At 44.8% G+C, this 70,363-nt stretch overlaps 2 protein-coding genes, 1 long non-coding RNA gene and 1 other non-coding gene across 7 annotated transcripts; 2 read left to right on the forward strand and 2 right to left on the reverse strand.

The window, feature by feature from the left end:
• Positions 4,331-33,526, forward strand: VDAC1 (voltage dependent anion channel 1). Of its 2 annotated transcripts, none has more exons than XM_018050391.1 (9): positions 4,331-4,431; positions 15,763-15,835; positions 16,364-16,413; positions 17,320-17,472; positions 17,568-17,620; positions 26,727-26,954; positions 29,789-29,939; positions 31,610-31,667; positions 32,584-33,526. In XM_018050391.1, the coding sequence occupies exons 2-9, from the start codon at positions 15,769-15,771 to the stop codon at positions 32,673-32,675; spliced, it is 852 nt and encodes a 283-aa protein (XP_017905880.1). In that variant the 5' UTR covers positions 4,331-4,431; positions 15,763-15,768; the 3' UTR covers positions 32,676-33,526. The 2 variants fall into 2 exon arrangements, with proteins under 2 accessions (XP_017905880.1, XP_017905881.1); XM_018050392.1 differs by having other exon boundaries at positions 4,337-4,431; positions 15,766-15,835.
• On the reverse strand, positions 29,941-36,331 carry LOC102173557. 3 transcript variants are annotated; one of them, XR_001295909.2, is made up of 3 exons: positions 36,241-36,323; positions 33,688-33,973; positions 29,941-30,028 (listed from the first exon to the last, which is right to left on the reverse strand). It is a non-coding gene; the product is annotated as an uncharacterized LOC102173557 (long non-coding RNA). The 3 variants fall into 3 exon arrangements; XR_310153.3 differs by having other exon boundaries at positions 29,946-30,680; XR_001918306.1 differs by lacking the exon at positions 29,941-30,028 and having other exon boundaries at positions 33,198-33,973; positions 36,241-36,331.
• C7H5orf15 (chromosome 7 C5orf15 homolog) lies at positions 36,326-48,997 on the forward strand. Its single transcript, XM_005682932.3, has 3 exons — positions 36,326-36,528; positions 44,759-45,282; positions 47,521-48,997. The coding sequence occupies exons 1-3, from the start codon at positions 36,390-36,392 to the stop codon at positions 47,650-47,652; spliced, it is 795 nt and encodes a 264-aa protein (XP_005682989.1). The 5' UTR covers positions 36,326-36,389; the 3' UTR covers positions 47,653-48,997.
• Positions 47,146-47,217, reverse strand: TRNAC-ACA. Its single transcript has one exon. It is a non-coding gene; the product is annotated as a tRNA-Cys (tRNA).

Genomic DNA, 70,363 nt, shown 5'->3' on the forward strand with positions numbered 1-70,363 from the left:
CTTCATCTCTCTAAGGAGCCAGCACACGCCGAGCAGAGGAGAAACTCTTGCTTCTCTTAGCTCAGAGGTCTCTGGTAGGATTCCAGGACACGCCCATCCTACTCACAACTCTCACTCCCACCCCCACAGCCCACACCCATGTGCAAAGGTGCACACATTGGTGTCCCTCGTAGGGGACCTGACAAGTACCAGTGCAGGGCCTGGATAGAGGTCTGGGTTGGCCACACAAGGGTAGGAAGGTCTGTGCTCCAAACTGCAATTAGCTTTATATAGCAGGAGTCCCTTCCTCTTTTTATTGTTGTTTGATTTTTATATGTTTACCACGTTATTTAAAAGTTGGAAAGTAGAGAATGTAAAAGAGAAAAGTCACTTGGAATCTTGCCATTTATTATGGACGGCATGTTTGTGCTCCACGCTCCCACCCCACCACCCCTCCCACCAATTTGGTTGTTGAAATCCTAATCACCAATTTGAAAGGTCTTGGGAGGAGCAACCTTAGAGAGGTGATTAGGTCAATAGGGTGGGCCCCCACAATGGGATTCATGCCCTGATGTAAAGGAGAGGAGACACAGGATCTTTCTGTCTCCGCACACCAAGGAAGACCCTGCAGGGATGTAACTAGGCAGAAGGCTCTTAGCAAGAACCTGGGCATGCTAACACCTCGACGTCAGACTTCCAGTCTCTAGAACTGTGAGGAGTAAATGGCTCTTGTTTAAGCCACGTGGTCTTCTGTTACATATAGCAGCCGGAGCTAAGACAGCATTCCAATAAATCATTTTTAATATGGTCTTCCAGGGCTTCGTGCATTAGTTTCCTATTGCCATCATAACAAACTGTCATAGGTTTAGAGGCTTAAAATAATTGAGATTTATTATTTTACATTTCTAGAGGTCAGAAGTCCAAAGTCAGTCTCACTGGCCTAAAGTTAAGGTGTCAGCAGGGCTGGTTCCTTCTAGAGGTCCTGAGGGAAGAATCCATTTCCTTGCTTTTTCCAGCTTCTCCAGGCTGCCTGCATCACATGGCTCATGGCCTCTTCTTACATCTTCATAGCCAGCCCTGTAGCATCTTCTGGCTTCTCTTTCTCACCGATCTCTGTTTCTGTTGTTACATCACCTTCTCTCACCCTGTTGTTGTTGCTGTTGTTCAGTGGCTATTAAAAAGCAGAGATATCACTTGGCTGACAAAGGCTGTACAATCAAAGCTATGCTTTTTCCAGTAGTCATGTATGGATGTTAGAGTTGGATTATAAAGAAGGCAGGCACCAACGAATTGATGCTTTTGAACTGTAGTGCTGGGGAAGACCCTTGAGAGTCCTTTGGACTGCAAGGAGATCAAACCAGTCAATCCTGAAGGAAATCAAGACTGAATAGTCTTTGGAAGGACTGATGCTGAAGCTGAAACTTCAGTACTTTGGCCACCTGATATGAAGAACCAACTCATTGGAAAAGACCCTGATGCTCAGTTCAGGGCATTGAAGATAGAAGGCAGGAGAAGGGGGCAACAGAGGAAGAGATGGTTAGATAGCATCATGGATTCAGTGGACATGAATTTGAGCAAACTCCAGGAGACAGTGGAGGACACAGAAGCTTGGCATGCTACAACTTTTGGGGTCCAAAAGAGTTGGACATGACTTAGCGACTGAACAACAACTCAAAGGAGGAAGAGAAGGGTCATTCCTCCAAAGGATAATGTTTAGACTTGATCTAGTTGGCAAGAGAGGACCTGATTGGCTGCTCTTGGTGCCCATCCCCATCCCAATCAGCTGTGGCAGAAGGAGTGGAGGTGGGCTGGCGGAGGGGCTCTTGGCGGTGTGGAAGCCTGGTAGGACAGGCTATCTTTACTCAGCTCTTAATCAGGACTGTGGTGGGGAGGGGTCAACACTTGGACCTCAGGGCTTCTGTGACCAGCCTGATCCTTTCACAGTTTTCTGAGTGTTTACTTCTATGTCTCCCATTTTAAACTCACAGTCAGTTAGTCAGTTCAGTCACTCAGTCATGTCCGACTCTTTGAGATCCCATGGACTGCAGCATACCAGGCTTCCCTGTCCATCACCAACTCCCGGAGCTTGCTCACACGCATGTCCATCGAGTTGGTGATGCCATCCAACCGTCTCGTCCTCTGTCATCCCCAGCTCTCACATTCATACATGAGTAACGACCCTCTTAAGTTGAAACTGAGAGACTAGACCTCTTGCTCAGGGTCACACAGCCAGTATGTGACTCAAAGGGCACTCAGGTGGATTAAACTGTAAGTAGAACCTAGAGGAGCCCCAGAAGCATGGGGCATTCTCCCCAGGACGAAGGTCATGGAAGGGGGATTGACAGGGAGGTGCTGGAGGGGAGGAGCTCCTTGGACATTTGGTTCAAATGTCACACCTGGGCTTTACTGACCCTGGGAAGGCAGCTGCTCCTAGCTCAGGTAAGGTTTCTGAAGCCCTGTCTTTTCAGAGTCTGGTCCTGCCTGCCTCCCTGAGTTCTTCTTGTCCCCAACTCTGCCTCACTGCACTGGTGGGTAACTTGGAGGCTTTTTCTGTCAGACCCTCTTCCAGGAGTGGGCTGTGGAGGTGGGGACGGCCAGGTTGGGGAGCCCGGAGTCCCCAGTCAATCATGGAACAGATCATGGACCTGGGGGGAGTTGTGGCGTGGGTCTTCTATTCTCCAGCACCTCAAGGGGTCCAGGAACTCCTCCTCATATTTTCAGTAAGACTTTAGCCCCTCCAGGGGCCAGGGCGCTGTTCTTCTCCCTACCCCCACCCCTGCCCCCAGCCCCCTGCCTAAGCTGCCTTCTTTCTCCACACCCCAGGACTATGTAACACCACTTGCCACTTCCCGCACTGAAGCTGCCTCCTTTTTCCAGTAGCCTGACCTGATTGCCTCTCTCCACGCCCTACTCTAATCTGTGCCACAGTTGCTTGTGAGCGAGTGTCCTGATTCTATAGACTGGCGCCGCCTCCAGGGGGGCCCTGGACGCCTCAAGCCTCGGAGAACGTCTGCTGGCTGAAGGCGAACGATGTGCAGAATTTCCACCTGGCTAGGAATTCATTAGAAGGCAATGGCACCCCACTCCAGTACTGTTGCCTGGAAAATCCCACGGACGGAGGAGCCTGGTAGGCTGCAGTCCATGGGGTCGTTGAGAGTTGGACACGACTCAGTGACTTCACTTTCACTTTTCACTTTCACGCATTGGAGAAGGAAATGGCAACCCATTCCAGTGCTCTTGCCTGGAGAATCCCAGGGACGGTGGAGCCTGGTGGGCTGCCGTCTATGCGGTCGCACAGAGTTGGACACGACTGAAGCGACTTAGCAGCAGCAGCAGGAATTCATTAATTCTCGAAGTCCGCTAGGGGTGGGTCTCGAAGGCCTGGTAGGGAGACTGCGCACTCTAACCACGCCGGGAGGGGAGGCAGGCCCTGCCTGGAGAAGGGCTGTCTGAGGAGCCCTCAGCTAGTCCGCGCGCCATTGGACTCAGCAGGAGGGCATTCTTGCAAAACGAGATTTTCATTTCTCAATGCGAGCGGTTTAAACTGTCTGCCCATCTTGAGTGCATGCTCGGCGCACGGGGGTTTTCTCGGCGCGCTGAGTTCCAAGCCCCTGTCGGGATCCGGATCTGCGAGCCTAGAGAGGCAAGAAGCGGGGTCAGAGGAGCCTGAAACATTGTGTCGGGGGCTGGGAGCCAAGAGCCGAGGAACGGCCTTCGTGGGCGCTACTCTGTATCCGCGCCGCCTCGGGCGCCCATTACTCTGGCCAGAGCTGTAACTGCCCTCAGGGGCTCGGAACCCGCTTTAACAACCCGCGCGGGCTCTGCTGGCGAGGGGTGGGGGACCTGGGGGTCACTTCGTCCGCCCAGGCCAGGCCGTGGTCCAGCGCCCCCCGCCACATCAAGTCCCGGGGGAGGGGGTGTTGTCTCCCAGCCCTGAGGCCGAGCAGGAGATCCAGAGCCCGGCGTGTCTTCTGTTGGTGCAGAGGACCTCGGCCACTGCTTAGCTAACCGGAAGACCCCTGCCTCCCTCCCCGAATCCTTCAACCAGGCGAGATTTCCAGCAGGGACGGCCGGAGCGGGCGGCGACAAGCGTGTCCCCGCGCACGCACACAGCCCTGAGCACGTCGGTCCCACGCCGTCCCGCCGCCCTGTGCCCGGGCGCGCGCAGGCAATCACGCGCTCCCGCTCACGCCGTGGGCACAGCATCCGCTGCGGGCCCCGGCTGGGGTGGGGCGGTGCCTGAAAGGTCGGCCCGAGGCTCGGGGGCTGGAAGCGGACGCGGGCCGGACCGGGGCGGGGTCCCGGGAGGGCGGAGCTCGCGGGCCGGGCGCGCCGGGTCGGGGCGGGTCTGCGCCGCCGCCGTCCGCGCCGCCCCGCCCCGCCGCTCGCTCCGTTCCTCGCGCTGCAGCCCCCGCCGTAGCCGCCGCGGAGCCCACTGCCGACGCTTCCGAGGTAGGCGCAGCGCAGAGGGGCCCGGGCTTTGCCTGCGCCCTGGGTCGCGGGCCGACCCCCGGGGAGCTGGGGAAGGAGACGGTGCGCGGAGCGGGCGAGGGCGAGGGGCCCAGGGCCCGGCCAGGGCGGGGAGCGGGAGTGGCCCGCGCGGGCCTGGCGGGTCAGCGGCGGGCAGTGCAGGCCGCGCGGGGCGGGCGGGCGGCGAGCCGGCCCGGGAGCGGGAGCAGGAGCCCAGACATCCCGAGGCGCCTGCGGCTGGGGACCAGAGCCGGCGGGGACCTGCGGGCGGAAGGGCACGGGCCGCCGCGTGGAGGCCCGGCCGGCCGCCGGTCTAGGTGACCTTCCTCGGAGGCGCCCTCTGGCCCTCGATCCCGCCAGCGCGGGTCGGGCAGGGGCCAGCCCGCCACCTACGCTCGCCGGGCCGGGCTCACGGACCTGTGCGAGCCATGCTGTCGCCTCGATTGTGGTCCCGCGGTCCGGCCCTGCACGCCCTGTCGGGTCCACGCCCGGAGAAGCTGGCCTCCAGCACTGTCCGCGCGTGCCAGCGCCTTTCGGGAGGAACGGGAGGCCGATGGTCCAGTTAGGCCGCGGCGACCAGGGCCAGAGCTGGGACCTGGGTAGGTTAGGCGTTGGAAAAGGAGGTTCCGCGGGGAGCCCTGTGATCTCCTTGGCCTTAGGAGAAATTCCTGTTTAATCGACGGCTCATTCATTCACCGAATGCAGTGGTGGATTCAGGAAACTGGTTGCTAGTCCTTTGGATTTGAGGCCGACAGCATTAGTGACTTGTCCAAGGTCACACAGTGGGGAAGAAACCAAACCTCAGTTTTTTCATCTGTAGAATGGAGCAATCATCCCTCTTCTTCATTGGGTTTTTGGGAAGAATGAGTTGATTAACTTCCAGTGTGCAGAACAGTGCCTGATATGGAGGAGGCCTTGGAGGAAACCTTGACACTTACCCTTGAGACTTTTTGGCGGAATCTAGCCCAACCCCTGCAGACTATTTTGTGCCACGTGGTGCTCTGGAAAGGGTTCAATAAAGGTAGCCCCTGTTATTTTAAGCATTATTATTACACATTTGTGTGCCAGGCATTGAGTAACTTTCAGGATAATTCATGAAAAGCCTTTAAGTTTACCGACAGCCAAGGTCAGGCTGGAGCAGGAAGTTGAATGTGGCTGCAGACTTGGGCTGAGCCTAAGCGTGTTCCACCTGAGGCCTGGAGCTGCCGAATCACCTCCCCTCTCCAGGGAAAATAGGGAAATGAGCTCCTCCTTTGCCTAAATATGCTGTTGGTAAGGCCAGGGCACATTGCCCAGGGTCTGCCTTCTTTCTATCCCAGCTCTGAACTGAGTTCCTACAGGGTCAGACTTAAGCCTGATACAGCTTTGTTTTCAGTGCTTGGAGTGGTGCCACTTGGGAGTAGTAGGTACTTGAGAAGGGTCTGTGGGGGTAAATGTACTCTTACTTTTTATCCAAAGTAGACTCACCCTTTTGACAGAAGGATAGTTTTTTTTTTTTTTTTGGCCATTCCAGCGTGTGACTTAGTAGGTGCTCACTCAGTATCAATATTTGTGGGATTATTGAAGGTTGTATGTAGTGGCTGCAGGCCCAGCCCACAGTCCCTTGATCATGGACATCCTCTTTGAGGGACACACATCTCATTCACTTCCAGAAGATAGTCTTTGTCTTGCAGAGTCACAAATAATTAAGGAGGTACAGCAGTGTGTAGAGCCCTAGAGCTGTGAGAGGCAAAACTGTTTCCTAATTTGAAATAATTGCTTTGAACATGTTATCCTCATTCTGCGACTTTCCGAGTCCTTTAGGAAGCTTGTTGAACTGGTGTTTCTGGCTTGTGGGGGAGGGTGACTTTGGTGAAGGGGGTTCTCCTAAAGCCTGTGGGCCTGGTGCCTCTGCTCTCTCTGATGGTGAGTGGGTCAGAGGCTTCTGCTGGAGTTGTCCTGAATAAAGTGCTTGACCCTGGGGTTGGAGGCTGTTCTCAGTTGATTACTTTATTTCTGCTATTCTGTAGGCATGGGCTGTTTGTAGATAAATGGAGGGGCTCAGGGGAGGACCAGGAATGGGGAGTTGTCTGTGGGTCTCTGACCCCATTGGATGCTAGGCAGAGGTGGACAAACACCTCCAAGCTGGTGGTCATGGGGGATATTCACCCCTACCTTTACTGGTAATATGCTTCCCAAGTCCACTTTGCTGTCAGTGGGGATTTCTCAAGGAGTGACATCTTTGGTAAGAGAGGCACATGTGCCTGAGGGTCAGCCCAAGCCTGCAGGCAGCCCCTCAGGGTGCTCAGGGCAGCCTTGGGCTCCACTATGGTCGCCCCTCAGTTGCACTTGGGCACAAGCTTCCATTTCACTGCCTGCTCTCCCAGGGCTGAGGGTGAGTGGAAATCTTAGCTCTCTGCCTGGAACTATGCTGGAAAGAGTCCTGGGGAGCAGACTGAGCTTGTGCAACATAGCTCTGACACGAGCCACAGGGTCTAGTACACAGGCTGAGTTACTTGCTCGTTCCTGTTTCTCTACTGTAAGAGTGTGATGATCATCGTTTCAGCCATTCTTTATTGAGGGCCTGCTCAGCACCCTCCTGGCCGGTTGACATATGAACTATGATGTTGAATCCGCTGCCCTCCAAGCCCTGGGGGAGGAGTACCGTTGTTTCCATTTCGTGGGTCAGGAGGCTTGAGCACAGAGTGGTGAGATAACCGTCCCAAGGTTACACAGCTCAGTGGGAATGGTGTTGGAATTCAGGGCCTGGTCTGGCCAGCCCCTGGTCCTGGTGCTTTCACTCTGCAGCTGCCACTCCAAGGTGCCACTCTGAGGAGCTAATAGATTTGCGTGCCTTTTGAAAGGTAGACCTTGCTGTTCAGAGGGAAAGTGTTACTCTTTTACACATTGATCAGAGTGAGTGTGTACCTGGGTGGGTGAGCAGCAGTCAGTGGAGTCACTCTGTTTATTGCAAGGGCAGTGGCTCAGGGTGTTTGTCAGGAGAAGGGTCAGTTTTTTCTTGGGATGAGGAGGGAGGCATTCTTCCAGGACCTGGCTGGACAGTATTCAGCTAAACAATGCCTCATTATGGTTGGGGAGGAGTCTGGACCCTGTGATTCAGGATGACCTTTTGGCAGCCTGCCCAGCAGCTGTAATTATGATAGGAAACATAAAGTGACAATCTTAAATAAATACTACCTGTGCCTGTTACATGTTTTCTGGGTCCCAGCTACTGTGTTGTTGCTTAGCTGTTTATGTACTAAGTTGCTGCTGTACTAAGTGCTGTATACCAGCAGTCTCATTTAGTCCTTGAGAGGGATGCTGAGTCAAGTACTCTTACTCTGCCCTGGAACTGAAGAGAAATGAGATGCAGATAGGTTACGACCTGCCTAAGATCTCAGAACGAGAGAGTGGTGGTGGAGTAGAATGGGAACTCAGGTGTGCTGGACTCTCGAGTCTACCTGCCCAAGCACTGTCTGTTTTACCCCCACTGGGGCAAGCCAGGCAGCAAACCTCCTGCTCGGGCAGGAGCCCCTGGGGCTCCTGGGACCCAGACCTTGGCGTGCTGCCTGCCAGCCCAGGTCTTCTCCTCTTGATGGGTGGGTGGGCAGGCAGGGTGTCCCCAAGTCAGCTACATTCTCTTGAGGCTTGTGGAAGGCTGTGCTGGTGGTGGCTCCGCTTCCAGGGTGTTTTAAAATAGAAGCAACACCTGGAAAGCCTGGCTGCCCTCTGTGAGACACTCATGGAAGGGTGTGGGGAGGAGGACAGCCGTATTGAGAGCACAGACCTCCCCGAGCCCGGGCATTGCTTTGCCAGCATCCCGGAGATCCAGTCAAAGCCATTCTCCTGGGCTGCCTCTTCTGGTGAGAAAGTGTGGGTGTAGCGAGGCTCCTGATGGTGTTGGCCTCACGTGTTGGCTTTCAGAGCAGCTCTGGCCTCCTCCTGGAGAAGTTTCTTTTCCTGGGTCCCAGAGTTTGGAGGAGTTGCTTTTGCTCTAATCCCTGGCTGGTCAGATGCTCCTCTTATAGGCTGGCCCCGTTCTGCCCTCCATAGATTGTCCAGAATGGTGTTAGAGATAGCAGAGCTGATACTTCCCTGGTGGTCTACTGGCTAAGACTCTGTGCTCCCAATGCAGGGGTTCGATCACTGGCCAGGAAACTAAATCCCACATGCTGCAACTAAAGATCCCCCATGCCGCAAGGAAGATCAAAGATCATGAGTGTCACAACTAAGACCCAGGGCAGCCAAATAAATAAATATTAAAAAAAGGAAAAGAAAGAGCAGAGCCAAAGGCTTTTGCACAAGTCTTCTTTCCTAAGGGGAACCAAAGATGGTGATGCTGATGGTGATTGATTGTGTGTGGATTAGGGACCTGCGGGAATCAGAGGTACACTCCCACGGGGTAATTAAAGAAAGCATGATGAAGGGATCATTTGCAAAGGTGTGGGCAGAGTGTGGGGGACCTGAGAGGGAGTGTGGGCCTCTGGGTCCTTTAGAACCAGGAGAGGGCCCTTTGGCAGGAGCTGTGGCCTTGAGTAGAGGGAAGTCACTGCCCACCTGAGGCCCAACAGGGAGGGATGAAGTTGGGGGGATGAATACCCCAGCTTCACTCTCCCATCTTCTGCTGGTACTCCCTGTTGGCTGAGCCTACCCCACAGCCCACAGGATCAGCTCTTGAGGCACAGATTAGGATGGAGGAGGAAAGTGCATCTGGAGGGGCAAACAAGAGTGTCTAGAGTAGGGGGTTGTGGCAGCACTACCGTTTATCGAGTACTCACTGTGTGTCAGACAGTTCTACGTGTTCTGTTTACCTTACTTAATCCTTGCAACAACGGCAGTAGAAAGACTCTGTTGTTAGCCCCATTTTATAGATGAGCAAAATGAGACCCTAGGCGTACCAGTGGCTTGTCCAAAGTCACACAGCTAGAGCCTCTGCCAGTCTCGTGGCCCCTTCCATTAGTCACTGCGCCCTGCTATCTGGGCACTCAGATGAGTGGAGAAATTCCATGGCAGGTGGCTCTTGATGTTTAGGTCCTGGTCCTCTTATACCCTTGTCATTGAAAATACTGTCTCTTGATTCACTGGGGGTTACCTGTGTTCAGAAGACTTGCTCTCAGCTGAGCTGTTCTTGCCTGAGCCCTTTGGACCCGTGGCCACTCCGCTCTCTGTATCAGCTGTTGCAGTGGTCGTTGGCTCTCTGAGGGCATCAAGGCCCTGCTGCCTGCATCCTTCCAAGGGAGCTTCTGCGGAGAAAAGAGCATACTTCAAAGTGGGGGATTCTGGTGGGTGCTTGATTCAGGGAGCCAGCCCACTCTTCTCTGTGGCATCTGAGGGACGCCCTGCCTGTGTGATAAGCAGAGAAGGAGGCTTCTGAGTCAGTGCCTCAGGCGAGTCGCGCACACTGAAGTTAGGGAGCTCGGCCCTCCTCCTGCCTTCTGGGCAGGGTGGCCAAAGCTACAGCTGGTCACCTGAGGGTCGAATGTGCCCCCCGCAGGCCTTACCTATTAACCCTGCCACCTCTGTGATTTAACTCTCTTCCTGGAACCAGTATCGACACTGAGAGAGCTTTTCCTTCTGGTACTTCTGCTGCAGCAGCCTTTTGCAGTGTGACTTAATTTCAGACACATTTGTTAGGTTTTTAAATTTTCTGTTCTTAGCTTAGAAAAAAATTATCAAGTGCCCAGACAACTTAAGTGATTAAATAGAATCAAAAATGAAAATGCTATTTTAATCTCGCTCCTTTCCTAAACCCCTTTTCTGTTCTAGAAGCAGCTCCGAGGTAGCCACAGTAAGTTTTCCTTCAGCCACATGGAGTTATACGTATTCTGTGACTTGCTTTTTTCATTGACCTGTTAGTGGCTGTCTATGCCACCGTGTGGAAATCTCCCTCATCCTTTTTGATTACCACACGGTGTGCCTTAGTTTGCAAGCACCGTAATTTTTATTCATTTGTTTCTCTGGTGGTGGACATTTAGGTTGCTTCTAGGTACCGTGTTAAAAACAACCCTGCAGTGAGCACCCTCGTGAGCACTGGGTGCCCCTGCAAGTGTGTTCCTAGCAGTGGCGTGGCCACTAGGATTACTGCATGTCCCCTTGGGCACTGCCAGCAGTGGGCTCCTCGGGCGCTGTACTGTACTACAGTCTCCTGCTTGGCGAGAACGGGAGTGATCGTTTTCACCAGCAGTAGGTACTGTCATTTGTACTTGTGCGAGTCTGTTGGTTGAGTGACCTTCCCAAAAACAGATGTGTCGGTCTCTGTAATGTGGCTCCTTGAAGCCCTTTGAACAAAGTCCGTGCTTGGTTCTGAGGTTAGAGGTGGCAGTGCTGTCTTCTGAAGGCGCTTGGTTGGTCTCCTCAGCTTGAGTTCAGCATTACTTAGGCCATTGTGAGGATGGGGCACGTTAGTTGTGGGTCTCCCCAACATCCGTGGTGGGCTTGCTGGGTGGCTCAGCAGTGAAGAATCCGCCTGTGAGGTAGGAAACACTGGTTCGATCGCTGGGTCGGGACGATGCCCTGAAGCAGGGCATGGCAACCCACTCCAGAATTTAAAAAAAAAAATAATTCTGTTCATTTATTTTCTGGCTGCGCTGGCTCTTTGTCGCTGCATGGGCTTTTCTCTGGTTGCAGTGAGCGGGGGCTGCCCTGTAGTTGGGGTGCACAGGCTTTTCCGTGCAGCGGCTTCTTGTAGAGCACACACTCCAGGCCACGCGCTTCAGTAGTCATGGCACGTGGATTCAGTAGCTGTGGCTCCGAGCTCAAGAGCACACGTTCAGTAGTTGTGGCACACAGCGTAGTTGCTCTGCAGCCTGTGGCATTTTCCCAGATCAGGGATTGAACCCATGTCTCCTGTGTCTCCTACATTGGCAGGTGTATTTTTTACCACTGAGCTACCTGGGAAGCCCCCACTCCAGTATTTTTACCTGGAGAATCCCACGGATAGAGGAGCCTGGCGGGCTACAGTCCATGGGGTTGCGAAGAGTTAGACATGACTGGGGTCCACCCCTGGCAGCCACCCCCACCCACCAGAAAAGCCCAGCAGAGGGGTGGAGCCCTTGTCGCCCCCTGCAGAGTCCCTCTGAGCACGCCTGCCCTCCTGTGCTGGGGCTGCAGCTTCCCAGTGGGCGGATCTCCTGCCTCCTGGTTACATGTTTACTTGTCCCTATTATCAGATACTGTTTCCTTTTTTTCTGCTGTAAAAATACTTTGATGCTTGCTGCACATTTACTCATTAAACAGACGTTTATACTGAATACCTGCTATTTACTGGGCCTTGGCATGTTTGCACACATAGCCTTGTCCATATTTTGGATAAATGTGCGCATGCCAGGCTCTGGGATGCTCTGAGTCCAGTGGTGTGATCTGGGGGCAGGTGTGCATTTTTTAGGGGTAGTGGGGAGCTGGGAGCAGAGAAGCTGACACTGTCATGTAGCTCATGAGTCCAGGAGGATGTGTCCTCCCGTGATGGAGGTTACATAACTGTTACGCAGATCCTGCTGGGCGATATACTATCTCTCCCTTCTGAGCTTCCAGTATGGGCTGGCTTTTCATTCCTCAGCTGGAGTGGAGCTTGCATAATCTGTTCAAGGTCAGCCAAGGAGTGTTGGGTAGGTAGGCTGGCAGGCAGTGGAGGGGAACCAGTGATTCCTGTCTTCTGGTGTGACTTATTTGTCTTTCCCAAAGTCATCAGTGACTACAGGCAGGTCTGCTCAGCCTGACGTGGCCATTTCTTGCTTCCCACTTATCTTTGGGAACCATGCTTCCAGGCTTTGCCTTGAAGCCATCACCCAGGTAGAGACCCGGGGCCTTGCCTTGCCCTCTGGTTTCCGTCTGTCCAGGGCTGGCTGCCTGCCCATGTCAGAGTATCCTGTTTTATGCTCAGTCTCGGGAAGCTGAGCTTCTGATAGTCTGTGCTTCATGTGTGCAACCTTATGTTTCTGCTTCTGTATCCACTGCAGTGAGCTCACCACCAAAAATTGGGTTTCTGTCTGTCACCATATAGTTGATCCTTCACCCTCAGCCCCCGCCCCCGCCCACCACCCTTTTCCCTTCTGGTAACCACTACTCTGTTCTCTGTGTTTGTTTGGGTTCATTTATTTTTGTCTCCTCTTTTTGCATTCCACATATGAGTGAAATCACAGGGGACTCAAAGAGGATATGTCCCTCCAAGATGGAGGTTACATAAAAGTCTTCTCCGTCTGACTCATTTAATTTAGCATGATACCCTCAAGGTCCATCCATGTTGTCATAAATGGCCAGATTTCATCTTTTTTTTTTTCAGTGGCTGAGTAGTAGTATGTCACGTGTGTGGATGCACACACAGACACATACATACACACGCGTGCCACATCTTCAGTGTCCATTCAGTTGTTGATGGGCTTGTAGGCTGTTCCATTTCTCGGCTGTTGTAAGTAGTGCAGCGACGAGGATAGGCGTGCACGTGTCTTAACGGATTCGTGTTTTTGTATCCTTTGGATGAACACTGGAAGTAGAATTGCTGGATCATGTGACATTTCTAAGGATCTCCATACTGTTTTCCGCAGTGGCTGCGCCAGTTTACACCCTCACCAGCAGCACTCGATGGCTCCCTTTTCTGAAGACGCTTGGACGGATGCTGCAGAGATGATGGGGAGTGGTCTGGAGCCGATCCAGGTGGCGGGAGGGGCCAGGACCAGGGTTCAGCCTGCGAGTCAGTGCAGGCAGGCTGTTAAGTGAGAAAGCAGGGTGCTGAGTTCTCTCCCCCTCCAGTCCTGGCCTGAGAGAGCATGGGTGGCAATCATTATTTCTACAGTGAGATTGTTTTTGAAGCAGGTGCTGAGAACTGTGTTGGGTGCTGTTTGCCGTTGTAAGAAGGCTGAGCTCAAACAGGCGGAACTGCTTCGGTCCTGTCAGATAAGTGCAGCCAGAGACAAGAGGCAGGCAAAGCGGAAGACCACAGGAAGAGCAGAAGGGGGAGCTACAGCCACGCAGTTGTAGGGAGCCTTTGGCGAAGAGGGCGGCAGGGTCATGCTCTCCTGGGCGGGTGTTGCCTCAGGCTGAGGAGCGGGTTTGGCTCCACTCAGCCCCTGGCTCCTGTGCACCCTCCCTGCCAGCTGCTGTGCTGGGGATGCAAGGAGGGCCTGGTCTTATGTGCGCTCGCTCTGCCATCCCACCTCTCTTGTCCTGGATGGTAATCTCCTTAGTGGCCACTTTGGGGTGATTTTTGCTGTGGGTGGAGTGTGTTTTGACAGGTGGCTTTGCTTTTCAGTTTTGGGGATTAGGGATAAGCAAGGGCATTTGGGGAGCATTAAATGATGAGTGTTCTGCCTCTTTCCTGAGGGATGGACTGGTCCAGATGTGAAAGCCACGTGTGCCTGGTGAGGTGGGTCCTGGAGCCAGGGGAGGGTACTTGGGAAGGCCTTGACCCCTGAGGTACAGGGGGTCTTAGCTGACCTGGAGATGTTGGGACTGGACTGCTCTCCCTGTCACCCGGCTGGGGCTGAGTTTGTGCCCAGGTGGGAAGGGGACGGCACTGAAGAGGGGTCCTCTGTCCACTGATAACTGTTAGTGCTGGTGTGTGTGCAGAATGTTCGGGGCCCTTTGCTGAGACATTCTGCATGTTTCCTTGGGGCTCTGTTACCTCAGCCGTCAATCCCTGGTTGTTTCCTTGCTTCTCCTGGGAGGGGCCGAGGCCCATCTGTGGGCTAAAGCAGGGAGGGCCTGGTGGTTGGTTTCCTGGTCTGTCCCTGGGGTGGGTGTGCCTACGGGGTTCGTTTGGGGTGAAGGGGGAACAGGTTGGGAGAGGGAAGTCCACAGACTTGGGAAAAACCCAGTCGAAGCAGCCTAAAATGGGTCTTCCCCCGTGTTCTTTGTGCCCTGATCCTAATGTGGGCTGAGTTGCCTTTGGTTCCAGCCTAATCATGTGCGAGAAATAACAACAGCAACAAAAATAGGATCACGTAAACAGCTTACTGGGCTGCTCCTCTCTGCTCTGATACAAAAGGGAGCTGGGACAGAGCTAGCAAAACCTCTGAAAAAAAGTAAACTAGGACTTGGACCGCAGTTTTATAATTTAAACTGTGGAGGCTTGCAGGTTGGTTTGTTTTTAAACATTATGCTCGTGGGTTCTGTGTGCTCCCTGCAGTGTCTTTGAAGTTAAGGCTTTGGTCAGGCTGAACTTACGCTTGTGACGCTGCTTCCCCGGGATCACTTGGACCACTTTTCACTGGTTTCCCACTTAACCAGGAACATGCCCTGTGGATGTTTATTTATGTGGGTACATGTGTATGTGACTTTACACGGGGTGTATGCAGTTCCCGTTTGGTAATTTAGGTGTCCTGTATTTAAAATAGATACATCTCTGGGTTACTTGGAGTTTTGGCCAATTGAGGCTAACAGTTTTGGAGATGGAGAAGATGCAGAAGATAATGCTTTCTCACGTTCCCCTCTCATCCTGGGTGGAGCACGGGGTGTGTGCCGTCCAGACTAGAGTCTTAATTCTGGGTACATAATGTGTCAATGCGGAGGCTCCCAGCAACACAGCGTGGTCCTTAGGGTGAGGACTATTGGGAGTTCTTGCCTTCTTTGAACACTGAGGTGTTTAATAAATGCTTGTTGACTGACATAGTGATATGCGTCAATCACAAGTAGTACTTTGAGAGTCGGTTTTAAAAATAAAGTCACATTGGTACTCAGTAGATGTTTGTTTGAATTAAATTTGGGAGGGATGTGTTTGCATTTCCTTCCATGGGAAAAAGTTGCCTAGTTAGGTAGGTAGGTTTTACTCTTTCCTCTGTGAGGAATATGATACTCTAAAAGTGGGTTCCCATAAAATACAAATGTTTTGTGAAATGTTGAGTCCATTCTGACAACATAGTAGGTACTCCATAAATGTTTGTTGAATGAATGAAATTAGAATTGTTTGGAAAATATGATACTCTGAAAAGCCCTGATTTCTATTCAGTGTATTTAATGTCCTAGCAGTCAATATTTTGTAAGAAGATAATGTTTTATTGGCAAGAGTCCTGCAGTTCAGTAAAGTAGCTGGCTCATGGGAGTGTGCCTTTGACAATCAATTCATTTAGCAAATACTGACTGACTCCTGCCATATTCTGGGCCTGTGCTTAATCCTGGGGATACCTAAGAGAAGAGGTCTCCAAAGTCAGACTGGTCTGCTGTCAATAAAAACCTACTGGGTGTTTCCACCTCTGGCCGCAGAAGCAGCAGGAAACTGCACAGGTATCTTTGTCCACACATGGGGAAAAAGGTACCTGGAAGTCAGTGCTGATGATTTTTACTGGTGGAAAAAGAATATCTGTGATTTCCAGAGTGTTTATTATGGTGATCCTTTTATTATAGCAGAAGATGGCTGTGCCTCCCACGTATGCAGATCTTGGCAAATCTGCCAGGGATGTCTTCACCAAGGGCTATGGTGAGTGTTGCATGGAGTGGCCTTTCAGCTCAGAGACTGGGTCCGCTTATTTGGTATTCTGCCCATCACAGTTTGAGAGAGCTGGGTCAGTCAGCTCTTAGAACCTTCATGTCAGGGAAAAGAGATAAGCCTTCTATGGCTAGTCAAGCAGTTTTGGTTGCGTGCCCAGTTCAGGTCGGCGAGCGAATTGCTCAGACTAGTGGACCTTCTCGTTTCCTCTCCCAGGTGGGAGCAGGTCTGCGGTGGACTGCGGCTTCTAAATTTAGCTTTTCCTTAGGCTGGTGCTCATGCTGTCACACACCTTCTTCTCAGACTCCGCTGGGGCTGCAGGTGGGGCTGTGCCTGTTCCCTCTGCCACTGTTCCGTGGCAACCAGTCTCCATGGCAACCAAGCTCCACCCACAGAGGCAGGCAGCAGTGGAGACTGGTGCCCTCTGCACTCATGGCATTTTTGAGATTTCCTAAGGGAGGCAGAGATGCTGCTCTTGAGTTATTTAACCTATTAACGGTGACCATGTTCTTTCTTTAGGATTTGGCTTAATAAAACTTGATCTGAAAACAAAATCCGAGAATGGATTGGTAAGTTGTCTGGCCCACACAGAGTATGGATATTTATTGTAGATCAGTAAATAATAAATAACTTCCATCTGAGTGGCAAGCAAAGGGACTTTTCTGATTGTGGCAACTTGTGGTTGTCACATTTATTGCCTCTTCTGTGGAATGGGTGGTCCAGGGGAACCAAGCCACTAGGTCCCCAATTCAGCATCTATTAATACTCATAGGAATATGAGGCAGGCCTCCGATTTATTTTTCCTTATGTATCTTATTTCAAAATTGACCTGTGTTCCATACCACATGATTATTTAATAAAAAAATTAGTAGTGTCTTTTAGATTGTGCATGTGGTAATTGTCGGAAGGAAGAAGTTTTGGGTAGAATTACTGCAATGTCTGCTTTAGCTCAAAGCCTTTTCTCTGTGTGAGCCTGGAGACAGGATGGAAAGAGGACATGATGCCTTCCTATCCAGACTGAAGAGTTGCAGGGGAGGAAGGAAGGAAGCTGTCTCTTGATATAGAATTCTCCGTAAGATTCCTTTAGTTAGCGGATTCCATCTTTAAATAGTTGTTTAGTTGCAAAGTCGTGTCCAACTCTTTGCGACCCCATGGACTGTAGCCCACCAAGCTCTTCTGTCCTTGGAATTTCCTAGGCAAGAATACCAGAATAGGTTGCCATTTCCTTCTCCAGGGAATCTTTCCAACCCAGGGACAGAATTCGCATCTCCTATATTGGCAGGCGGATTCTTTACCACTGAGCCACCGGGGAAGCCTTTTTGACACTTTAAATATCTAATTGAATTATAGATGGAGCTTTTGCACCCACACGTTCAGGGTCTCACCTTTTGCATAAAGGAAAGTGCAGTCCATTTAGGGGTGGAGTGATGCAGAATGAAGTGCTGGCATGCAGGCTGTGACTGTCTTCTTTAAAGGAATTTACGAGCTCAGGTTCAGCCAACACCGAGACCACCAAAGTGACGGGCAGCCTGGAAACCAAGTACAGATGGACTGAATATGGCCTGACGTTTACAGAGAAATGGAACACTGACAACACACTAGGCACGGAGATTACTGTGGAAGATCAGGTAATGGTCACCTGCGGAAAGACGCAGTTTTACCAAGTGATGTCTGCTGGCCTGTCTTATGACTAACCCTGTTGGTGAATTTCTTTTCTGTTCAGCTTGCACGTGGCCTGAAGCTGACCTTCGATTCATCCTTCTCACCAAACACTGGGTAAGAATTTCATCTGTTTTCTCCTTAAGGACACTTAGCAGTGTTTTACAGTGAGGTTCATTCTGTGCTGTTTGTTACTGTTTTACTGGCCTCAGCTGAGGAGGCTGCAGGATTTCTGGTCCAGTGATGCTCCATTCCTTGTGAGTGAGGCTGCTGGTAATGTTAAGTGGCCAAGGCTGAAGGGCAGTGTTTGGAAGCAGGGGCTAATGGGTTGCTGTTGCTAGCCTTATTTTTTTCAGGCTGGAGAGCCCTTTCCCCAGTTTCCTACTAAGGGACACTGAGAGTGTGTGGGCTTTAATTGCAAGGTGGCTCCTGAGGCTGCACATTTCTGCTTCAGGCCCTCCAGCCACAGGCAGATTAGGCTTGCTGGTTATTGAGGACCTCGGTCTTCCATCAGGGAAGGGAATGAGCCATCAGTGCTGCAGTGCACGAGACACAGAAGATGCAGGTTCGATCCCTGGGTCAGGAAGATCCTCTGCAGGAGGAAAATGGCAGCCTATTCCAGTATTCTTGTCTGGAGAATCTCATGGACAGAGAAGCCTGGTGGGCTGCAGTCCATGAGATTGCAAAGAGTTGGACATGATTTACTGACTAAGCACAGCACAGCACAGGAGGCAAGAGGATGTGTTGGTCTGCCTCAGCTCCTGGAGCTTTTCACAGTGACTGAGGGAGTTGTCTCCTCCAGAACACACTCTTGTTTTTTCCCACTCAGCAGTTGGGTCTTTTAGGTCTGAGAAGGTTGTTTTGCAGACTGATGATAAGCCTCAAGGGCATGTATTGAATTTCATTTCTTAGTTTATTTAGTTTTAAAATTATGGTAAAATGCACATAAAATTTACTTCCTCAACTATCTTTTAGGTGCGTGGTTCAGTGGCATTCTGAATTCCATTTTTTGCCATTTGATGTTATTTTCTTCTCTCTCTCCTTCCTTTTTCTTCTTCCAATGAATATTTATTAGAGGGAGACGGTCCCGAGTTCAGACCCTGTGCAGCGTGACCACAAGGACTGGGCACATTGGGATCCTGCCTCTAGATTATAGTCTTTTTATAACTTGATTATGGATGGTCTCAAGATTATTGGCCAGGAACTGAATTTACCTGTTCTCATCTCTGCTGTAGTTTCTCCTGCAGGAGCATGGCCTTCCTGCTTGTCTGCTTCCCCCCAGGCACCGTGATGGGAGAAGTTATCCAGAGAGACACTGATAGCACAAGGGCTGGAGGATGTGCCCACGTGCTTGAATTTGCTGTTTAGGACTTTGCTTGCTGCCCTGAGGTGGCACACTTTGGAATTTGTAAAGGGTTTGCTCACTGCCTTTGGGGAGTTTGCAGAGATGACTCTAGGACTTGCACTAATATATACATAACCAAAAAGTTTTTTTATTTGGAAATTTAACTATTTTTATACTTAACATATATAAAAATGCTGCACAAATAGTGTACAGAATCCTCTTATATTCTTTACTTGCCTTCTCCTAATGTTAATATCTCATATAATTATCAGACCAGGAGATTTGTTAGCTAATCTTTTGTCCTTCTGATGTCTTATTTCTCATTCATGATCTAGTTCAGGATACTACATTGCTTTTAATTGCAAAGTCTCCTTTGTCTCTTCTAACCTGGGGCATCAGTTTAGTCGCTCAGTCATGTCCGACTCTTTGCGACCCCATGAATTGCACGCCAGGCCTCCCTGTCCATCACCATCTCCCAGAGTTCACTCAAACTCACGTCCATCGAGTTGGTGATGCCATCCAGCCATCTCATCCTCTGTCGTCCCCTTCTCCTCATGCCCCCAGTCCCTCCCAGCATCAGAGTCTTTTCCAATGAGTCAACTCTTCGTATGAGGTGGCCAAAGTACTGGAGTTTCAGCTTTAGCATCATTCCTTCCAAAGAACACCCAGGACTGATCTCCTTTAGAATGGACTGATTGGATCTCCATGCAGACCAAGGGACTCTCAAGAGTCTTCTCCAAAACCACAGTTCAAAAGCATCAATTCTTCTGTGCTTAGCTTTCTTCACAGTCCAACTCTCACGTCCATACATGACTACTGGAAAAACCATAGCCTTGACTAGACGGACCTTTGTTGGCAAAGTAATGTCAGTTCAGTTCAGTTCAGTTCAGTCACTCAGTTGTGTCCGACTCTTTGCGACCCCATGAATCGCAGCATGCCAGGCCTCCCTGTCCATCACCAACTCCCAGAGTTCACTCAGAGTCGCCTCCATCGAGTCAGTGACGCCATCCAGCCATCTCATCCTCGGTCGTCCCCTTCTCCTCCTGCCCCCAGTCCCTCCCAGCATCAGAGTTTTTTCCAGTGAGTCAGCTCTTCGCATGAGGTGGCCAAAGTACTGGAGTTTCAGCTTTAGCATCATTCCTTCCAAAGAAATCCCCAGGTTGATCGCCTTTAGAATGGACTGGTTGGATCTCCTTGCAGTCCAAGGGAATCTCAAGAGTCTTCTCCAACACCACAGTTCAGAAGCATCGATTCTTTGGCGCTCATCCTTCTTTACAGTCCAACTCTCACATCCATACCTGACCACAGGAAAAACCATAGCCTTGACTAGACGGACCTTAGTTGGCAAAGTTATGTCTCTGCTTTTGAATATGCTGTCTAGGTTGGTCATAACTTTCCTTTGAAGGAGTAAGCGTCTTTTAATTTCATGGCTGCAGTCACCATCTGCAGTGATTTTGGAGCCCAAGAAAATAAAGTCTGACACTGTTTCCCCATCTATTTCCCATGAAGTGATGGGACCAGATGCCATGATCTTTGTTTTCTGAATGTTGAGCTTTAAGCCAACTTTTTCACTCTCCTCTTTCACTTTCATCAAAAGGCTTTTTAGTTCCTCTTCACTTTCTGCCATAAGGGTGGTATCATCTGCATATCTGAGGTTATTGATATTTCTCCCGGCAATCTTGATTTCAGCTTGTGCTTCTTCCAGCCCAGCGTTTCTCATGATGTACTCTGCATATAAGTTAAATAAGTAGGGTGACAATATACAGCCTTGACGTACTCCTTTTCCTATATGGAACCAGTCTGTTGTTCCATGTCCAGTTCTAACTGGTGCTTCCTGACCTGCATACAGATTTCTCAAGAGGAAGGTCAGGTGGTCTGGTATGCCCATCTCTTTCAGAATTTTCCACAGTTTATTGTGATCCACACAGTTAAAGGCTTTGGCGTAGTCAATAAAGCAGAAATAGAGGTTTTTCTGGAACTCTCTTGCTTTTTCCATGATCCAGCGGATGTTGACAATATGATCTCTGGTTCCCTTGCCTTTTCTTATTTTTTTCCTTGCCTTTTCTAAAACCAGCTTGAACATCTGGAAGTTCACGCTTCACATATTGCTGAAGCCTGGCTTGGAGAATTTTGAGCATTACTTTACTAGCGTGTGAGATGAGTGCAATTGTTCGGTAGTTTGAGCATTCTTTGGCATTGCCTTTCTTTGGGATTGGAATGAAAACTGACCTTTTCCAGTCCTGTGTACTGCTGAGTTTTCCAAATTTTGTGGCATATTGAGTGCAGCACTTTCACAGCATCATCTTTCAGGATTTGAAATAGCTCAACTGGAATTCCATCATCTCCACTAACTTTGTTCATAGTGATGCTTTCTAAGGTCCACTTGACTTCACATTCCAGGATGTCTGGCTCTAGGTGAGTGATCATACCATTGTGATTATCTTGGTCATGTAGACCTTTTTTGTACAGTTCTTCTGTGTATTCTTGCCACCTCTTCTTAATATCTTCTGGTTCTGTTAGGTCCATACCACTTCTGTCCTTTATCGAGCCCATCTTTGCATGAAATGTTCCCTTGGTATCTCTAATTTTCTTGAAGAGATCTCTAGTCTTTCCCATTCTGTTGTTTTCCTCTATTTCTTTGCATTGATCACTGAGGAAGGCTTTCTCATCTCTCCTTGCTATTCTTTGGAGCTCTGCATTCAGATGCTTATATCTTTCCTTTTCTCCTTTGCTTTTGGCTTCTCTTCTTTTCACAGCTATTGGTAAGGCCTCCTCAAACAGCCGTTTTGCTTTTTTGCGTTTCTTTTCCATGGGGATGGTCTTGATCCCTGTCTCCTGTACAATGTCACGAACCTCATTCCATAGTTCATCAGGCACTCTGTCTATCTGGTCTAGTCCCTTAAATCTATTTCTCACTTGCACTGTATAATCATAAGGGATTTTATTTAGGTCATACCTGAATGGTCTAGTGGTTTTCCCTACTTTCTTCAATTTAAGTCTGAATTTGGCAATAAGAAGCTCATGATCTTAGCCACAGTCAGCTCCAGGTCTTGTTTCTGCTGACTGTATAGAGCTTCTCCATCTTTGGCTGCATAGAATATAATCAATCTGATTTCGGTGTTGACCATCTGGTGATGTCCATGTGTAGAGTCCTCTTTTGTGTTGTTGGAAGAGGGTGTTTGCTATGACCAGTGCGTTCCCTTGGCAAAACTCTATCAGCCTTTGCCTTGCTTCATTCCATATTCCAAGGCCAAATTTGCCTGTTTCTCCAGGTGTTTCTTGACTTCCTACTTTTGCATTCCAGTCCCCTATAATGAAAAGGACATCTTTTTTGGGTGTTAGTTCTAAAAGGTTTTGTAGGTCTTTATAGAACCATTCACCTTCAGCTACTTCAGCATTACTGGTTGGGGCATAGACTTGGATTACTGTGATATTGAATGGTTTGTCTTGGAAACGAACAGAGATCATTCTGTCGTTTTTGAGATTGCATCCAAGTACTGCATTTCAGACTCTTTTGTTGACCATGATGGCTACTCCATTTCTTCTAAGGGATTCCTGCCCACAGTAGTTGATATAATGGCCATCTGAGTTAAATTCACCCATTCCAGTCCATTTTAGTTAGCTGATTCCTAGAATGTTGACATTCACTCTTGCCATCTCCTGTTTGACCACTTCCAGCTTGCCTTGATTCATGGACCTGACATTCCAGGTTCCTATGCAATATTGCTCTTTACAGCATCAGACCTTGCTTCTATCATCAGTCACATCCACAAATGGGTACTGTTTTTGCTTTGGCTCCATCCCTTCATTCTTTCTAGAGTTATTTCTCCACTGATCTCCAGTAGCGTGTTGGGCACCTATGACCTGGGGAGTTCCTCTTTCAGTATCCTATCATTTTTCCTGGGGCATAGTCTTTATCTTTTATGACTTTGTCACTTTGAAAGATAATTGGCCAATTACTTTGTAGAATCCTTCGATTTGGATTTGTCTGATGTTTTCTCATGGTTAAACGCAGGTTATGCATTTGTGACAACCTCAGACTTCATGTTGTGTTCTCTCCATCTTGGTGTATGACATCAGGAGATATATTGTTAATGTGCCTCATTACTGGTGATGGTACTTGGGTCACTTGATTAAAGTGGTGTTTGCAGATTTATCTGTAAAACATTTTTTTCTCTTTATAATTAACCAGTATCTTGTGTGGGAGATGCTTTGAGACCATGCAGATATTTTATTTTTTATACTTTGACTCAACAAATATTTAGATCCATCAGTGATTCTGGCCTGTAACAATTATGTTCGGCAAATGGTGATTTTCTGTTCCCATCATCCCTTCTACATTTATTGAGATTTTACTGTGAAGAAGAGTTCTTCCTTCACCACCTTTTATTTGATCAGTTATTTGTATCAGTATAGATTCTTAGACATTTATTTTACTGTACAGGTTATAATCCCTTACTATATTTTGTTACTCATGCTGTCCCAGGTATGGCCATTGGGAATGCCTTCAAGTTGACGTCCTGTGTGCTTTTGACAAGCCCCTGTCGTGAACACTTCTTCAGAAAGTGTCCTTGTCCTTTTCTAGTCCTGCTATCAGCCATTTCTCCAAGAAGCTTTGGTTCCTTTTATTGAGGAATGGTGTTTAGTAACCAAGACTGTGGGCACAAGATGTACTCATTGCTGTTGGGTATTTGAGGAAGGTTTTGAGCACTTGATGAAGATTGGAAATGAAAGCTGTCTTTCCACGTGTCTGAGGGTACACCCTTGGAAAGCATCTTGGCTTCCTTTGAGGAGCTAAACATCACCACAGCCAGATGAGGCTGCAGACGACCTCATCAGGACACGGGTACCTGCCACATATAGAGCCAGCTCATTAACCACAGCTTAGAGTGTACCTCTCAGGTGCCTGTCAAATTAGCACCATTGTTTAAATAGCTTCAAAAGAATCCCAATAACATCTGAAAGGGGAAAAGCTCCAAAGGTGTGGAATGCTGCCCTAGAGCCAAGCCTGGAGAGAAACCTGAGTCAACGCCCCAGCAGTGTGCATTCCCTGGGGGACCTCGTGCCTCTGGCCAGAATCCATGGAGGTGACATGTGGAGGCACCTTGTAACTGTCCACTGTGGCTGGTCCACACCACTGGTCAGAGGCCCTGGCACAGGTGTTGTATTTTGTGTCAGCAGCAGCATTTTCCATCCTTAGAAGATGCCTGCTATTTCCATGTCTTGGTTTCTCCCTCTTTCTAAATGTCAGCCTCTGAGCAGCTGTTTTTTCCATTAGTTATCCTACCCTGCTTGGTGCCAGTTAGGTACATCATCATAACCCAGGTTTCTTCCCCTAAAGAGCAGGCAGACCTAAATAGGTTTGTTTTCTTTTTTTCCTTTTGGCCACCCCATGCAGCTTGTAAGATCTTAGTTCCTTGACCAAGGATCGAACATGTTCCCCCTGCATTGGGAGCATGGAGTCTTAACCACTGGACCATCAGGGAAGTCCCTTAAGTTTTTCTTATTGAGAGAGAGAGAGAGTTTGGTTGTCACTCCTTTTCTTCAAAGCTTGCAAAAATGCACAGAAGCAACTTGAACAAAAGTTGCAAGTTTCACTGTCACTAGGGAAGGCTGTTCGTTTTATTTTCACCTGTGATCTCTGAAATTTTGACTCATTGAAACTTGGAGTGTTTAATCTTTACATTTTTTATTATTGAAAATTTCAAACATGCAAATGAATGCCAAAAAGTATATTATACCTTCATCATGTTCTCATCACTGAGCTTTTGATAATTATCATCCCATGGCCAGTCATGTTTAATTTATACATCCATAATCAATCCCTCTTACCCTCAGATTATTTTGAATAACAGATATCACATAATTTTATCTGTATATTTTAATATGTATCATTAAATAAGATTCCTTTTGAAGAAAGCATAACCACAATATTACGTTGTGAAAATTAATCATAATTTCTTCATATTGTTAAGTCTAGTCTCTTCAGATTTAGCTGATTTCATGAAACTATTTTATAGAATCAAAAATTGTCCATACATAAAGATTGGTTCATATGGCCCCTAAATCTTAGTTTTTAAGAATCTTTTTTTTTTTCCCCGAGATTTATTTTTTTAAATGAGATCATTTGTTTTCTAGAATTACACATGAATTTTGCTGTTTATATTCTGTGGTGTTGTTTAACTTGTCCCCCTGTCCCCCACATTTCCTGTGGATTGCTAAGTCTAGAGGCTTCATCACATTTAGAGTCCATTGGGCACGTGTGGTGCTGAAATATGCTTCCATAAGGATGCACACAGGAGTCTGGTTTTCTCTTTGTATGTTAGTGCCTTTCATGGTCTACTCAAGGGGTTACACACTGGTGATATATCTACCTTTATCTTTCCTTCATTTTTTTTAGCTGGAATATTTCAATAAAGAGAAACTTCTCATCAACTCTGGTTATCTTGCGGCATAGTTAGTATAGGAAAGGTGGTATACGTGTTTGGTGCCTTTTTAATTGACTGTTTTCAAAACAAATTGATTCACTAGTCTCTAAAGATGACCAATGTGTATGTGTCTTGAGTTCGTAGGTTGAAACGTTTGATATACTTCAATCCATTGCTCATACTGTCCCATGTTTGAAGCCCTTGGGAGCCTCTTCATGTTAGTTCTCCTTTTGCTCCAACATTGATTCTTTGATGGCTTTGATAGATGCTTCAAGCTCATCCTGCACCTTTCCTGCCTCAACCTGTAATCTGCAGTTTTCTGAGGAGTGTTGGTTCCTTTTAGGAGGGAATGGTATTTAGGGCCCACAGTCTGGGTGCTGGAGGTGAAGCTTTAATCTCAGTATGAATGAAGTTGGGGTGGACAGGGCTATGTGGTTCTTGATCCTTGAAGCATACCTGCTTTCTCCTGAGGTCTCCACTGGAAGTGTTCTTGCCGTGGAAGATGTTCATTTTGCAGTTGAATGACAGAAACTATCAGTTGGAAATAGTCAATTTTATTGGATAGTTATGATCTTGTCTCTAATGCTGATTTTTGGTAAAAGGCATGAAGATAATGTATTTGAAGGTGACACAACTCACCTGCACTTCCTGAGAAATGCTGGGTCTTGTGAAATAGGGAAGGGAGGCACTGGTCTGGTCATACATGCAAATCTGGGGTCTTGTTCAGACTACAAAGACTTCCTGGCCCCTTATGACTGCAGGAACTCAGGTTCTACCTCACTACCTGGTTCTCTGAAATCTATGCTCATTGGAATAGCATGGATACTGAATTAAAAGCCGCCTGTTGAATTTACTTAGAAAGGATCTAGTGTTTGTTTCTTTATTTACTAAGTGAGCCACATAGTAAAAGCTGCTGTTTAGGGACTTCCCTGGTGGTCCAATCAATGGTTAGGACTTGGTGCACTCACTGCTGGGGTCCCAGGTTCAATCCCTGGCTGGGGAACTAAGATCCCACATCCTGTGGGATGTGACCAAAGAAGAAATTGTTGAAAAGGAGCTGCTGTGTAGATAGCTACCTTCATGACAGACTTTTTTCCCCCCAACAGATAGGGAAAATAACAAAGATGCATCTGTTTCATAATTACATGGTGGCACTCTACCTAATGAATGCCTGTGTAGGTCACTACATTAAGCATAGGGAGATGCTAGTAAAAATCACTTAGTGTTTCTTTTACAAGCCTGTGTTCTCACTTCATTAAGGGGGCATTTCTGCATTATTTTGGATTTTGGTTGAAGAGAGGTTGCAACAGCTGCTTAAGATCTGGGGCCCTGACTTTGCCTTCCTACTCCCCTATTCAAATAGGGATTAGTGTTTTAAAATGTGTATTTCTGGAGTGGTTGTCATGAAATGAGTTAACTTCTGATTTTAATATGATTTCTTTTCCTCCAGGAAAAAAAATGCTAAAATCAAGACAGGGTACAAGCGGGAACATATCAACCTGGGCTGCGATGTGGATTTTGACATAGCCGGTCCTTCCATCCGGGGTGCTCTGGTGCTGGGTTATGAAGGCTGGCTGGCTGGCTACCAGATGAATTTTGAGACTGCAAAATCTCGAGTGACTCAGAGCAACTTTGCAGTTGGCTACAAGACCGATGAGTTCCAGCTTCACACTAACGTGTAAGTGTTCATGATTTTTTTCTAAGCTCAATTTTTAATCACTGTGAAATGAGTTTGTTGGAATCAGAAGAGCCAAATGGCCTGCTAGTGTTTTTCTTTTTTCTCACTTACCCATTTCCTGAGGTGATGTAGGTTCTTCCTGTTCTGTGGACAGTAACATGTTGTCCCTGGTGCACACAGAAAGACTGAGCAGTTATGGCAAGAGCATGATGTCAGTCCGCAGAAGCATCCCTTCCCTGCAGCCTTATGGACATTGGCGGTCCTTTCATTTTAGTTAATAGGGTGGGGGTGGGGAGTTGTAGCCCTCTCTCTTTCTCTGTATACTGCCTGAGAACCAGCTTGCTGTACTGAATGGAATGTTGGCATGGCAGACAAATTAGGAGATGATTGTCTCAGTTAAATACTGTCTTCTCTGCATGGCAGTCCATTTAAAAGTTTATTAACTGGACAGTATTGTGAAGGGAAGAGAAAACTACAGGGTAGGTTAGAGAGGACCCTTTGTAATCAAACTTGAGGGTTGAAGTAGAGTACTGATTTAGATTGAAGGGAAACAAAAATTTCATCCGTGATGTCTCTGCAGATACAAGAAACTAATGAGTGGTATAAATTGGGAACAACTTTACCAGATTTCTTTCTTTCCACTAGAGGTCACTAAAGAGGTGACTTAAAATTTACAGACAAGTAAATGGTGTGTGTCTAAACTAGTAACATTTCTATTAATAGAAAATGAGTATTTTTTATAATAAATTAACAAAGATGTATATTAGCTTAAAAAATTAATAAAATGTGAGTCTTTTCAAACTAAAACATCAAAGGAAAACTATAGAGATGGACAGCCCAGTGGTTGAGAGAGGGGAAGAGCAAGGGTGTTATACAAAGGGGTGCACAGGGGAGTTGGACTGTGGGACTGTTCTATATTCTGGCCATACAAGTTTGTCTATAAAAACTCACTGAAGTGTATACTCAAAATAGGTTAAAAGAAAAAGTAAATTTTAAAAAGATAACATGCAGGAAAGTCATAGGAATAATATCACAAGCATAGAAGTATTTTTTAATTGAGAATTTTGTCTGATTCAGAAAGTGCTTCCTTGGTTTGGAATTGGGAAATTGTACAGTTCTAGGAAGAACAAGAAGGCAATGGCACCCCACTCCAGTACTCTTGCCTGGAAAATCCCATGGACGGAGGAGCCTGGTAGGCTGCAGTCCATGGGGCCGCTAAGAGTCGGACACGACTGAGCGACTTCACGTTCACTTTTCACTTTTATGCATTGGAGAAGGAGATGACAACCCCGTCCAGTATTCTTGCCTGGAGAATCCCAGGGACGGGGGAGCCTGGTGGGCTGCCGTCTCTGGGGTCGCACAGAGTCGGACATGACTGAAGTGACTTAGCAGCAGCAGCAGCAGAAAGAGCAATGACTGTTAGCTATTTTTCTTATCTGAGCCTCAAGGCTTTCAGTAAGTGGACATGGTTCATTTTTGGAACTGGCAGGGAAACATCCGACACAGCTAGTTTGGGTTGCCGTGGTCTTGCAGAGGCCCAGATGTGTAACAGATATTCTGTGTGCTTCATACAGATGAATTCTGTACAGCGAGTTCCCTCTGTCTATGGTTTTAAGAGTGCAGTACAGGAAGGAAGTGTCGCTGGTTTTAGAACACATTGAGAAATCTAACATTTAAACATATTTAAGCCCAAGAAAATTTGCCTCTGAGTTATACCAGTCAATCCAGAATCTATTGTGTTTGACAAGCTGCTGTTTTATAGCATACTGACTTTCTGAAGAAGTTAGATTCCCTATGAATCAGGTGGTGTCTGGGCTCTTCCTATACTTTTTGGAATCACAGTGTCTGACTGGCTAAATTTCAGGGGAGAACTTAAGAACTTAGAATGTGTTCTGTGAGCATCTACTTTAGGAGAGTGTATTAGTGAAGAGCAGAGTTTGTAATGAAACAGCACCAATTTTTTTCTTGGGTTAGTGAGTTCTAGGCTCTTTGCTGGATTCCAAAGTATATAGGCTCTGCCTTAACAGTTTCCAGTGTCGTTTCCACTGGAGACACCCAAAATGATGGAGCAGAACTTTGACATTGTTTTTTTATATTAAAAATGTCAGGGAGGGGAAGAGGGTATTCCCAGAGGCTGCGAAGAGAGGAAACAGTTTGGTCTGCTGGGTTTCATTCCATTTTTGAAAGACAGAAACATTTTATAATATGGCAAGTTGCTCCTTTTCAGGGCTCACCGAGACTAGGTGTTGCAGCATGGGTCAACAGTATGCATGGGCCAGCGAGCCTCAATTATAGGTTAAGTTCTTTTGTAATTGCTGCTCCTCCTACTGGCCGTGCACGCTCAGCAGTGGGTGCAGCAGCTGGTGCTAAGCACTGGCTATAGGCTGCCTTCTGAGGAGTATGAATGGCCTGGACTTTCTTACCATTTCTGGCTTTGTTCTTGATTTCTGTTTATAATACAGCATTTCATAAATGTAATAACTTTAGCAGCTGAAGGAAGAAAGCACTCTGAATTCACAATCCCATTGCCCTAGTCTCCATTTTTATTTTAAAGAATGTTTTGGAAGCAAACTTCAAGTCCCATGCAGCCTGAGTAGTTGACTGAGTTGCCTTGCATGTTCCCAGTGATGTCTGAGATAGCTTTTACCTTCTGTGAACCTTCCCAGCCCTGGTGTCTGTGCCATTCCTGTCAGGCTGCTTGTAATTTGGTGCCTGTTTTGTGATCAGTTCAGTCCATTTACAACATTCCCATCCTCTGTCAAGACTTGATTGGCTTTGCCCAGCTCAGCCCCCCTTGCTAAGCTGCTTGGTATCTGTGCTGTGCTTATTTGCAGAAATGATGGAACAGAGTTTGGTGGCTCCATTTATCAGAAGGTGAACAAGAAGTTGGAGACTGCTGTTAATCTGGCCTGGACTGCAGGAAATAGCAACACTCGCTTCGGAATAGCAGCCAAGTACCAGATTGACCCTGACGCCTGCTTCTCGGTGGGTACCTGTGGGATCATGCATTGCTGAGACCCCACCTGATCCCTTGGGCTGATGGAGTTCCATGCTTCAGATAGTGATTCTTCTCACTGTGAAAGGGTTTACCATGAGTAAAACAATGAAAGTAATAGGACTTTCTGTACTTACTGTGGGTGCCAAACACTGTATGGAGCCTATTATATGTGAATTGCTGTATTTAGTTCTTATACAACCCATTTGAGATAGGTGCTGATTTAAAACTATTCCATCCATGTTTTCACAGATGAGGAACTGAAAGCTCAGAGCAGCTGAGTGACTTCCCCAAGGGCAGGCAGTTGCTAAGTGCTGGGGTTTGTGTTTGACCCAGAGTGCCTTGCTGTGGAGCCTCCTTCTCTAACCAGTCCCTAGTCCATGCTGCAGATTGTAAACCTTGAACCCAAGGTTTTAAATGTTTCTTTCCCCCTCAGTTTTCATTCTCCTGCCCTGCTCCTGTACTGCATATTAAGAAATCAGGTCCTCGTATTGACAGATTGGCCTCTTATCTTGCAGACCCCTGTAGCATAGCTCGTGGATCCTTGGGTTGCTGCAGTTTTTGCATTAAATCTTGTTGAGCTCATCTCTGTTGTCATAGGGCACTGCCAGCTGTAGCCCTTTTGGGGTAGAATGAGGAAGTCTCATGTTGCAGGATGCTTTCTGGGCTGGCTTGTGTAATTTACAGTCTCCTGAGATAGGAACTGAATTTGGCTTCTTTAAGGTTAGGCACTTTAAAACAAAGGAAAAGGGGCCATGTTATTTGGATGGCATGGGCAAAATGGAACAGCTAGATGGGGCACTGCCTGCCTGGAGGCCTTCCTTCCTGTTTTCTCCTGTGGGAGATGCCAGGTCTAAAAACAGCCATGTGAGCGGGAAAACATGTGCCCTGGTAGCTCTCGCTTTTGCCAGGACTCAATGTTCTCACAGCCTGAGCTTGCTCTGCTGACCTCTCACTTCCCAGAAAGGGGTCAGGGAGAGGCCTGGATTTCCCTACAACTCAGGCAGGAGAATAAAGGGAAAATTATTATTGACTCATTTGCTTTATTGATTATTAATCAGCACTCACTAAGTATAAGATTTAAGTCATTCTCCAGGAATTCTTTTGCTCCAAATATTCAGGCTTGTCTGTGCTGAATTTCCTTCATGTCATTATGGTTTTTATTTCTGTTTTTCATGAAGAGAAAATTCAAACAATGTTCTGCCACTTAACAAAAGCTTCATAACCTCATCAGATATTTGCTCTGTATTTCCTTATCGCAACAAGTAGATCTTGAAGAACTCTTTTATACAAGAAAGTCTTTCAGGTCTCTGGCCATAAGTGAAGGTGTTCTCATCTGCTCAAAAATATAGATATACTAAAAAATACAGATACACTCAGTATAAATGGAATTGGGCCACATACCATAAGGGATCAAATGTAAATAACAACTTCCCTTTAATTGAAAATTGTGTTATCCCTTTGTGTTACTTTCTGAGACCTAGTTCCTAAATTTAATATATTTCATATTGAATTTAATGAATCCTGTAAACAAAGAGGTCATGAAAAATATAATTTGATACTGAAATCCAGAGTTGGTTGGTTAAAAAGCTCTTACTCAGTTCGGAGACGGTAACATGAAGTATTTAACATTTTCACTCTTAACCTTTTCCTTGACTAGGCTAAAGTGAACAACTCCAGCCTGATAGGATTAGGATATACCCAGACCCTAAAGCCAGGTATGTATTGGTGAAATTAGTTGTCTTAAAATGTGGTGCTGGTTTTGCTGCTTTAGGTTAATTGCTTATAAATAACTGTACAGAACATTGTAAATGAGTGTATATCATTTTACAGTTGAATGTTTATAAAGGAGTGCTATCATTATAAAACATTTGGAGAACAGGAGAGGTGATAAGTAGGAGAAAAAAGGCCAAGCCTAACATATATTACATTTTTGAGTTATTTTCTTCCATTCTTTGTCCCAGTGTTTACCTAATACTTGATACTTATTTCCAGCAAGTTCTTTAAACCAGCCTGTTGATCATCCTCATTGTAAAACTGGTTTCCAGGTTTCTTCTGCAAAGATAGCTAGGCCAGTCCATCAAATTAATGTTACAGCTATAGGAAATAATACCACCTTGGGGTTAGTTTGGTTAAATTGGGGCTTAGATTACATGATGGGCAGAATCAAGCTATTCTAGAGAAAATAGCATTTAGTTGTGTGGGTGTGTATGTATCCATGTGTTTGTATCCGTGCTGTGAGTGGGAGCGTAAGACCTTGGAGTCTGATTCATGGCTAGGGTTTTGTTTCAGGGGGCTTTTGCTAAAGAAGTTTATTGCATGGTGCTGATTACAGCAGGGATATTGAGAGGATAAAGGAAAGCAGAGTCCCTTAAGTGGATTTGGGTGAGCTGTGGAAGAATCGTTGTTGTTTTATCAGCCCATCCTAGGCTGCCTAGTCATTAGTCAGATGGTGTTGAGTAACGGGGATTGAAGGGCCCTGTGGTTTTGCTCCTGCTGGTCACACACGGCTGGAACAGGGTTTGAACCTGATGTGGTGTCTCCAGTGTGCTGCAGTGACCCTCCTGAGCTAACCTTTCTTCTCCTTTCTTTTCTACCTCTCTCTTCCCTTCCTCTCCCTGATTTCTCCTGCAGGTATCAAACTGACACTGTCGGCTCTGCTGGATGGCAAGAATGTCAATGCTGGTGGCCACAAGCTTGGTCTAGGACTGGAGTTTCAAGCATAAATGAATACTGTACAATCGTTTAATTTTAAACTATTTTGCAGCATAGCTACCTTCAGAATTTAGTGTACCTTTTAATGTTGTATGTCTGGGATGCAAGTATTGCTAAATATCATGTTAGACTTCCAGGTTAAAGATGATTCAGCTTTAGGGTGTTACCCTTTCAGAGGTACAGAAGAAACCCAATTTCAAAAAAGGTCCTTTCAGCTGTAGACTTGGTGGGGAGCTTGCTGGCCCCATGAGATGTCAGGTTTCTTTTTTACCTAGAAATGGCTGCAAGTGAAAGCTGATAATTTGCAGGCACTTTGTAAATTCCTATTGAGTCATCGAATGAAATTGTAACTTCCTGAGAATTGAACCTTGGTTTCCTACCCTAATTGATTGAGGAGAGGCTCTTTGTTTGATGGTGTGTACAAACTTAACTGAAAGGGACTTTTATAGGCAGGGACTTTTTCCACCTCCATCCATCACCTCTTTTACACAAAAAGTAGTCTGCAGGGTGTGGTAGCTGTTTCTTTTGTGCCATTTTGGGGTGGAGAAGTTGTGATGAAGCCAATAATTCAGGACTTAATTCCCTCTCATGTTGTGGTTTTTTTGCCCTTGCACCAGAGTATGAAATAGCTTCTAAGAGCCCCAGCTGCAAGCTGGCAAGAGTCTCTGTGACTGTAATCACATGGTGACAACACTCAGAATCTAAATTGGACTTCTGTTGTATTCTCGCCACTAAAGTTTATTTTTTAGCAGTTTAATGGGTACATTTTAGAGTTCCATTTTGTGTGGAATTAGATTCTCCCCGTCAAATGCTGTAATTAACATCACTTAAAATAAAACTTGAATAAAATATTGAAACCTTATCCTTCTTTGGTTGTCTTTATTAATAAAAGTGTAAATAAACAGGGCTTATGTTTATCTTGTTTCTCAGCCTCTTGCTGTGGTTATGTGTGTGTGATATTTTTGGTTTTCTATTGCTGCATAACAAATTACCACAAATTTAGTGGCTTAAAACAATACTTACTTATTTCACAGGTATGTCAGTCAGAAGTCTAAGCACTAGTACCTGGGCTCTCTTAAGATTCTCACAGTGGTGAAATGAGGATGTCAGCCAAACTGTGTCTTCATCTTGGGCTTGGGGTCTTCTTCTAGGCACATATGGTTGTAGCAGAATTCAGTTTTCTTTAGTTCTAAGACAGTGGTTTCTATTGATATTTCTTTGCCAGCCATCAGCTAGGGGCTGCTTCAGCAAACACAGACCATCTGCATTCTTTGCCACGTGATCTTCGCCATTTTGAAAGCTGGAACCGCTGGAACAGAAAAATTTCACCAGCAAATCCTTGCCACACTTCTTATTTCCTCCAAAAGAGCCCAAACACCTAATTCTCAAAAAATTTTATTTTTAAAATTAAGATATAATTGGCATATAACATTATGTTAGTTTCAGGTGTACAACAAATGATTTGATATTTGTATGTATTGTGAAATAATCACCATACCTGGATGTCCAGTTAACATCCATTACTTGTACAGAATTGTTTTTTGCTTGTGATGAGAAGTTTTCTTTTCTTTTTTTTAATGTTTTTATTTATTTATTGGACATGTGGCATGTGGGATCTTAGTTCCCCAACCAGGGATCAAACCCATGCCCCCTCCATTGGGAGCTCAGAGTCTTAACCACTGGACCACCAGGGAAGTCCCTGATGAGAAGTTTTAAGACCATTAATTATGGTCACATTACATTATGGTACGTTACATCCCCATAACTATTTTATAGTGTCCTAATCCTTTCAAGGGCTCACCTGATTAGGTCAGGTCCACTGAGGATAGTCTCCCATTAAAGTCAACTGTCCACATAGCATAACCTAATCACAGGAGTGCTAGCTCACATTCACCTGTGCCTCCCAAAGGCAGGGGATCATATAAAGGTATGGATCACCGGGGATGGATTCTGCCATATGTATTTAAAAATAACATGTGGACTTCAAGCATTTACAAAACATGAATAGAATAGTAACTCTGCATGTGTATTACTCAGCTTCATCAAATGTAAACTTTTTTCCTATTCAGCGATAAATGGTTTTAGGCAGAATTCCCTTTTATGGATGTTTGGAAGTGGCAATTCCAAACAGGTATCAGATTTACTTTTAGCAAACTGGTCACCCCAAACCTGCTGGCCTCAGTATTTGTCATATTTCATTAGGTTCATAAAGACCTGCAGCTATTTCAAAGAGAACTTTGTTAAATGTGTTCAGAGACTGTGGTGCATAAAGCTTGTTGGGTACATCCAGTCAGATGCTAGGGACAGTAATGATATTTTGAAAGGTACAAAGGGCTCTCTGAGCGAATATTTTCCATCTGTATATTGTCTGTTGCATGCAGCATGTCAGAATATTGTGCAAAATGCCCTGAGTTCATGATACACCAGTAGAACTGAAACAATCTAGTACGGGGACAAAGGAACAAAGGGGACAAAAAAGAGGACTGAAGGTGTTTATTACAGGAAAAAGGCTTGATTAAGCCCGAATCTCCCAACATGCAGATGCTACAATTGAGACTTATTGGTAAAACTGAGTGATGGTTTTTGTACTCACAGAGGGAAAGCTCTAGGGGAACTTGGGAGGACTTTGAACCCTGGCTACCCTGAAAGTTTTGCAATAAGGGTACCATTCAGTCTGTTTGGGCTTGTGGCTGGCTTGGGGAAATGAATAGATGAATGACCTTTTAGTTTTCTTAACACAGAGTTTGTGTGTTTCCAAGCGGTCACCAGGGCCAGATAAATGTTAAGGGAAACCAGATTCAGGAGAACACAGGCCCTCTCTCCTCAGAGAGGCAGCTCAGCTGTATACGGGGGGAAGAGCAAGCTTCTTAGGGAATCATGGAGACCCGAGTGGAGAAGCTGTGGGGTAAAATAAATGTCTTGTTTCATGACACGATTTTCCTGTAAATCAATCAAATGTAATTTTATGACCTGAAGCCTACACACATTTATTAAGAAACCATTCTCAGAACACACAGACCACAGCATTATGGCTGGGGCCTCAAGGGAACTTCTGGAAGCTTCTAAATTTGCATTTTCATATACTGGGGGTTTTAAGTTACAGGATTTAAAAACAGAAGCTTACTCCTCTTTCCTAGCCCACTTCTCTGCTTTTCCTTCATAATACCTTTACCATTATATAGTATGTATTTTACACTGTAGCCTCCCTCACAAGAAAAGAAATTCTACAAAGGTGGGGAGTTTCTTTCAGTGCTGTATACTGAAATATGAGGAGGTGCTAAGTATTTGTTGAAGTAATAAATGGTTATGGGGAAAGGTAAAAAATAAAACATTAACCTAAAATTCCACCACCCATTCTTAATATTTATGTTTCCTTTGCCTTTGGGAGGAGGAGGGCAGTTACTTCTCTTTTGGGATCACTCTATTACGAAGCTGAATACTTATAAAAATTTTCTAAAACAATTAGCTGTATAGTAGCCCATCACGTGAGAGAGAGAGTCTTCACACCTTACAAATTACATCCTTAGTTTGCAGCCGACTTTGAGGTGCTCCCCCTTGCCCCAAATCCCACTGTACCTCTCCTTTCTCGTTTCCAGAACTCCATTCCTGGCCGCGGCGTCATCACGCTGGGACGCAAACGCCTACGGACGCCGCGATGCTTTACGCAATGTCTGACGTCACGACGCAGAGCCTAGCAACCGCGCAGGCTCGGGGCCGAGACCGTTATGGCTGCCGCCGCCCGGAGAAGGATGAGCGGCGCCGAGCAAGCAAATCTGCTGCCCAGGCCAGGTGTCCAGGTCCCCGGAGGGCTGGCGCGGCCGCTGGTCCTGGCCCTCCTGCTTGCATCCGCCATCATGCCCAGTGGTAAAGGGGGCGCGGCGGCAGGGCGGGCGCGGGAAGACGGTGCGGGCCCCGGCGCGGAACGCCAAGACGGCCCCCCCCAGGGAACGGGCGATTCCGAGTGCCCGGAGCAGGTGGCGGTATCAATAGGGGCAGGGTCTCTACAGCCCTGGCGAGGCTGTCTGAAGGGGTCTGTGAAGGTAGGGTCTTTAAGAGGCCTCAGAAGTGGGCTTGAAAGCTCCGGGCACTCGGGCAGCTAGTGTGTAGATGGGCGGGGAAGGAGGAGTGGCCGTGGTGTCGAGAGAGTCTTGAAGAATGGGTTGCTACAGAGAATGGCTGTGCTACGGTCTCCAAAATTCCTTGGAGGTGTGGAGTAAAAAAACAAAAAACACAACGCACAACTGTAAGAGCTGTGAGTTGAGTTTATAATGTCTTACTAAAGGTTGTAGCGGGCGGAGCCAGCTTTTCAGTTCTGAGCAATTGTTCGAAGAGGTCGAGAGAGGAGCCCGAATATATATGAAAAAAATTTTTTTTTTTTTTTGCTGGGACATGTAGTCGAACATCAAAAAATTATTGCTAATAACAACAGACCTGAAGGTTATAATTCTAGTACTTTTCTCTATATGGGAAGACACAGGAATCTGGGGTTATTGAAGTTTTTCCTTAAAGAGGCATTTCCTTAGATAGGACCCGTATATCAAGGCAGAATACTTCATCCTGTTTTTCTGTCCTGAATTCCCCTCAGGCCCACTGTGATGGGTACTTGCAGTGACTAATGGCTTGATTCTTGTGGAACTGGAATGGCACACAGCTTCTTTTTTTCTTTATAGAGATGGGAGGTTAGGAGGGTCTAGAAGAGAGGACCGAGGGGAGAGGTGCTGAAGAGTTTAGAAGGTGTGGTATCCAGAGAGAGTCCCTAGGTCAGGGGTTGGTGCCCAGGGGTTTAGCTGGGCCAAGGGACGGTGAGATCAGCCATAAAGACGAAGGTGGTTAGGGGTAGTGACTGGACTGAGCTGATGGAATATTTTGGAGAGCAAAAGGGAAAAGAACTATCTTTGAGTACTGTTGCCTCTCTGAGGACTGGGAGGTTCTGGTGCTTGGTAAAGAGCCAGAATGCTAGAGTGTTGGACTTCTGAGGGGCTTAGGAGGACAGGAGTTCTGGGACAAGTGAGACTCTTTGTAAACATAGTCCCCCTTCTCTGTGTCCCTCTGTGTCCTAGATAGCCCTGCTTCATTTTGATGAATCTGTAGGATTTAAGCGTTTCTTTTTTAGTTTTTTGAGTCATGATTGACATATTAGTTTCAGGTGTACAGCATAATAATTTGATGTTTGTATACAGAGGTCACCACAGTAAGTCTAGTTGCCATCCAGCACCCTGCATCGTTAACAAAAATTTTTTTTCTTATGATGAGGACTTTGAAGATTTACTTTCTTAGCAACTTTCCAGTATGCAGTATTATTAATTATGGTCACCATGCTGTACATTGCATCTGCATGCCTTATTTAATTTATAATTGGAAGTTTGTATCTTTTGATTCCTTTCACCTCCACTCTCTCCCCCTGCCTCCCCCACCATTTTGTTTTCTGTATCTATGAGTTTAGCTTTTTTGTTTTGTTTTTTAAATGCCACATGTAAATGAAATCATGATATTTGTCTTTCTCTTACTGACATATTGCACTTTAGTGTAATGCCCTGAATATCCACTCACGTTGTTGCGGATGGCAAGATTCCATTCTCTTATGTCTGAATGATAATTCATCCTGTATATATACCTCAATTTCTTTATCCATTCGTTGATTCATGAGCTCCTTGGTTGTTTCTGTATCTTGGCTATTTTAAATAATGCTACATGATTAAGTACTCCTTTTCTTAGAAATGTTACATTGTTAATCAAAATATTGAAGGCCTTATTGAGAAATGAAACCTGTAAACCATGTTCTGAGACTTGGGAGGAACAAATGCACTAATAATTTATAATGCATTTAAGCAGTATCTTGTGTAGTAGCTCCTTTTTATTTTCAGGCCGAGGCACAATCCTTATGCCTAAATCTTTTCTGAGTTCAGATGAAAAACAGTATGAGTAGGATAGTGTTCACTTACTTGCCAGCGGGTCTGTCTAGCCATACATTCCTCTACTACAGTGCTGTGATTACTTACTTGGGTTTCCCCTGCAGGACTGAGAGTGTGTGGACCACCGTCCCAGAAGTGTTTGTAAGTCTGGGGAAGGACTGTGGTCCATTTTCCTAAGGTCCTTTCATAGCTAGTAAATAAGGGGGATTTCTCCTGTTGATGCAAGTGTTCCTGTTCCTAAAGTACTTAAGTAGCATGGTTGTTTTGGTCATTTAATCATCTAAGAAAAAACTGACATGTAAACATTTATATTTCTTGCTGGAATGCTAAAGATATATGGTTTAGGGGTACATGTAGCTGGTAACTATAGTTTCAGAAACAACTTTTTGAAAGATGGTTGAAAATCTTCTGACATGTGCTTTTAATAGGGAGGCAGCTCCTTGCAGTACAGTGTAGCATGTGTAGAACTTTGGCTAATACAAATGTTCTTTGTAAGTGTACCTTAGGGTAGAGTGATTTCAAAACAGTTACTCTTGTCAGAAGAAAATGGAAGTCTAGCTAGAATGTACTGAGTTTCGAACTTCAAGTAACCATAAAATGTTAGGAAGTTGCCATATCAGTTTTATTTAAACTTGTTCCATGTTAGATTTCTTAAACTTTCAGTGCTTGCTTGGGTGTATTCTTGGCAATCTCTGAGACTTTTTTAGTTTTATATGTTTGTTTTGATGAATTAAAAAAAAACTAATGTAAGCATTATTTTGGATTATGGGATACTCACTGTAGGACCAGGTCTGCCATGCTATTTCAAAAATGCCTGCTTTCTACGTTCTGCCATCATATTGCTCCCAGATGTTGCCTTAATTTATTTAATATGTAATGTATTCAATTTTTAAGGCATTGTTTCTCAGAATTCAATGTGTGAATGAATTCTCAGAGAAATATTGATACAGTGTAAGGAAGTTTTTAAAAAGGGACCAGTAGAAGAGAAATTAAAAACTTTTTATTTTTAAAAAGTTAACTTTTAACTAGAGAGATAATATCAAATAGGGAAGGGTAGAGATGGAACATATATTTAGAAATCTAAAGTTATATACATATATGCTGCTGCTGCTGCTGCGTCACTTCAGTCGTGTCAGACTGTGCGACCCCATAGACGGCAGCCCATCAGGCTCCACTGTCCCTGGGATTCTCCAGGCAAGAACACTGGAGTGGGTTGCCATTTCCTTCTCCAGTGCATGAAAGTGAAAAGTGAAAGTGAAGTCACTCAGTTGTATCTGACTCTTAGATACCCCATGTACTGCAGCCCACCAGGCTCCTCCGTCCATGGGATTCTCCAGGGAAGAGTACTGGAGTGGGGTGCCATATATATATATGTAAACTTGAACAAGTAAATCTGTGAAGTCAGAGTTACCACTTTGTTCTGAATACATGTCATAGCTGACTGGGTCAGCCTCTTTTCTTTGAAGGAGTGGTGGTCCAGAAGGTTGATCTAATTTACATCAGATGTTTCAGATGAATTCCAAGTTTGTTTTCTTGAATGTAACGTGTAGTGTTTTTTATTGTTTGGATGCACTGCAGGGCATGCAAGATCTTAGTTTCCCAACCAGAGTTCAAACCGTGCCCCCTGCAGTGGCAGCACAGAAGCTTAACCACTGGACCACCAGGGAAGTCCTAATTTCCACATTTTTGCTCCTTGAACAATATTTATTAACTCTACTCCTACCTGGAGCTTCCCTGGTAGACTCCTACCTGATGCTGGTATCTGAGTTACAACAACAAATAGGGTGATGTTGGAGATATCCTTAGAAGAGTCAGTGGGGATTTACCTGGCTGAGAACTATGAGAAAGGTTTTTGAGAGGGTGTGGCACAGACGTTAAAGCGTCTGTCTGCATTACAGGAGACCCAGGTTCAATCCCTGGGTTGGGAAGATTCCCTGGAGAAGGAAATGGCAGCCCACTCCAGTATTCTTGCCTGGAAAATCCCATGGAGGGAGGAGGAGCATGGTAGGCTACCGTCCATGGGGTCGCAAAGAGTCGGACACGACTGAGCGACTTCACTTTCACTTTCAGTAGGTACAGAAACAGTACTTGGGAAGCAGTGTAGGATTTGTGGAGAGAGTTGGGTCAAGAGCATGTTCAGTAAGTGTTTATTGAATGCCTGCTATCTGTTAAGTAGGCAGTGGGGATAGAATAGTTTGGAAGATTAGTAAGAGGTAATAGCATTGAGATAATGGGGACCAGATCATATAGGAGTTTATAGGCTGTTATAAAGGCTTTGAATTTCACTTTTGAGAGAAACGGAGAGCTACTAGGTGGTTTTAAGCAGAGCAGTAACATCATTTAGCATAAGGTTTTACAGGGTGACTGGCTGTTGAGTGGACACTGGGGATTATAGTAGAAGCAGGCAGATCATTTAGAAAACTACTGTAGTAATCTAGGTGGAATGATGGTGGCTTGGATTAGGCAGTAGCAATGGAGAGGTGAAAACTCTTCAAATTCTCCATACATTTTGAAGGTAGGGTAACAGAGTGGATGTGGAGTGTTAAAATAATGACCGCAAGGCTTTAGGCTTGAACAACAGAGAAATGGAGTTGTCATAACTGAGAAGGAGACTGTAGATAGAACAGGGTTTTTTTGTTGTTGTTTCTTTGTCTTCTCTTTTCGGAGTGGGGAGTGAAAATTCATGTCTTTAACCTTTTCATCTTGAAATAATTGTAAATTCGCTTGCAGTTGTAAAAAAATAAAGTACAGAAATTCTGTGTACCCTTTACCCAGTTTTTCTCAGTGATAGTACCCTGCAAACCTGTAGTGCAGTAGACACTGATATTGATGCAGTCAAGATGCAGAGCACTTCCATCACCGTAAGGACTTCTTCTGTGGCTCTTTAAAGTCACCCTCACTTTTCCCCTAGCCCTACTCCCTCCTGAATTCCTGGCAGCCGCTAATCTTTTCTATTTCTGTAATCTTGTCATTTTGTGCATGCAACGTATGGAATCATATAATATGTAGCTTTTGGGAGTTGGCTGGTTTTACCTAGTATAATTCTTGGGAGATGCATCTGAGTTGTTTCATGTGTCAATAGTTTGTTCCTTTTTATTGCTGAGTAATGTTTCTTGGCATGTATGTGTACTTCAGTTGTTAACCATTCATCTATTGAAGGACATCTGAGTTGTTTCCAGTTTTTGGCTATTGTGAATAAGGCTGCTATAAACATTTATGCAAAGATTCTTATGTGAACATAAGTGTTCGTTTCTCTAGGGTAAATGCCCAGGACTGTAACTGCCGGGTCATGTGGTGGTCGCACATTTAGTTTAAGAAACTGCCAAACTGTTTTCTGAAATGGTTGTCACATGTTATGTAGCCATAGCAAAATGTGAGTGATCTTGTTACCCTGTGTCCTTGCCAACATTTGACATGGTCATTATTTTTTATTTTAGCCATTCTGATAGGTGTATGATGATATCTCATTGAGATTTAACTTGCATTTTGGTAGTGGTTAGCATCTTTTCATGTACTTGTTTGCCATCTGTATACTCTTTTTGGTGAAATGTCTCTCTATGTCTTTTGTCCATGTTCTAATTGGGTTGTTTGCTTTTCACTTTTGAGTTGTCATAATCCTTCATGTATTCTGGATACTAGTCCTTTGTTGGGTATGGGGCTTACAGATACTTCTTCCACTTGGTAGCATGTCTTGTCTTCCTCACGAAAGTCTTTCACTGAACAAAAGCTTTAAAATTTTGACGGAATCCAGTTTATGGGTTTTCCTTTTATGTATTGTGTTTTTGGTCTAAGAATTTATCTAGTCCACGATTCTGAAGATTTTGTTGGAGGTCTTTTCCTAAAATCTGTGTAGTTTTTTTAAAAAAAATGATTATTTTAATGGATTTATGTAAGCTTTGGTGGTGGTGGGTCCTCGCTGCTGCGTGTGGGCTTTCTCGGGTTGTGGTGTGTGGGCTTCTCTCGTGGGGCACAGGCTCCAGGCGCGTGGGCTGAGTAGTTGAGGCACATGGGCTTAGCTGCTCCACGGCACGTGGGGTCTTCCTGGACCTGGGATTGAACCCATGTCCCCTGCATTTGGAGCTGGATTCTTATCCAGTATACCACCAGGGAAGCCCCTAAAATCTGTGTAGTTTTACATTTAAACTTGTGATCCATGTTTTAGTTAATTTTTGCAAAAGGTGTGAGTCTTAGGCCAAGGTTAATTTAGCTTGTTAGATTACATTGATTTTTGAGTATTGAGGCGATCTTGCATCTCTGAAATAAACCTTATTAATCATGGAGTATGATTTTATATATCGGTGATTTCTTTTTTCTTTTTTTGGTTGTTCCACGTGGTTTGTGGTATCTCAGTTTCCCAGCCAGGGATTGAACCTGGGCAGTGAAAGCTTGGACTCCTAACCACTAGGTCACCAGGGAACTTTATATTGCTGGTTTCTATTTGTTAATATTTTGTTAAGAATTTTTGCATTTCTGTTCATGAAGGATACCAATATGTGATTTTCTTTTTCTGTAGTGCCTTTGGTTTTGGTTTCAGGAGCTTCATAAAAGGAATCATGAAGTGTTCCTCCACAGGTCTCTGGAGGAGGTTGTATAGAATTGATGTTAACTCTTTATTAAACATTTGGTAGAATTCTCCAGTGAAATTTTCCAGTGAATTCTCCATTCTCATGTGGGCTAGGATATTTAATTTTGGGGAATTTTAAAATTAAGAATTCAGTTTCTTTAATAGTTAAAGGGCTAGTCAGATTATGTATTTCATATGTGGTAAGTTGTACTTTGGGTTTTTAAGATTCTGGTCTTAAACTTTCTCTTTTAGTTGCTTTTCATGACATTGCTCTGACAGGGGAGGTGGGGGTTGGTGCACATTACTTGCAGTTAAAGCTAGACACCTAGGGTCTCTGCTTGATCTGCGTTGAGCCTTAAGGACAGTGGTGGTCCTGGTAGCTCTGGGCAGAGGTGGGAGTTTCGGCTCCTCTTGTTGCCTGCACTGATGTGTTGGTGGGGACAGCCTCGTTACTGCTGGGCCATGGCTAAAGTCTTGACTGTCCACTAGGCCTCCTCTGACACATCCTTCTATGGAGGTGAAGGGGCACCTCAGTGCAGCTTGGTCACGGGGTAATCTAGCTTCCCCACTTGGTCTTTGCTGTGAGTGGAGAGTGGTGCTCTTTGGAGAGAGTAAGAGCAGTCGTCTAAAAGTTTTCTTTCTTGCTAGGCTGCCTCTCTCCTGATCTTCTGGCAAGAGAGCAGGCTTTTTTGGGGGCCTGTTTTGTCCATACTCTTGGGTGTTTCCAGGTTACTGCATTCTTCAGCTCCAACTCTGGAATACATGAGGTAAAAAGAAAATTCGGGATAGTCAACTCTGGGTTGTTTCTCAGGTCCTGAGGTCTCTGATCGCTCTGCCTTATTCTTTCCACCTTTCACTGTTGTGTTATTTTCTATGTTATTTTCTAGGAAGAGTTTTATTTGTTTTTAGTGGGAAGAATAGGGAAAATTACATTTACTCCATCTTCCTAGCAGTGAAAGTCAGAATTTCATTTTGAACCTGTTAATTTGAATGACAAATCTAAGTGGACATGTCGGGTAGACAGTTGGACTTCTGAGCTGAGAGTTCTGGTAGTTTGTGGACCTTCTCTTTTGAGGGCTTCATTTTTCTGAGATAAGTCAGGAAGCTATATTAGCCTTTGACAATGAGGAGAACAGAAAAGGTTTTAGAAGTTTGAGGACAGAGCAAACTGTGAATGGTCTACTAAGAGAGTAGAAGGGTAAACAGGCTAGGAAAACACAGTATAATTGCTGAGAGTGTAACATGTGCATCTGAATTTGGGTGTTGCATTTAAAATGAAATAAAAAAATGAAAAATAGAAAATGAAATATTCATCAGATAACAGTTGCCTTGCCAGATAGTAAGAACTTAAGCAGCATAAGAGACCTGTTGCATTTCATAGCCTGCCACCGTAAGAAAAAGAAAGAACAGAGAGGGATCTGACTTTAGGTCACGATGGCAAAGTCCATACAGCGCTTGTGCCCCCTGTTCTAATTTCACAAAGGTTGGATTTCACTACCGGCAGAACAGAAAGGTGACTAATCCTAGTTTAGTGAAAAATAGAGGTGTATTTCCTTTTAGCTTGGTGCAGATAAATTTGGAGATTTCAGTGTAACATTTCTTTCTTTACTTGTTTTAGTTCAATTACAGATTGAGTCATTGAGCCAGCCCGTACTCAAGTCAGATGTTTCTACTCCAAATACGAATGCTTTAACAAATGAAAACCAAACCACACCTGCTTTCCAAACCAGCACCACTCTCCCTCCCACAACTAGTACAGAAAAAAGTGGAGTGGCGTCCGTGTCCCCTCATCCCTTGCCTACTACTTCTCTGTCCCAAGAGGAAGGTGATAACAATGAAGATCCTAGCATAGAGGAGGAGGATCTTCTCACACTGAACAGTTCTCCGTCCACTGCCAAAGACACTCTGGACAACGGGGATTACGGAGAACCAGACTATGACTGGACCACCAGCCCCCGGGATGATGAGTCCAGTGAAGCCTTGGAAGAAAACAGGGGCTACGTGGAAATTGAACAGTCAGAGAGACCTTTTAAAACCCCACCCTCAAATATAGAAGAGGAAGATAGCCATTTCTTTTTCCACCTTATTATTTTTGCTTTTTGTATTGCTATTGTTTATATTACATATCACAACAAAAGGAAGGTAAGTTTGAGATTTTTTCACCCCCTCTAGTTGCCCTCTGTTGTCTCAGTCATACTTCTTGTTGATGCTTTCGCTTATTCAGAGGTTTTTTTCCCTCTTTTAGTCAGGTTTCAGTTGATGGTAAAATATTGTGGTATCTCATCAGCTTGTATGTCTGTGTGGATTTTTAACAAATGACAGAATACTTTACTGCATGTGAATGAGTGAGTGAAAGTTGCTCAGTCATGTCTGACTCTTTGCGACCCCCATGGACTATGCAGTCCATGAAATTCTCCAGGCCAGGGTACCGGAGTGGGTAGCCTTTCCTTTCTCCAGGGATCGAACCCAGGTTTTCCACATTGCAGGTGGATTCTTTACCATTTGAACCACAAGGGAAGTCCAAGAATACTGGAGTGGGTAGCCTATCCCTTCTCCAGTGGACCTTCCCAACCCAGGCATTGAACCGGGGGCTTCCCTGGTGGCGTAGAGGGTAAAAGCATCCGCCTGCAATGCGGCAGACCTGGGTTCAATCCCTGAGTCGGGAAGATCTCTGGAGAAGGAAATGGCACCCCACTCCAGCACTGTTGCCTGGAAAATCCCATGGACGGAGGAGCCTGATAGGCTGCAGTCCATGGGGTTGCAAAGAGTCGGACACGCCTGAGTGACTTCACTTTCACTTTCTCCTGCATTGCAGGCAGATTCTTTACCAACTGAGCTATCAGGGGAGCCTACTACATGTGCTTTTTAAAAAAAGAAGCCAATTGATTTTGAGCAAAACCAAAGCCCCGATGATTTTTTTTAAAGGTTTTATGTCTTAATTTGGTATTGCACCTTCATTGGGAGTGCTTGTGGAGAGAGATGTTAATTTAGGACTTATGATTTATTTACATTGAAGTTAATGTTATTTTGATAACTTTTTCCCCTGGTTGTTAAAGTATTAGATGTCTTTTTTAGGGACGCAGAAAAATGTAGAAAAGAAAATATAAGCTACTACCCAAAGCTGAGCATTATAAACATTTTGGTATATTTCTGGCTTGTAAATGTGTGTATGATTCAGATATATATGTGTATGCTAATAATTTTTAAATGAACTTGACTTCATATATAGTTTTATATCTTGCCTTTTACCTAACAAATTATGAGCATTTTTCGTATTATTAATATTCTTTAAAAACATGATTTAATTGCTATATGATTTAACTTTTTCCTGTTGAGTATTCAGGTTGTTTTCAATTTTTGATCCAGAAATAATAATCTGATTATTAGTAGTAGTGTAGGACGTGCTGTACTGACATTGGTTTGTTGGATGACATGAGGCAGAGGAGCATAAATAGGACTGCATGGATAATTCAGTGTGAGGGTTCATCTGGGGGCTCTGCAGTCCCTGAGCTAAACAGTTAAACTTTTTAAATACTTAAAGGGAAATCAAACACAGTGTCCTTTTCAATACTTCCTGCCAGGAAATCTCAGTTCTTGACTTTTGTAACTTGCTTTGTGATTCCGAGCACCCACCTCCCCTTTAGGACGTTGATTTTCTCACCGGCAAAAATGATACGGAGGTAATTTCAGAATGCCTTCCAGCTCCTAGAGTCAGTGATTCTAATATCTCATTTTTGGTTTTGCGTTGGTTTATTTGCGGTTCATTGGTCTCTCACTAGCTCTGTATTTGTAGGTGGATGGAACTTTGAATGCCAGTTATGTTTTATTCCACTGTTCAGTGTTGGACCATCTCTATTACAAACGCCTAAAGAAAGAAAGGGAAGGTGCTCAGTCATGTCTGACTCTTTGCGACCCTGTGGACTGTAGCGTACCAGGCTCCTCCGTCCATGGGATTTTCCAGGCACGAGTACTGGAGTGGGTTGTCATTTCCTCCTCCAGGGGATCTTCCCGACCCAGGGATTGAACCTGGGTCTCCTGCATTGTAGGCAGATGCTTTACCATCTGAGCCAGCAGGGAAGCCCTAGGGACTTAAACACCTAAGGGACTTGTTAAACAGGTGGGTTCCTGGACTCCACTGCTATCTATTAGCTCATCCCTGAAGAGAGAGGCCAGGAATCAGTCTTAACAGGGACTTCTGTACACATTAAAATGTTAAAAGCACTGTTTCAGCTTATTTACAAGATGGAAAACAAAATAGCCCTTTTGTTGTTGACATTTTACTTTTGTGTTTGGGAACCTAGGAGACAGTTATTTCAGTTATAAAAACTTTTAGCATGTCCTCTATTTTCTCTTTTGAATATCTGATTTGTTTTATTCCAGATTTTCCTTCTGGTTCAAAGCAGGAAATGGCGTGATGGTTTTTGTTCCAAAACAGTGGAATATCATCGTCTTGACCAGAATGTTAATGAAGCAATGCCTTCTCTGAAGATTACCAATGATTATATATTTTAAAGCACTGTGATTTGCATTTGCTTATTATGTAATTTTATTTGCTTGACTTTTTATATGATATTGTGCAGATGTTTGCCATTGGCAGTTCATACTTAAATGGGAGGTGGGCCTCTCTTTATTTTGCCTTGGTGCTTTGGAAATTAAGTATCATGAACAAGGAGTATATAATTTTTTATCTATGTTTTTAAAGGTGAATTCAATCAGGTGTCCAAAATGTGGAGCTAAGTGTTACCTGTTAGTTTTTTATTGTTTTAGATTTCTTTATTGTACTTCTTCTGGAAGTGTTAGTAATGCTTCTTAAAAAAAATCCCAAACTTATAATTAAATTCTAACTCATCTGATATTGCTGACTCAGATTCTCTTTCTGCCATCCAAATACTGTTTCTTAAGCACACATTTCTTTGTGCTGTCGAACTGTAATCTACAAGGATGTATGTAATAATGCTTTACATATAAGTAACATTTTTTTCTTCCAGCACTCTCTGCTTTGGATATTTTTGGATAATTTATGTATAATTTATTATTGCTCATTCTGACCACGATTTTAAGTAGCACATTAATAAATGTGTCTAAAAATTCTGGCAATAGAGACTCTGCAGTTTGCAGTAGACGTAAATAAGATGTTATAGATAGCTTTTTTGCTTTGAATTACTGAATTAAATTTAGAGGTAGAAATTGTTGTGAACTATTAAATACACGTACAATTGCTTTTACTTAGCAATTGATTGTAGCACGGGTTCCTCCAAGCTTTCAAGCAAGGGGCAGAGTTTAAAATTATATCATATTTGTTCACTTGCTTATTTTTTATAGTAAGTTTGAATGAATTTTAGGAGACATTGTAATTTAAATAATATTGGCTCTAGGGCTTTCAAATTAAAATTATACCTGTTTGTATACATAAAGGCTGTATATGTACACTGACTCTTTCTCCCTTTGTGTTTGGTTTCTTGTTCTTTTTTAATAGCAACTGGAAATTACTTACTATATTTAATTTTGACTTGTCTTTCTATCATAAGGAGTTGATCAGTATGTAAATATATGATTTGAAACATAGTTGACTTATAGGTGTCACAACAATTTTTTAGAAAACATAACCCCTAATATATGTTAAACGCCACTCACAAAACCCAGGTGAGCTAGTGGGCATATGGTTTGTGTAGAGATGGAAGAGGCAGGGTAGGCCATCCTTTCTCTTGGGTGGACAGTTTACTGTTTGAGTAAGGAAGGGAGGCACACTGGAAGTACACCTGAACTGTTCTTGCAGTAATTTTTTTCATATCTGAAATTGTATTATTTAATATTTTGAATAAGATTTTAAAAAATAAATGGCAAAGATATAAATTCATGATTTTATGAGCGTGTTTCATTTTAATGATGCGTCCTTCACTGGGTGGTGATAGATGGGTAGTGTATCTTTGGGAGGAAAAAAAAAGAAAATGTATTAGCTTGCTTTTGTTCCTTTTAACACTGGGACCCTGCTTCTGTGAATTCCACATAACATTTCTAGATCCTACTTTAGATCTAGTTTATGGCCATGTACTGTGGTTCATTGAAAACCATAGCAAAGCACGATTGCAAACAAAAGTAAAGCAGCTCAATCAGTGTGCTGCGCTTCTGGCATCCCGCTTCCTTGTCTTCCTGTTGAAGCCTCTCCCATCCTGGAGGATTGCCCCCCCTTAGTGGATCTGGGGTCTTTGGTGCTTCCTGATGGCACAGTCTTTGCTACCCATGTCCCAGTGTTGCAATCAAATAGCCTCTGACTTGGATCCTCAGATTGTACATTGATCAAAAATGCTTCCAGTGTCTTACTAAGGCACCCAAGTTACTGGTCTATAAGTCTGTGTATAATTCAGACGTACGTGTGTATGTTAACAATTTTTAAATGAACTTGATTTCATATTGTTTTGCATCTTGCTTTTTACCTAGCAGATCATGAGCATTTTCTATGTCATTAATATTGTTAAAAAACATCTAATAGCTGCATAATTTATTTAACTATTTTCCTCTTGACTGTTTAGATTGTTTCCAGTTTTTGGCTCCGAAATAATATTGTGGTGAATGTTTCTGTATTGGAATTGGTTTGTTGGGTTAAATGAGGCAAAGGAGGCATAAATAGAAATGAATGGCACAAATAAGACCTACATTTGAGTCTTACGGCACCAATGTATCCTACTCATATGTGGTGTAGTCTTTCAGTGTCAGTTTCTGGAGAGACCAGGAGCATTGCTCCAAATGTTGGTACTAATGGCATAATAGATAACACTTTAGTTACCATTTCTGTGTCTTATCTGAAAAAGAACGTGTTGAAAGTCGTGAGGCAGGCAGAAGCGGACACTTAGAATTTGTGCCGGCAGGCATGTCTGTTTTTTAAGGTTCATATATTTGTGGCTGCTCTAGGTGGTTGTTGCTGTGAGTGTTCTTTCTCTAGTCGCAGTGTGTGGGCTTCTCTTGGTGCGGAGCATGGGCCCTTGGGTTCAGGAGCTGTGGCACACTGGCTTCGTACACCAGCTTCGTTGCTACGCACCGTGTGGGATTTTCCCAGACCAGGGATCGAACCTGTATTCCCTGCAGATTCTTAACCAGTAGAGCACTAGAGAAGCCCCTCAGGAGGGCAAGCATGTCTTGACTGGGTTTTGACTTTATTTTTAAAGATTTTCAAGTTTGTTTACTTTTTGATATGTATGTATATTTATTATTCAAAGAGATGGGAATACGAGAACATGTTACCGCCTCCTGAGTAATCTGTATGCAGATCAAGAAGCAACATTTGGAACCGGGCATGGAACAATGGACTGATTCCAAACTGGGAAAGGAGACCATCAAGGCTGTACTGTCACCCCACTTATTTAACTCATATGCAGAGTATATCATGCAAAATGCTGGGCTGGATGACTCAAGCTGGAATCAAGATTACAGGGAGAAATTTCAATAACCTCAGATATGCAGATGATACCACTCTAATGGCAGAAAGTGAAGAGGAACTAAAGAGGCTCTTGATGAAAGTGAAAGAGGAGAGTGAAAAAGTTGGCTTCAAACTCAACATTCAAAACATGAAGATCATGCCATCTGGTCCCATCACATCATTTCAAATAGATGGGGAAACAGTGGGAACAGACTTTATTTTCTTGGGCTCCAAAATCACTGTGGACGATGACTGCAGCCACGAAATTATAAGATGCTCCTTGGAAGAAAAGCTATGACAAATCTAGACAGTGTATTAAAAAGCAGAGACGTCACTGCTGACAAAGATCTGTATAAACAAAGCTATATGGTTTTTCTAGTAGTCGTGTACAGATGTGAGAGTTGGACCGTAAAGAAAGCTGAGCACCAAAGAATTGATGATTTCCAATTGTGGTGCTGGAGAAGACTCTTGAGGTCCTCTTGGACTGCGAGGAGATGAAACCAGTCAATTCTAAAGAAAATCAACCCTGAATATTCATTGGAAGGACTGATGCTGAAGCTGAAGCTCCAATACTTTGGCCACCTGATACAAAGAGCTGACTCATTGGAAAAGACTTTGATCCTGGGAAAGATTGAAGGCAGGAGGAGAAGGGGGCGACAGGATGAGATCGTTGGATGGCATCACCGACTCAGTGGGCATAAATTTGAGCAAGCTCTAGGAGATAGTGAAGGATACCCCCTGGCATACTGCTGTTCATGGGGTCGCAGAGTCCAACATGATTGAGCCACTGAAAAACAATGAAACAACATTATTTTTTGGCTACCCCAGTTCAGTTCAGTTCAGTTGCTCAGTCATGTCCAACTGTTTGCGACCCCATGAATCGCAGCACACCAGGCCTCCCTGTCCATCACCAACTCCTGGAGTACACTCAGACTCACTTCCATCGAGTCCGTGATGCCGTCCAGCCATCTCATCCTCTGTCCCCTTCTCCTCCTGCCCCCACTCCCTCCCAGCATCAGAGTCTTTTCCAGTGAGTCAACTCTTCACATGAGGTGGCCAAAATACTGGAGTTTCAGCTTTAGCATCATTCCTTCCAAAGAAATCCCAGGGCTGATCTCCTTCAGAATGGACTGGTTGGATCTCCTTGCAGTCCAAGGGACTCTCAAGAGTCTTCTCCAACACCACAGTTCAAAAGCATCAATTCTTCAGCGCTCAGCCTTCTTCACAGTCCAACTCTCACATCCATACATGACCACTGGAAAAACCATAGCCTTGATTAGACGGACCTTTGTTGGCAAAGTAATGTCTCTGCTTTTGAATATGCTATCTAGGTTGATCATAACTTTTCTTCCAAGGAGTAAGCGTCTTTTAATTTCATGGCTGCAGTCACCATCTGCAGTGATTTTGGAGCCCAAGAAAATAAAGTCTGACACTGTTTCCACTGTTTCCCCATCTATTTCCCGTGAAGTGTTGGGACCGGATGCCATGATCTTCGTTTTCTGAATGTTGAGCTTTAAGCCAACTTTTTCACTCTCCACTTTCACGTTCATCAAGAGGCTTTTTAGTTCCTCTTCACTTTCTGCCATAAGGGTGGTGTCATCTGCATATCTGAGGTGATTGATATTTCTCCTGGCAATCTTGATTCCAGCTTGTGCTTCTTCCAGCCTAGCGTTTCTCATGATGTACTCTGCATAGAAGTTAAATAAGCAGGGTGACAGTATACAGCCTCGACGTACTCCTTTTCCTATTTGGAACCAGTCTGCTACCCAAGACTTTAAAAAAAAATTTTTTTTTTTTTTTTTCTCACAAAGCAAGAGACTATAGTTAAGGGGTGCCTGGGTGGAGAGCAGTAGGGTAAGAGAACCCAGGACTGCTAGGCCACATGGCTCTGTGCCGGGTCTTAATTGTGGCATGTGGGATCTAATTCCCTGACGAGGGATTGAACTTGGGTCCTCTGCATTGGGAGTGTGGAGTCTTAGTCACTGGACCACCAGGGAAGTCCCTGGGAATTTGATCTTATATGTGAATTGTAGAGGGTGAGTGCAAGCTCTTTAATAGAATGTGTGCAGGAAGCAGCTGTCTGTATAGTTGTCTGCCCCAGAGTGTGAGCTTGAGACCAGAGACTGCCTGTTACTCATCTCTAGCCCCTTACTCAGCACTGCATGATGCCTGCTAGGCCCCTTGAAATCAATCATTTGATGACATAGTTGTGAAATTAGAGGATGAGAAAATGGGCTCATGAAGCTGGCATACAGTCTAATACTAGTAACATCTGGGACCTGGCACTGCAGGGAGTGGGGAGAACGTGATGGAGTGTGTCCGCTCTGTCTGAATACCCACATTCCTACATGAAGCGAAAGCCCACGTTAATTGTGTGAGACATGGCTTCTTCCCACAAACCCCAGGTTCTGATCAGAGCAGCTGCTGCCCATAAAGGCGAAGGGGATGAAGGTTACTGTGAGCACAGCTACCAGTGTTCTGGTTCTCTCTCCCTCTCCAGCTGACTTTGCCTTTTGCCCTTTTTCTGCCCGATCTGGTGGTGCAACAGTTTGCCTCCTTTTTGGGTTCAGCAGTAAGCTGAAATGGTGTGGAAACATCCCAGCAGAAGCTCAGGAGATTACAAGTAACTTGTGAGGGCCAGAAATCTTCCAAGGGAGCTGAAAAGGGGGCTGTCCTGAGGTTTGAAGTCAGTTATAGTTAAATTCTGTTCACCTGTGGTTTTACTTCCTTGAGGAGGGTAAGTTGCCACGACAGGTTCTGGAGATGGAACTGGAGCTGCCTCTGACTCCCATCTCAAGAGCCCTGTGTGGTTGACCTGCTGTCTAGAGTGAAGTGACTCCAGGGATTTTGGACCTGTAAGCGGCAGCTTTTTCCCCATTAGCTCTAAGCCCACTCTCTTCAAGCTCCCTCCTAAGGAGTCCCAGACCCCTTTTGCACTCTTGATGAGGCTCCAGATTTAAAAGCCCTGCTGTTTTTAAAGGTAGGGGGCCTTTCTATACCTAACACACCAATAATATCTGTGCTCTGAAACCTTACGGTTCTTTCCCTCAGACCCCCAAACCTTTGCTGGGAAATCTAGAGATGCCATGTTCTGGGAGTCTTCCTTCCAACATGCCCTTCTTTATAGGGTCCTTTGGGCTTCTCTCCCAGGCCACCCTTTGGAGTATGGTAGGACAGCACTCCCACCTGAGACCCTTCCAAAGGAGGCAGTGCCTTGCCATGGGTTAGAGCTCTGGTGGGCCCTGGAGTCACAGATCTGGGTTGGCTTCCCATTCTGGGCCTGACCTCTGGACCCTAAGAGTCCCTTGCACGCCATTTTGCAGCCTCTTGGGAGAGGCCAAACCCATTTCCTGATCCCCTGGGAGTGAGGAAATATCTGGGGTCTCCAGGGCTAACTTGCACATCCTGGCCTTGGCTGGGGCTGAGGATGTCCTGGCTCGGGTTGTATCTACCTGTTCTAGGAAGACAGACCTGGGAGAAAAGGAAGGGAAGGAGGAGTATGAGGTGAGGTCAGGGCTGGATGACTTTGGTCTGAGCTCTATGTTTAAGTAAAATGGGCAACTGATAAGATTATGGGTTTGTAAGGAAGAAAAAAATGGATTTATGTTTGTGAAAGAACTTTGTGTATGGAGAAGAGTTCCCAACCTGTCTTAGATGACAGAAGAGCCAGCTCGAGCCTTGGGTCCCCCAAGGGGAGAGGCTGAAGGAGCTGGTAGGAGCTGCCTACAGTCCCGGGACTGCCCACCCAGCTCCCCCCTAGGACTCCCCTGAAACCTCGCAGCTTCCTTCCTATCATGCCTTGGGCTGTTACCAAGAAGCTTCGTCTAGAGGCAGTGAGACCCAGGACCCCAGGGAAGGTTTCTTTCAGGCTCCTCAGTATGCCTGAGCTGGGATCGTGTAGCTCTGCAGGGGATGGGGGGTTTGCAAGGATGGAGGCAGGGCTTGGGTGCCACGGTTCACCCTCAGGTGTCCACCTTCTGCCATTACCACAGTATTACATTGAAAGCTGAACACCTGGGCTCCTTTCACTCTGGTTCTGTGCTGCGAAATGGGGAGGACAGTGGGTCAAGGCAGACACTGTCTCTGTCCCCATGGTGCCCTCTGTCAGGCAGAGAAGAAAAGAAATTAAGCAGTCACAGTGAAGTGTGATGAATATTATACACCAAAAACTGGATTTCATCTTTGCTTTTTGTTTGTTGTTGCTGTTTTTGGCTACACCACTTGTCTTATGGGATCTTAGTTCTCTGACCAGGGATCAAACCCAGGCCCATGGCAGTGAAAGTGCTTAGTCCTAACCTAAGTCCTGGCCCCGAGGCCAGGAAATTCCCTCGCCTTTGTTTCTTCATGGTCAAGGTAATTTAGACTTGTTACAATAGCAGCTAACAATGAGGGTATCCCACGGATCAGGTAAATCACTCTTCCATGTCTGCAGACTGGCTAAATAAGGTGATTACTATTATTATCCCCACTTCACAGATCAGGAAACAAGCACACGGTTAAGCGGCTTTCCTGATGTCATAGAGCTGATAAGAGACAGCTGGGATTTGAATTAAGGTAAGGTCTGACTCCAGACTCTCTTAATTACTAATTGCCTGTTAATACAGAAAATGAGACAGCTACTCAAAAGTTAGAAGAAAAACTATCCGAAGCTTTTTCTCCTCTTAGGCCCTAAACATTTAGGTGTATTCTCTTTTTCGTCCATTAAAAATTGCATTTATTATGAATATAACATAACACTCTAGAGGACTGCGACAAATGTACAGCTTAAAGGTGATTAAAAAGCAAATGCTTATGTAGTAACAGCTCTCACCCTCGTCCTTGCTCCCTTTCCCGACCATCACCATCTCTCTCCCTCTGTCGGGAGTTATTAGTTGACCTTCATGGCAACCATTACCTTGCTTTTCTTTTTAGACTTGCCATGTAAATATATATCCCTAAATGCTGTAGTAAGTTTTAGATTGCATGTAAATGGAATCACGCGGTATGCATTGTATACGTTCTTTCGTGGTCGTTGGGTGGAAAGTGAGGTGAGAGGCAGATGCTGGCCTTCCCCCACTGGGCCTCCGGCTTACCCGGTCCTAGGCCGCTGTGTGAGCTGGTGGCCCAGGAACAGGCTGCGGGCTGTGTCCTACGGGGCTCCAGAGCCCTCACCAAGCCCACCGCTGGCCGGGCCCGGGACTTGAGGCAGTGGGGAACCTGCCCCGCCCCTGTCTCTGTGACCTGCTAGCAGTGACAGACCTGGTGCTCCTCTGGGTGAGGGCCAGTTTGGCGGGTGCCTGGCTGCCTCAGTGGTGACAGCTGGGCAGGGTCTGGGGACCTGGTGCGCAGACTTGGGATTTGGTCACAGATTGAACCGTGTAGTACACAACCTTCTGGGGGTGGCTTTCGCATTCAGCATAATCATCTGGAGGTTCATCTGGGTCCTTGCACGCAGCCGTGGGTCCTTCCTTGTTGCTGCCAAGTAGTATTCCATGGTGTGGATATGCCATGTAGTTTTTAACCATTCACCTCCTCAAGGACATCTGGATTGTTCCTCGTTTTTGCCAATTATGAATTAAGCTGCTATAAACATTTAGGTACAGATTTCTGTGTGAACATAAGTTTTTATTTCTCTGGGATAAATGCTTAAGACTGCAATTGCTGGGTTATATGGTAGCTGCATATTTAGTTTTTTAAATAAATGCTAAAGAGTTTACCAGAGTGATTGTATTACTTTACATTGCTGTGAGCAACAAATGAGTGAACCAGTTTCCCTGTATCCCAACCAGCATTTGGTGTTGTCACCAGTTTTTGCTTAAGCATCCTGCTAGGTGTGGAGCAATGTCTTATGGTTTTAATTTGTATTTCCTTAATAGATGATGATATAGAACATCTTTTCATGTGATTGTCATCTGTATATCTTCTTTGGTGAAAAGCCTCTTCATGTAATTGAAATATTTCCTTTTTTTTTGCTGTTGGTCTTTAAAAAAATTTTTTTTATTTTGTATTGTGGTATAGCCAATTAACAATGTTGTGATAGTTTCAGGTGAACAGTGAAGGGACTCAGCCATATATAACATATATCCATTCTCTCCCAAATCCCCCAACCATCCTGGCTGCCACTTAGCGTTGAGCAGGGTTCCATGTGCTAGACAGTAGGTCCTTGTTAGTTATCCATTTTAAATATAGCAGTGTATACCATCCCAACATCCCTAAATACCCCTTCCCCCTAGCAACCCGTAAGTCCATTTGCTAAGTCTGTGAGTCTGTTTCTGTTGTGTAAGTAAGGTCATTTGTATCCTCGCTCTTTAGATTCCACATATGAGGGATGGCATATGGTTTCTCTCCTCTCTGTGTGACTTACTTCACTCTGTATGACACTGTCTAGGTTCATCCCTGTTGCTGCAGATGGCATTAATTCATTCTTTTTAGTGGCTGAATAACAGTTGATTGTATGTATGTACCATGTCTGGATCCATTCCTCTGTCAGTGGACATTTAGGGTGCTTTCATGTACTGGCTGTTGTAAACAGTGCTGCAGTGAATATTGAGGTTGCTGTTGGTTTTCTTTTTTAACCTTTTGATTGTGGTAAAACATAGCCTAAATTTATCATTTTACCCATTTTCACATGTGTAATTCAGTGGCATTAATGACATTGACACTGCTGTGCAATCATCACCACTGTTTCCAAACCTTTTTATCATCCCAGCTGAAACTGCAGTCATTATGCAATAGAAACCCCCTCAAACCTTATTAAGCTCAAATCTACTTTCTGTCTCCATGAATTTGCCTAGTGTAATATTTTACATGAATGGAATCATATGCTATTATTTCTTTTGTATCTGACTTATTTCACATAGTACAATGTTTTCATGTTGTAGCTGGATTAGAACTTCATACCTTTTAATGGATGAGTAATATTCCATTTGTTCATCTGTTCGTTTGTTAATGCACACTTATTTCTACCTTTTAAAAAATTTTGTTTTTGGCTACGCTGGATCTTTTGTTGCTGCTTGTGGTCCTTCTCTAGTTGCGGTGAGTGGGGGCTGCTCTCTCGGTGTGGTGCATGGGTTTCTGACTGTGATTGCTTCTTTTTGTTGTGGAGCATGGGCTCTAGGGTGTGGGCTCAGTAGTTGTGGCTTATGGGCTCTGGAACACTGGCTCAGTAGCTGTGTGCATGGGCTCAGCTACCTTGCAGCACATAGGATCCTCCCAGAGCAGGGATTGAACCCGTGTGCCCTGCACTGGCAGTTGAATTCTCAACCACTGGACCACCAGGAAAGCCCTGTTTCTACCTATAGTGTATTGCTGTAATTAACACTGGCATACAAATATCTGTTTGAGTCCTTGTTATCAATTTTTCTGAGTATGTACTTAGGGGTGAAATTGCTGTGGTTTAGCTTTTTGAGGAACTACCAAACTACTGCAGCAGCTGCGTCATTTTTACAATCCCACTAGCAATGTAGAAGGGTTCCAGATCCACATCTTTGCTAACACTTGTTATTTTCATTCACTCCTTTATTTATTTGTATCCTAGTGGGTATAAAGTGGTATCTTATTGTAATATTGAGAATATTGAGTATTTTTTCATGTGCTTATTTTTATAGCTCTTTGTCCAGATTTTAATTGGGTTATTTGTTTTCTTTTTATATTTTTTATTATTTTATTTTATTTTATTTTTATTTTATTTTTTTAAGTTTTTATATCTCTTTGTCCAGATTTTAATTGGGTTATTTTTGTTGTTGTTGTTCAGTTGGAGGAGTTCTTTGTATATTTTGGATCTTAATTCCTTATCAAATATATGACTTGCAAATATTTTCTCCCATTTTATGTTCTTTGATGCAGAAAAGTTTTTAATTTTGATAAGGTTAATTTATCTATTTTTTCTTTTTTTGCTTATGCTTTTGATGTCACTGCTGTATCCAAGATCATGAAACATAGTTTTATTCTAAAAATTAATGGTTTTAACTCTTCATTTAGTTCTTGATCCATCGGGAGTTAGTTTTTACATCTTGTGAGGTAAGGTTACAACTTCATTCTTTTCTGTATGTGGAAATTCATGTCTTAGGACCGTTACCTTTTGTTTTTCCGGCACCACTTGTTGAAAAGACTGTTCTTTCTCCATTGAATAGGCTTAGTTAGCATCCTTGTCAAAAATAATTTCTGCAGATATGTGTGTTTATTTCTGGACTCTCAGTTCCATTCCACTGGTCTACGTGTCTATTCTTAATGCTAGTGCTACACTGTTTTGACTTTTGTAGCTATGTCGTAAGTTTTGAAATCAGACGGTATGAGTCTTTCGTTATTTTCAAATTTTTCAAAGATTTTTTTCAAACTTGTTTTGGTTGTTTAGGGCCCCTTGAAGTCCATATGTATTTGAGGATCAGCTTTTCTATTTCTTCAAAAGAGTCTATTGGAATTTTGATAGGGGTTGCACTGAACCTGTAGATCTCTGTAGAATAGACATTTTAATAATGTTAAGTCTTCCTACTGATAGCTTAGATTTGTGATCTCCAAAGACGATTTAACTTTGGGACCAGGGACCAGGCTTGATCACTCAAGAGCTTTTGTGTAGCAGAGTTTTATTAAAGTATGAAAAGGACAGAGAAAACTTCTGACATAGACATCAGAAGGGGGATGGAGAGTGCCCCTCTTGCTAGTGTTAGCAAGGGAGTTATATACTTTTAAAATTAGTTATTACAATAAATCAAAAGACTGTCTCAAGGTTGTAAAGATCTTACTAGACCCACTCCCATAATTTACATTTTAAGACAACAGGATTAGCCAGAAGGTTTTCAGGAAGGAGAAACAGTCCTCAAGCAGGATACATTGTTGTTATATAATCCTTCAGTTCAGTTCAGTCGCTCAGTCTTGTCCAACTCTTTGTGACCCCATGAATCGCAGCACGCCAGGCCTTCCTGTCCATCACCATCTCCCGGAGTTCACTCAGACTCACGTCCATCGAGTCCATGATGCCATCCAGCCATCTCATCCTCTATCGTCCCCTTTTCCTCCTGTCCCCAATCCCTCCCAGCATCAAAGTCTTTTCCAATGAGTCAACTCTTCGCAGGAGGTGGCCAAAGTACTAGAGTTTCAGCTTTAGCATCAGTCCTTCCAAAGAAATCCCAGGGCTGATCTCCTTCAGAATGGACTGGTTGGATCTCCTTGCAGTCCAAGGGACCCTCAAGAGTCTTCTCCAACACCACAGTTCAAAAGCATCAATTCTTCGGCGCTCAGCTTTCTTCACTGTACAACTCTCGCATCCATACATGACCACTGGAAAAAACATAGCCTTGACTAGACGGACCTTTGTTGGCAAAGTTATGTCTCTGCTTTTGAATATGCTGTCTAGGTTGGTTAAAACTTTTCTTCCAAGGAGTAAGCATCTTTTAATTTCATGGCTGCAGTCACCATCTGCAGTGATTTTGGAGCCCCCCAAAATAAAGTCTGACACTGTTTCCACTGTTTCTCCATCTACTTCCCATGAAGTGATGGGACCAGATGCCATGATTTTAGTTTTCTGAATGTTGAGCTTTAAGCCAACTTTTCCACTCTCCTCTTTCACTTTTATCAAGAGGCTTTTTAGTTCCTCTTCACTTTCTGCCATAAGGGTGGTGTCATCTGCATATCTGACGTTATTGATCTTTCTCCCGGTAATCTTGATTCCAGCTTGTGTTTCTTCCAGTCCAGCGTTTCTCATGATGTACTCTGCATATAAGTTAAATAAGCAGAGTGACAATATACAGCCTTGACGTACTCCTTTTCCTATTTGGAACCAGTCTGTTGTTCCATGTCTAGTTCTAACTGTTGCTTCCTGACCTGCATACAGATTTCTCAAGAGGCAGGTCAGGTGGTCTGGTATTGCCATCTCTTTTGATGATCCAGCAGATGTTGGCAATTTGATCTCTGGTTCCTCTGCCTTTTCTAAAACCAGCTTGAACATCAGGAAGTTCACGGTTCATGTATTGCTTAATACAGAGTTTAAACTGAGTTGTTTGTTGTGTAATCATCAGTTCAGGGCTTAAAGAAAAAGATGTTTTATGGGACTAAGACTAAGGAATGTAGAGAAAAAAAAAAGATGTTTGTCTTTTCCTCTTCCTTGAGAATTCCAGACCCCTATCTTTGCTTTGAGAGCCCCAGACCCTTTCTCCTCCTTGGGGACCCTGGACTTCTTATCAACCTGCCTAGGAATTGACTTTCATTCCCCCCTTTTCTTTAAGGAGAATTATGTTGTTAAGGGAAAGGGGCATCGTTTTCATCCCATAACTACTTCCCGCTGTGATGGGGCGCTGTCCCTGAATTGTTAAGGCAACATATTCTCCTAATCCTCATATTGAGGGTCTCTGATCCAGGGGCCTCAAGTAATAGTTGGAGGAGGTTGTGGCACTCATAGGAGCTTGGACAACCGTTTGTAACTTAAAAGCTTTCAGACAGTTAGAAACAAACCCCGTTTTATAGTTACAGATATAAGGCAAAATAGTCATTAAACCAAATTAAAACATAATCAAAATTAAAAGTTACATTATGTCCATAGTTATATCAGTCCATCTTAGCATTGTTAGATGTGATCACAGAGTTGAAGAAAGTTCTTTCCTTGAAGCAGAGAAACCCACCATGGGAAGTCTTCAGTTGATGAGGAGGGGAGTGCTCTGCAGACCCAGCAATTAGACCGATTTTGGAATGCGGTGTAGGAAGGAGCCCAGGACAGGAAGGTGTTGTCTTGAGGGTCAAATGGCGGGCTCAGGACTTTCAGAATCACCAGAAGCAAGCTCACCTAGATTCTCAGGCCCATCTTGGTTCCTGGCTCAAACAGCGTCTTGTTTGACTCAAAGACTGGGTCAGGAGTTAACCTCCTGGTAATGTCTGTTGACAGAGAAGGCAATGGCAACCCACTCCAGTATTCTTGCCTGGAAAGTTCCATGGGTGGAGGAGCCTGGTAGGCTGCCGTCTATGGGGTCGCACAGAGTCCGACACGACTGAAGCGACTTAGCAGCAGCAGCAATGTCTGTTGGAAAACTAAAAGCTGAGTCACATAGTTAATTTTAAGGCTTCAGGATCTATGGCAATATCTGTGCACAAAAACAGTCTGTCATAGAGACAGTCCCTTTTGAGGAGGGGGCTAGTTCGAGCCCTCATTAAAGCTATGGGTAGAACTGTAAACCAACTGTCTTGTGTTTCCTGAGTTAGCTTACATGGATGTCTTTTAATAATGTCATTAGCCTTTCAACTTTTTTGAAAGATTGGCGTCTCAAGGAACAGTGTGATACTCTATTCCTAGAGCTTTTGACATCCCTTGCATTACAGCAGCTTTAAAGACGGAGCCCTTGTTACTCTGAACTTTAGAGTTTAAGATTCCACTTACATCATGAGAAGTCAGTACAGTAAAATTTCACCCATTAGTAGACTTATGAGCTTTAGGCATTAGTAAAACAATAGTAACAATTACCCTTAGGCAGTGTGGCCACAGCCTTTTTTCAGTAACAAACTAAACTCTGATCCTGTGGGCAAGCTCAAAGTTGGAGCCTGTAAGAGAGCAGTTTGAAGAGCCTTAAAAGCCTTTTGTGTCTCTGGGGACCAAACCAGCTTGTCGGTTTGGGCCTACTGAGTCTCAGTTAAAAGTTTATATAAAGGCTGGGCAAATTTCCCATAACTTGGAGTCCAAATGTGGCAATAGCCTGTAATGCTCAAGAATCCTCTCCATTATCTTAAAGTCATATTTGGCTTATTCAGGAATTTCAGACAATAAAGTATAAAGATTAGACACATTATTTGTGTATCTTGAACAAGTCTCCATTTATCATTTGACTTTTTTACACCCAAAATAGGAGTGTTGTGTGGACTATTAACAGGGAATTAATAGCCCCTGCTCCTTTAAATTCTCAATGATGGGTTTTAACCCTTCCTTAACACCTCAGGCTTTAATGGGATATTGCTTTTGATGTGAAAATAGGTGAGGTCTTTGAGCTTGATAAAGACAGGAACAGCATTTTGTGCTCGACCCACAGTTTTTCCATCAGCCCATACTTTAGGATTTACATTTTGTTCAGTTAAAAGAGTGGGTTCCATATTCATGAAAACAGAGGCCTGGACCTTGTTCAGTATATCCCTCCCCAGAAGGGGTGAAGGAGACTCTGGCACGATTAGAAACTCGTGAACATAGCACAGCGTCCCAGTTGTAGCTTAAAGGATGACTGAAATAATAGCGTTTGGCTCATCCAGACAGTCCCATTTCAGTAGTGGATCGGGAGGAGAGCAGACCAGGGGCTCAGTGAGCACAGAGAAAGTTGCCCGTGTCCTAAAGAAGTCAACCAGTTGGCCCTCCACAGTTATTAACACCTGGAGTTCCTCAGGTGTAAGTAGGACTGGAGCTTGTGGGTACCCCTTGGCACCTTCAGTCCAGCTTGTCTTGAGAGTCTGACCAACCCCTGGGGCCTACACTTCAGAGGGCAGTCTCTTCTCCAGTGTGGTCCTTTGCAGACTGGACATGGAGCTGGGCAGGGGGGCTACTTAGATGCCTGAGGGCAATCCCGCTTGAGATGCCCCTTCCTTTCCACAGTAATAACAAGTCCATCCCTTTTCGTCTGGGCATTTTTCTTCAGGCTGTTTCAGAGCAGGTCTAACAGCCATTGTTGGGGCTTCAGTCTTTTGCCTGGTGCTTTTTTGCCTCTGTTTTCCTCCTCATATTCTCTACCGTAATATACTGCCTGAGTCAGCTGCAACAGTTTTCTAAAGACTGATTTGGTCCAAACACCTGTTTTCATAACTTATGGCAGATATCTGGAACTGACTGAGTGAGAAATCTATCTTTTAAGATCATTTCTCCCTCGGCGCTTTCAAGATCAACGTCAGTAAACCTGGGGAGAGCCTCCCATGGTCTGTCTAGGAATTTACCAGGAGTTTCCGTCTCTCCATGTACTATGTCAGCCAACTTAGCACAGTCTAAAGTCTTGGCATGCACTTGCTTAAGTCCTTTGAGAATACACCCGGCAAAGTGGCTCTGTTATTGGAACCACTTGGCTCCTAGTAGGAAGGAAGTCTATCTCATGTTCCCTCTTTCCCCTTGTCTCATGTTCAAGCCATTCATCTCCAAAATAGTTTTTGAGTCAGGAGTCAGTGTCTATCCCAAGATACACATTATATCTCTTCAAGTAAGCTCATAAAATAAAGTTAGTCCTGTAACGGCTTCTATATACTTTTCTGGCTCCTCTAAATAGTCTTGACTGCAATTGGTACTGTTTGAATTTCTGCCGAGACTGAGGCAACCCCTCCTGGAAGGGTGCCCTGATTCTCAGCCTATTCATTTGAGAGCCCTGGATACAGGGGCAAAGTAAGAGGACAGGAGGGAGCTGAAGGCTGCACACCCAAACCTGCATCCTTAGGACCTAAGTCTGGCACGTCTCCCAGAGATAAAGAGCAACACATATGGCACTTCTACCCATTTCTCTTGTTTTCTACAGAACTGGTCTAGTTGTAAAACAGTAATGACTGAGATCCTTCACCAGGTCAGCGTCCTCTGGCTTCCAAAGGATACTGTGGCCATTCAGTACCGCAGAAGAAGATCAGGAGTGTCTTTTTAAATTCTAGGGATCAAACTTGTCCCAGTTTTTACGTACATTTTAAAGGAGTGGTTCTGGAACTTTTAGCTCCCACCTGTAAGAGAGGAAAAAACGGCATCCACAGCCATGGCTTTTTCCACCGGAAGCGTCCTTCCCTGCTCTAGATGGGGGTGTAGACAGACTCTCCACCAAAGCTTTCCTTCCCTGGTCGGACTTAGTCCATCCCTTACCGACGCAGGCATCTTACTCGTCCCTCCCGGTTCTACCACCGAGGCCGGGTGGAGATGCACCAGGGTAGATCTGATGGCATCCCAGGTTGATTTAGTTCCATGCCACCAAGACCTTTGTTTGAGTTGCCCTTTGCTCTGATGCCACCCAGAGTGTAACAGAGTAGCTTTTTGGAATGCCTCCCAAGCTAGCACTACTTGCGGGGGGAAGCATCTGTCTTTCATGCGCCTATACACATTCCTGGGTACAGTCCTGACCACAGTAGCAATGGTGAGTCACAAAGGGAGGAACAACAGCCAGGAGTGTCACCACACCAGTATGTGTGATAGCGCAAGAGGCTGTGGAGGGTTGGCCAATGAGGAAAGAGTGATTTTTGTCCTTAAGCTACTAGGGCCAACCCTTCCAGTTCATTTCCACAGCTTCCACAAAAGAAATACCTAAGGACTTGAGACAGAAGCCATCAGGGAGCCTTCTCCTGTCTGCCAAGAGCTAGCACTACCAAAGGAAGAAGCCCGTTGCAGTTCCAGTCTGACAAGATCCTGTAGTTCCCAGTCTGTGTCCTCGGAAACCTCATGGTCACCAGCAGGGCTTCTGTGCACATAGAGAGGAGACACAGCCGTGACAAAGACTCACTCTCAGGTCGCTGGCCCCTGAGGGTCGCTAGAGTACCCTCTAGCCTGAGAGATGTTCCTGGAGCTAGAGCTCCGCCTAGCTCCCAAATGTTCTCTTGGTGGCTTTCTAGCAAGGCTTGCCTAGTCTAGCACAGCTAAGCGCTTCCGTACATGGGGTCTAAGTAAAAGTGCACAATAACAGCATGGATCACAAGTCCCTTGAAAGTCTATAATCCAACAGAATATGTTAGTAGTTGTAATTCCCCGCTCAATTACAAAGTGGTCAAAGAGACCAGGAAAGGGTGACCGAGAAAGGAAAGTTTGGTCCACACACTTGGCCCGTTTCTGGCTGCTCACTTCTCAGGGACGTTGGGTGTCTTGGCATTGGCAGGTTGGTATAAACCCCCCAACAAGGCTTCCCTTTTTGGGCCTGCCTTCAGTCATTATGAGGCACCGTGAAACCGCAGAGCAGGGCTCCTCACTTGCTTTGCACGGGCTGTGTCATTCATTCACACGAGTACACCATAGAGTTAGTAAAGCAGAAAATGTGTATCCTGAGAAAGCAGAGAGGCTGGAGCTCTGAGTGTTCTTACCTTGTCCTGAAGATCCCGGACGAGCCCCCAAGATGATAGCTTTCGGATTCATGATCTCCAAAGAAGATTTAGCTTCGGGACCAGGGACCAGGCTTGATCACTCAGGAGCTTTTGTGTAGCAGAGTTTTATTAAAGTATGAAAAGGGATAGAGAATCAAGTGATCAAGCCTGGTCCCGAAGCTAAATTTTCTTCTTTGGAGATCTTGAATCCAACATCGATGGTTCACTGTAAGCTATCACTGTCTATGGGCATAGGATGTCTTTGCATTTAAGCCTTTTAAAATTTCTGTCAGCAGTGTTTAAAATTTTCAGTGTATATGTCTTTTACTAGATTAAAGTTATTCCTAGGCATTTTATCCTGTTAGATGCTATTGTAAATGAATTTGTTTTCTTAATTTCATTTTTGGATTGTTCACTGGTGGTGTATAGAAACAAATTTTTGTATTTTCATTTTGTCCTCTGCAGCTTTCCTAAACTTGTTTATTAGTTTCAGTAACTGGATTCTTCAGGATTTTCAACATATAGAATAATGTCATTTGCAAATATAGTTTTACTTCTTCCTTTCTGATTTGAATGTAGTTTGTTTCTTTTTGTTTTCTGATTGCTCTGGCTAAAGCTTTCAGTATAATGTTGAATAGCACTGGTCAACAGGGGTATTCCAGTTTTATTCCGCATCGGTCTTTTGCCACTGAGTATGATTTTAGCTGTGTATTTTTTGTAAATGTTTTTTTTATCATGTCGAGGAAGTTCTCTCTTAGTCCTAGTTTTGAGTGTTTTTTAAATCATGGAAAGTTCTTTCATTTTGTCAAATGCCTTTTCTGCATCAATTAACATGATTTCCTCCCCTCCCCTTTTTCTGTTAATGTGATATATCACAGTGATTGGTTTTCATACTTGAACCACCCTTTCATTCCTGGGATAAATCCCACTTGGTCACGAAGTATAATCCTTTTAATATGCTGTTGGGTTTGGTTTGCTAGTATTTTGCTGAGAATTTTTAAATCTGTATTCATAGGGCTATTGGTCTATAATTTTTTTTTCTTGTGATTTTTTATTTAATTTTGGCATCATGGTGAGGCTGGCCTCATAGAGTGAAAGGCCGTTCTCATTCTATGTTCCCTCCTCTTCTATTTTTTGGAAGAATTCGAGAGGATTGGTGTTAGCTCTTGTTTAAATGTGTGTTAGAATTCACCAGTGCAACCGTCTGGTCCTGACCTTTTCTGTCAGAAGCTTTTGATTACTGATTCAGTCTCATTACTTGTTACAAATCTGTAGAAAATTTTCTGTTTTATCTTGAATCATTTAGGTAATTTGTGTGTTCCTGCCTTTTCCCTTCATTAGTCTAGCTAAAAGCTTGTCAGTTTTGTGTGATCTTTTCAAAGAACTAACTTTTGGTTTTCCTGATTCTATTATTTTTCTGTTCTCTATCTCTTTCCTAATCTTTATTTTTTCCTTCTGCCTAGCTTTGGGCTCGTTTGCTCTTCTTTTTTTCTAGCTCCTCAAGGAATAAAGTTATTTATTTTAAAAAATATTTATTTATTTCCTTGTCTGTGCTGGCTTTTAGTTGCAGCACGTGGGATCTTAGTTGTGACATGTGAGATCTTTTTGTTGTGGCATGCAGACTCGTAGTTACAGCATGTGGGCTCTAGTTTCCTGACCAGGGATCGACCCTGGGCCCCCTGCACTGGGAGTGTGGGATCTTAGCCATTGGACCACCAGGGAAGTCCCACAGCTCTCGTCTTTTCAGTGACCTACCTCTCAGATTATAGCTGCTTTAGCTGCTCTAAACTCTGATCTCTGCCTCTTCAGCTCAGTAAGCAGTACTGTTATGCTCTGTTTCAACTCCGGTTCTTTGCAACGTGATTGGGAAATAAATCAATGAATGAACAAGCGAATAAGCATTCCAGTTTTATATTTGTTTATGGTGGAAGGACTGGACTGGTACTATCTGCTTTATCATAATTAGAGGCAGCATGTTCCGTCTTTCTGGATGAAATGGGTTCAGTTCAGTTCAGTTTAGTCGCTCAGTCGTGTCCGACTCTTTGCGACCCCATGAATCGCACGCAGCACACCAGGCCTCCCTGTCCATCACCATCTCCCGGAGTTCATTCAGACTCACGTCCATCGAGTCAGTGATACCATCCAGCCATCTCATCCTCTATCGTCCCCTTCTCCTCCTGCCCCCAATCCCTCCCAGCATCAGTCTTTTCCAATGAGTCAACTCTTTGCATGAGGTGGCCAAAGTACTGGAGTTTCAGCTTTAGCATCATTCCCTCCAAAGAAATCCCAGGGCTGATCTCCTTCAGAATGGACTGGTTGGATCTCCTTGCAGTCCAAGGGACTCTCAAGAGTCTTCTCCAACACCACAGTTCAAAAGCATCAATTCTTCGGCGCTCAGCTTTCTTCACAGTCCAACTCTCACATCCATACATGACCACTGGAAAAACCGTAGCCTTGACTAGACGGACCTTTGTTGGCAAAGTAATGTCTCTGCTTTTGAATATGCTATCTAGGTTGGTCAAAACTTTTCTTCCAAGGAGTAAGCGTCTTTTAATTTCATGGCTGCAGTCACCATCTGCAGTGATTTTGGAGCCCCCCAAAATAAAGTCTGACACTGTTTCCACTGTTTCCCCATCTATTTCCCGTGAAGTGATGGGACCGGATGCCATGATTTTAGTTTTCTGAATGTTGAGCTTTAAGCTAACTTTTTCACTCTCCACTTTCACTTTCATCAAGAGGCTTTTTAGTTCCTCTTCACTTTCTGCCATAAGGGTGGTGACATCTGCATATCTGAGGTTATTGATGTTTCTCCCAGAAATCTTGATTCCAGCTTGTGCTTCCTCCAGCCCAGTGTTTCTCATGATGTACTCTGCATAGAAGTTAAATAAGCAAGGTGACAATATACAGCCTTGACATACTCTTCCTATTTGGAACCAGTCTGTTGTTCCATGTCTAGTTCTAACTGTTGCTTCCTGACCTGCATACAGGTTTCTCAAGAGGCAGGTCAGGTGGTCTTGTATTCCCATCTCTTTCAGAATTTTCTGCAGTTTATTGTGATCCACACAGTGTCGGCAAAAGTGCTGAGACAGATGTCAGGCAGAGTGAGCCACTTCTTCTGATCCCTTGCCTTTGTCAATTCTTTCTGAGCAGTAGGACAATCACTTGTTAGGCTCTGCCAATCAATAGATATGATCTCCCTGTCCTTAGTGTACTTCAATCAAGGGGACTTCTACTATATGAGCATTGATGGCAAGAGTCTCATGGACCCTGGAGGTCCTCCACCTCATTGTTGCCAACAAATAAAGAGTGTGTTCGTTTCTCATTGAGAAGTCAACTCTGCCTACATTAGCTTGCCCTTTTTGGAGCAAGGAAATTAAGGTTGTCCTGTTACTTGGTTGAAGGTGGGTGGGAACACAACACTTTCAAAATCTATTTGGCTGCTTTGCTGTTGTAAGTCATTAGCACACAGACCAGACTCCAGACCTTGGGCCTGAAGGCAGAAAGCCATGTCGTAGACCGTGTTTCAGCAGAGGAGGACACACAAGCCATGTCTTTCAGCCCATTAGGAAGGGGGCACTGCCAAGTCAAACACCAAAACAGAGAAGTTACTCTGAGACATGCTACGCCTATAACCAAGTATAAAGTTTGCATTTCACTCTGCTCCAGGAGCCCACAGGCAACTCATTCATGTAATAGACACTTGATGACTGCCTGTACTGAGCCAGGTCCTATGCTGGCAGCCAGGGATGCAGGGCAAGGGGATGATTCATCCAGGATATGATGCTTGAGTTGGCTCCTGGGGTCAAATCTTGGTTCCAAAGAAAATTGAGGGAAAAAAAATCGCAATAAACTAATTTTTCCCATATTTCTATTTGAATAAAAGAACATACAGACTGAATTTATTTTCTGGAAAGGGACCCAGAGATGCCATTTTGGAGGCTGGGGCGCTGGTCCACAGAGGTGGACCTCTGGCCTTCTGGGGGACCCACATACTCTTAGAGCAGGTCCTCTCCAGAGCCCATGTCAAGTTATGTTTCCCCAGATTAAGGTATGAGAGGACTCTGGTCTTTCTGGAGGGTTGAGGAGTCCTGGCTTCCCTTCTCTTCTCTAAGGAATAGCTGTCTGAGCTTGAGGTAACCCCCTCCTCCCACATGTAGGATTAGGTGTGAATCCTTGGACTCCGTTCCTGAGTTACTCCTGGGACTGGACCCTCTCTTCTTGCCCTCTTGGGACCCTCAGTCTGTAGGTGGGTTTCTGGGAGGTAGAAATGGGGAATCTCTATTTTAGGTGCTATTTAGCCTCACCCTGGAGCAAGGAGACCATTGGCCAGGGTGAACATTTGTGGATCTGTGTGTTCTTTGAATAAGTGAATCTCCATCCTCAAATAAAGTGTTGGTATTTTCTCTGAAGATTCAGTTTCTGTTGAAGGGAGATCTCTGCAGCATCTAAGGGTCCTGAGACTCCAGACACTTGCTATGTTTCCACAGATGATTGCTGGGCTTGCTTATTGTTAGTTTTACAAATCCGTCCCTGACTTCCTTTCTTGGTCATGTTCTGTGAGCCCTCTGGCTTAGTGGGTCTGAAGCTGTAGAGTAAGGGAAGGCAGACAGAGGAGGACACACAAGCGATGTCTTTCTTGCCCACGGGGTGTAGTTCTGAGGCTCTCTTGGCCACACTAGTGGATAAGCCTTCCAGGGTGAGGTCAGATGCTGCCCAGGCCTGTGCGCCTGGTGATACCCTTAGCATTCCTTGTCCTGATTTTCCCATCTCTCTCTGCTCCTCCCACCAGGTTGCACAGCCCTTTTCCCATTTGCCCAATGTCCCAGCATGATGGTGCTGCTT

Source organism: Capra hircus, chromosome 7, assembly GCF_001704415.2.
Source record: "Capra hircus breed San Clemente chromosome 7, ASM170441v1, whole genome shotgun sequence".
Classification (NCBI taxonomy): Eukaryota; Metazoa; Chordata; class Mammalia; order Artiodactyla; family Bovidae; genus Capra; species Capra hircus.

Excerpts from the sequence above, each read along its gene's own strand:
- VDAC1 (XM_018050391.1), top strand. The coding sequence starts at position 15,769 with ATGGCTGTGCCTCCCACGTATGCAGATCTTGGCAAATCTGCCAGGGAT. Across the intron at positions 17,621-26,726 it reads TCCTTCTCACCAAACACTGG|GAAAAAAAATGCTAAAATCA; the intron begins GTAAGAATTTCA and ends CTTTTCCTCCAG. Across the intron at positions 31,668-32,583 it reads TACCCAGACCCTAAAGCCAG|GTATCAAACTGACACTGTCG; the intron begins GTATGTATTGGT and ends TTTCTCCTGCAG.
- C7H5orf15 (XM_005682932.3), top strand. The coding sequence starts at position 36,390 with ATGGCTGCCGCCGCCCGGAGAAGGATGAGCGGCGCCGAGCAAGCAAAT. Across the intron at positions 36,529-44,758 it reads ATCCGCCATCATGCCCAGTG|TTCAATTACAGATTGAGTCA; the intron begins GTAAAGGGGGCG and ends TACTTGTTTTAG. Across the intron at positions 45,283-47,520 it reads CATATCACAACAAAAGGAAG|ATTTTCCTTCTGGTTCAAAG; the intron begins GTAAGTTTGAGA and ends GTTTTATTCCAG.